The sequence below is a fragment of the Camellia sinensis genome, chromosome 5 (assembly GCF_055761805.1).
Source record: "Camellia sinensis isolate YWXY chromosome 5, ASM5576180v1, whole genome shotgun sequence".
Lineage (NCBI taxonomy): Eukaryota > Viridiplantae > Streptophyta > Magnoliopsida > Ericales > Theaceae > Camellia > Camellia sinensis.
In genome coordinates, this window is record NC_138965.1 from 221,451,902 (window position 1) to 221,523,990 (window position 72,089).

At 38.8% G+C, this 72,089-nt stretch overlaps 1 long non-coding RNA gene across 1 annotated transcript; it reads right to left on the reverse strand.

Annotated features, from left to right (window-relative positions):
- Positions 1–46,005: 46,005 nt before the first annotated feature.
- Positions 46,006–47,731, reverse strand: LOC114309852 (uncharacterized). Its single transcript, XR_014329045.1, has 3 exons — positions 47,564–47,731; positions 46,526–46,626; positions 46,006–46,418 (listed from the first exon to the last, which is right to left on the reverse strand). It is a non-coding gene; the product is annotated as an uncharacterized LOC114309852 (long non-coding RNA).
- Positions 47,732–72,089: the final 24,358 nt, after the last annotated feature.

The window sequence follows — 72,089 nt, forward strand, 5'->3', positions numbered from 1 at the left end:
TGTACAAAAATAGGGAATATAAAGCAATAGTGCTCACCCTTGAAGAACACTTCAAGAACACCAAGTCCAGCCCCTCCTTCTGATCAAAACCAACCTAAAAACTCTGAAACCAATCCCTCAACACCTTAGTAACCGAAGTATAGTGTAACACTAGGTGTCTTAGTGCAAAACTAAGAACAAAATCCCCTATTGAATACTATTACACACACAAATGTAGAGAAAGAGGGAGATATAGAGATATATGGATATATAAGCTATATCACAGGTTGTTCAACCTCTGGAAGGGGAGGGGAGGCCCTCCTCTTATAGGCAAGGCCAAACCAAGCTTCCAAAGGAAGCTAAGTGTAAGGAAGCAAATCCCTCCATACACGTGTATAGAGGGGGTGTAAAGTGGATGCCAGCAGGCATAAAAGATCTGCAAAAAGCAGATAAAAAAGGGTCGGCTGGAAAATATGGCCGATTGACCATCAAAGGTGGCTGACCGACCACCAGAAGTGCCGACCGGCCACAACCTTTGGCCGATGACAAGAAAGAGGGGCCGATGGCCTCAAGCCATGGCCGGTGAGGTGTAGGGATGGCCAACAAACCATTCCCTGCCCTCAGAAGTAAAAAACACAGGTGTTTGGTCCATGACCAAATACAAAACAAACAAGTCGAGAGGTTTTGAGGCAGGGCGCGTGGCCGTTGATGGTCACTAAGCAAGCCTTTTCCAACGGTGTGTAGTGGCCCTCTCTTTCTTTGGACTTGACAATCATGTCGTCCACATACACCTCAACCTCTTTGTGGATCATGTCGTGCAATATTGTGGTCGCGACCCGTTGATATGTAGCTCCAGCGTTCTTCAACCCAAATGGCATCACCCTCTAATAGTAAGTCCTCCATGGGGTGGTGAAAGCAGTCTTCTCCCAGTCTTCAGGTGCCATCACTATCTAATTATAGCCCGAGAATCCATCCATGAATGAAAGCAAAGCATGCCCCACTGTGAAGTCCACTAACTCATCAATGTGCAGTAAAGGAAAGTCGTCCTTCGGACTGGCTCTGTTCAAATCCCTGAAATCCACACATACCCAGATCCTGCCATCCTTCTTTGGCACTGAAACTATGTTGGCCAACCAAGTTGGGTATTCGGATACCAGCAGGAAACCTGCGTCAATTTGCTTGGTGACCACTTCCTTGATCTTGAGAGCCCAGTCCGGGCGGATCCTTCTGAGTCTCTGTTTAACGGGTCGGGCCTCGGGGTCAAGAGGGATCTGGTCCTGTACAATCTCAGGATCGATTCCAGGCATGTCCTCGTAGGACCACGTGAAAACATCGTTGAAATCATTTAATAAAGCGACTAAGCGCTCGCGTTCCTCCGAAGACAACGTGGACCCGATCTGGACCAGCCTCGGGTCCTCCTTAGTACCCACATTAACTGTAGTGATTTCATTAACCAGGGGTTTAACAAATCTCTCCTGCTCTTGATCAATTAAGCATTGTAAAATCGGAGGAATTTCTTCCTCGTCGTTTTCATCAAAATTTTGAAAGTCCTGATTAATGCAATAAATCAAAGGCACAGAAAAGTAATCAGAAACCACAGCCATTCCATTCACATTAAGCACTTCCAAATCGTCCGATTCTTCTGTTAAAACAGACTCAAAAGGGAAAGAAAAAGACGACCTAGACAGGACTGTGGTATCCGGGTTATCACCCCCAGGAATACCGGACTCAGACTCAATCGAGCTGGAACCTGATTCCGCCTCTATAGACTCGGTGGAATCAGATTCCGACTCACTACCTGACCCGGTGTTGCTGCTTGACAAAAATCCCTCCTCGTACTGCCAGATGAGAGTGGGTGCGATGGATGCGTACAAAATGTTTGATGGTGGGCTCGCAGCCATTTCATTCCCGATCATGCATACCGAGAAGTTATCCCCCAAGCACTTCTGTTCGATCGGAGGATCTGAAAGTAGACAAGCCAACGCTACCCCTATTTCAATTTCGGTGCACTCGGAATCCACTTCCTTACACTGCCCAATCTCAGCTGACGGGTCTATCTGCTCTTCGGCAACATCATCCCCAGATAACTGCAGTTCGAAGAAGATCTCGAACCCCGGCAGGCGCTTCTTCTCAGCATTCAGCCATGGCTCTAGGAAGCCACAAAATGGAAAGTCCTCCCCTTCCCGGACGAAACGTCTGTTTAGGGAACCCTGGATGGGTCGGTGCATCAACTCGAAAGGATTCCCCGCCTTCTTGGCTCTGGCTCTTCCAGTCATCTCCTTAGCTTTCCTCACCCAGTCCTCTTTGGTGGGCAGATAACCCAAGCCAAAGGTATGTGGGTTGTGCGGCACTTCGGCCGATACTGCGATGCCCTTCTGGCCACTCTTTTCCAGTCCCATCCTAGGGATGTGCTGGAGTTTGTTCACGAGGTACACTGATTGAGCGCTGACATACAACCCCTCACTATCAGCCATAATGTTTTGCACAACTCGAGCCTCAGCCAAAGTAAATCCTGATAAGAAGACATCCTCCGTGCCGTGCTCGATTTCTAAGACTGATGTGGACACCTCCGGCGGCAGATGGATTGATGAATTTCCAAAAACTATAGCTACCCCCTTCCCGTGAGGGTATTTCAACATCTGGTGCAAGGTGGAAGAAACTGCTTTTACCTGCTGTAACCATGGTCGCCCCAAAAGTAGGTTAAAGGTTGCGGGAACGTCCAAGACATGGAAATCGATCTCGTATTGTCCTAGACCAACCTGGGTCTGAATTTTGACGGTCCCCATCAACTCCCTGCTTGTGTTATCATACGTCCGAATCACCTAGGCAGTTGGCGCGAAGTCCGCGAGCTTCAACCCGATTGCATATGCCATCCTTGACGGGCACACATTAATGGCAGATCCCGTGTCGACAAGAACCACTGGTACCCATTTGCCTCTACATTCCACAGAGATGTAGAGTGGCTTGTTATGATTTGCACCCTCAAGTGGCAGTTCCTTGTCGGAAAAGGTCAACGTTGGGGAACCTCCTCCCGAAAAAACCAATCCAACTAGCTACTCCGGCGTGGTGTCTACCAAGAGTTTGGCCTTGTCCATGGCTGAAAGGGCAGCCTGTCTATGTACTCGAGAAGCCATAAGCAGTCCCCAGATGGAGATGTCTGCTTGTATCTTTTTCAAATGTCTGAGGACGGCCTTATCTTCGAGTTGCTTATCTTTCTATTTCTCTACCTCCTTGTCCCTCCTGGACGCTTCTGGTTGATCTAGATGCGGGGGCTATGATCCACTTCACCGATGTACCAGGTGTCATCAGGTTGATTGCTCCCCCAATCCTCATCTGTGTGGGCAAGACATAGATCATCGTCTTCCCACCACATTCCATCAGCAGCCAACAGACACCTGTCCGGCTCCGTTACAAAAATCTCTGTGCCCGCAACAACTTACGTTCCTGCACTCGCAGTACATTCTGTTCTTGTGCACACAACACTCTCAACCCCCACAGGAGCTTTAGCTTTTCTGTCACTTTCAGAATCTTCGATCCCATCTTGTTCTAACTACTTCAACACAGCCCGCTCAACATTTCCTGCATTCACAATGCCCAAGTCCCGAGCAAAATTCTTAGCACCGGCGCTCTCCGACAATGCAAACTGATTCCTGGCCCTTCCAGCCACAACTGATGTATTTGCCCCTGACGAGCCCTTTTCCAGCTGAGATTCTTCAACAATATCTAATTGGTCGTCAAGCCACCCTGTGACCTCTGCTGACTCCTCAAAATCGAACCAGTTGACTGTTATGTCCCCCAGGTCTTGTTCGTTGAAAATCTGAAAGTCAGCAATGTCCCCTTCCAAAGTTGCTAAGTCATCCTGCCTCTGATCAAATCTGTCCCCCCGTATTACACAAATTTCTGCCCCCACCGGCAATTCCGCATTTGGCCTAATCTAATCCGTTGACGCAATGTAGCCACTCGAATTGTATGCCTCTTCAGTAAAACTCCCAAATTCCTCAGTCCCTAAATCCACTATGCCACTTTCCTCTGAAATCATCCCTATTCTGTCTTCGACAGCCACCACCGTTGGTTCGGGTTGGTTTCAGGAGATGTCCATCATGCACAAGTCAGTGCTATCAGGAAGGAACACCTCCGGCTTGGGTAGGTAAGATAGAGTGATGTAGATGCTAGGATCGTAAGACATGACCCCAGTTTGGATAAAGTTGATGCGTTTGGGAGGTGGAGCTTGGTTGTGTGGAGGGAGAGGGTTGGTGGTGACATTGGGTTTCTCTGGAGGCATAATCACCTGTTTGTCAATGAGATCTTGAATCTCATGATGCAATTGAGTCGGCGACCTCTAATCTAGAGTGCTTGGGGAATATCTGCTTGGTCGGAAGCTATTGTTCTAAACTACCCCTAGCAAAAAGATAAATAAAATAGTAATAAGGAAATAAACAACCAGAAAACGGACAACATAACAGTTTAAATAAACACATAACACACAGTTGGGCATCAAAACACACAGTTGATAAGCTGAATAGACTGTTCTCAAACACTGATCATTTGTTCCCAAATCACTGCCCCCAAAACTGAATCTGATACTCGCAGATAACTAATTCCCAAACTACTGAACTGATGCCCTCAGGCCTGATACCCAAACTTACGAACTGATACATGCATTCTTGTGGAGGCCAACTCTAAAGCACATAACAAACAAGTGAGAGCCAAAACACCCCTATGGAGGGGTAGGGTTTTCCTGTCCTAGTTTCACCAAGAACTAGGGCTTCACTACGCACGCAGTGGTTTCAAACAACCTACAATCGGGTAGACAACCTGTCCTAGCTTGGAATGGTCACTATGGATTCCGAATATGCACTAGGTCGAATGATCAAAAAGGGTGCCCCGGTAAAAACTAGGGTTTGTGTTCCCAATGTGGCAGAGCCCGTAACCGGTCAGCCTTATGGCACGTAGCCTCCGGCAAACCGTTCAGGAAATGCAGATGGCAAACACGGTGTCCTAGGCGCACCAATGTAAATGCAATACAAAAAAACACATAAGTATAATCAAAACAAGATATCATGAGTTTGAGTCAAGCTCTCTAACTCTCCAGCAGATTCGCCAGAAACTGTAGACGTCCCCGAACGTCCCGGGAGGGAATCCCGTTTTGTTCATTTGGGGCTCACTATAGTTCGGACTCAAATGTCACGGTTTTGAATCTAATCTCGCAAAGTGCAATGCAAGACCGATAAATCACCAAAGAGTCCAAATCCAGCAAATCGTTTTGAAAAATAGATTTTTAGAAAGAAGTGCCAAATATGGACTGCTTTGCCAGATATAGAGTCGCCACCTAAATATTTTATTTTTGGAGAAATTTAGGAAACCCTGACTTGTTGCCTAAGGCCACGTGTCCGTCATCACCAAAGTTGCCTCGGCTCGGGAACTTGGGTACGATTGGGGAAGGTCAGCTATGAGCAGCCCCGCTCGCCCTATCAAAGATCAGCCACTACCAAACATGATATCTAGTTTTGAAAACATTATGTGCTCTTATTCCGGTTTATTAGCCTAGAATTACTATGTGATGCGCACAACACATAAGTATAGACCAGATCGCCTAATTTGGAACAAAGCACCGCATATCTGCTTGTTTGGAAATACTTTTGAAGTTTGCTACTCGCAAGTAGGCTAAAACACGGGTTTCGACGAATTATTCCAACTCAAGCAACCCAACCTTCACCTATAGGCATTCAGGCAGTTATATCACATAAACAGTTAGCCTCATGGCAAGCATGCTATCATGGCAATCACTCACACGCATGCAAGGATGCTAAAGCATAAATACTTGCCGGGTACTCCAAGCCAAAGAAAGAAGCTATTTAGAAATCATGCATGAATCCTAACTATGCTGAAATGCCTAATGCAACACATGCAAAAATGCAACTAAGATGGGCTCGGCTATTCTAAAATAGCATATGAAATGCAACAACTGATACACGTATTCAACTCGGAATTGAAATACAATGCAGTTAGTATGATGCGCCGAGCCCGGTGCATGCAAGACAGATGAATGGATGCAAACATGCGAGGATAAGAATGCTAATTGAAATATGCCCTAAAACTAACCATCGTAAGCTAGTAAATAAAAGGGAGAAAGAAGTGGAGGTTGGAAGACATGCAACATACACACACACACTTCTTACACAATTGCCCTCGCTCGGAGGGTCCGAATAAATAATACAGAACCGAATAGTAAATCAACTATCCTAACTAATTAATTATTACAAACCCTTAATTAAATAACAAGTTAATTACAAAACAATCTAAGTATGAAACTAAAAGAGGTCGCCGCCGCCCTGCCTCGAAATGATTGAATGATGTATGCTCGATTTGCCTCGCTCGGAAACCCATTGCCATGCTTTTGTTGCCTCTATTTGCACTGTTCTACACCTCTGAGGACTGTAAAAATACTTGAGATGCCTCTGAATTGCTCCCTGAGCATTGTGGGATGCCACCGGCCAGGATAAAGATCCACCGGCCACGAGAAAATAGTCATCGACCAGAAATAGGGCCATCGGTTGGACTTTGGGTAGCCGGTCGACACTGAAAGTGGCCGACTGGCCATTTATTCCTGCAGAACATTGGTTTTGCTGCAGTAGAGGACAGACAGTGCATGGCAAGGCATTTACAAGACACTGTATGCATGGCTATTCTCTCTATCATGCTATGAACTCAAGAGAGTATGGCTCTCGACCCTCGGGCCACCAATCACGCATTCTGAGGCATGATGGCCAAGGAGGCCAAGTGTGCCAATCAATGTAGAATGAATGCAACAAAACAAATGAATGCTACACACTCTATCATGTTGGATCAAGAGTGTCGGCGACCGAGGATTGAGATGTGTTTCGTCACTTTAAGTATGAACACACCTCATTCCTCATGTTTGGTTTGACACCCCAAACCAAACAAAAATGTAATGCACGTATGCCAAATGCAATGCGAAACACGCAATTAATGCAATGCAACATGAGCAATGCAACATATGCAACTAATGTAATGAAACATGAGCATGCCAAATATCGTGCAATGCGACCTATTATGCGAACAACATGGCAATATGATAAGTATGCAATACTATAATGCAACCTAGATAGGCAACTATGCAAAGTGATAGGTATGCAACAACGCACTAACTACAAGGATGCAACAATCATTCAATGTAATGAGTATACAACAATATACAAATGCATGATCCATGGTCTTACACTATAGATGGACAGACCTCAGCCGTGTCCATAACAGTGGCCAAAATGGTGCAACAAAGGCACAAAACACACATGGAAACATGCATGCACAAAGACCTATGATCTAAGGCATAAAAGAGGTGACTCTTAAACACATTGAAAAGAGACAAACAAGGGCATTTTGCAAACATGCTGAGCTCTAAAATCGTGCTAAGAGGAATGCCAAACCAAATACACAAGTGAAGTATAGCATGCTAATGGACCCGATGCTCAAAGCTAGCCATGGGGCTAACACCATAGCCATATCAACCAAGCCCCAAAGGGCCAAAGCGAGCCAAAACAGTCCCAAGGCAGACCAAGATAAAGTTAGAACATGCATGAAACAATGCCAAAACATGCTATAAAGGCGAGCACAAAACGAGGCGCATACAAGCCCTAAAAGGGCAAATGTACTACACCTACCACAACCAATTAAGGTATGGATTAGGCCCATAAAATCAAAGTTATAATACGTCAAAAGGAGCACCAAAACCCACTGATATGGCAACCCAAGGACTTAAACAAAGAGGTATGCACAATGACCCTTTTTACGGCACAAAAGAACGACTCTTCGAAGCGTTGAAAGGACGACAAATGCAAGCATACAAGCATGAGACACGAACTGAAATAGCGTGACAAGTGATTCCAAATCACTGAAATGGCCCAAATAAAGCATGCTCATGACTCATGCACCCAAAGCCAAGTAGCCAAAATACATGGTGGCTATACAAAGCATGGCATATTTGATCCAAGTAACCAAAAATAGACCTCAAGCATGATGAAACAACGCTAAAATCTTCTCAAAGTTAAGCCAAAACATGTAAGCATGGTGGTCTAAACACAAGGTACATGTTAAGGCAAATGAGGGAATTGCAAAGCAAGCATATGGAGCATGTGAGAGACCACTAAGCCAACTTAAAATAGAGGTATATCATGCCAAAATAACACTAAATACCCACTGAAATGAGGTCAACAAAAGCTATGCAAACATGCTACCTTTATGAGCCCTAAATGCAAGTAAATGAGTCACAAGGGAAGAGGAGTGTCCCTCCCCTATACAAGACCTCAAAACCACCTTTCCACCACTAAAAATCCTCTGGATTTCATTGGTCAGAAGGTCAAAATAAGGGCGTCTAAAGCCCAAAGAGAAAGGCACAAAAAGAGGCCAAACAAGGCCTAAGGGGGGTTAGACAACCCCCAACCTAAAAGCAACCTCAAACAAACATCTTAAGCATGAAAATACAGAACTTTTATCAGTTATATATAAAGCTCAAAACAGCATGCATGATAGGTTAAAAGCTTGTACAAAAATGGGAAATATAAAGCAATAGTGCTCACCCTTGAAGAACACTTCAAGAACACCAAGTCTAGCCCCTCATTCTGATCAAAACCAACCTAAAAACTCTGAAACCAGTCCCTCAATACCTTAGTAACCAAAGTATAGTGTAACACTAGGTGTCTTAGTGCAAAACTAAGAACAAAAACCCCTTTTGAATACTATTACACACACAAATGTAGAGAGAGGGAGAGGAAGATATAGAGATATATGGATATATAAGCTATATCACAGGTTGTTCAACCTCTGGAAGGGGAGGAGAGGCCCTTCTCTTATAGGCCAGGCCAAACCAAGCTTCCAAAGGAAGCTAAGTGTAAGAAAGCAAATCCCTCCATACACGTGTATGGAGGGGCTGTAAAGTAGATGCCAGTTGTGACAGCTGGCATAAAAGATCAACAAAAAGTAGATAAAAAAGGGTCGGCTGAAAAATATGGTCGATTGACCATTAAAGGTGGCCGACCAACCACCAGAAGTGCCGATCGACCACAACCTTTGGCCGATGACAAGAAAGAGGGGCCGATGGCCCCAAGCCATGGCCGGTGAGGTGTGGGGATGGCCAACAAACCATTCGCTGCCTTCAGAAGCAAAAACACAGGTGTTTGGTCCACGACCAAATACAAAACAAACAAGTCGAGAGGTTTTGAGGCAGGGCGCGTGGCCGAAACCTCTGAGAACTCAAGACGAACACGAACATGGATGATCACACGGTGTTCAAACGGTAACGTCCAAGTCTTGAGGACGGTCAAAAATGGGGTGTCTACAAAGTCCAAAAATGGAGGGGTTAGCCTCCCCTCCTTTTGTCTTGCTTGCATGCGTAGTTAGCATCACATGATAACATGTTTTTTGTAGCCTAACTTAGCTTACTTCCAGCATGTGTTTGCCTTTGATTTGGTGTGATTTAACTCTGTCCAGAGCTGGTTTGGTCAGTTGAGCTTTGTATTGCATGCCTATGGTGTTGTGATCTTCACTAGCTTAATAAGTTAGGCTCTTAAACATGTTGTGCATGTGTTGCTTGCATGATTTTGTGTCATTTTGCATGCCATTTCAGTACTGAAATATCTATCACCTCCCTCATTTCTTCACTTTTCCATTTTCTTTGAGGTTGGTTAGCCTTAAGGTTGTGTTTAAGCTTGAGATTGAGACTTGTGCTTAATGGTTTAATCCTCTTTTGAGGGTTTCTACTAACCAACACCATGATCTCTCTCATGTCTTTAGTCATCCTTTCGTTGACCCCTCTCTCATTACAGGACAATCACCTTGGACTTAACCGGTTAAAGAATGATTTGGTAATGTAAAATGTGTAAACAAAATGAACAAAGTAAAACATGAACAAGACAAGCATGTTGTGTTGCATTGCATGTGTTTGGATCGGACGTTAATCCAAACACAAAAAAAATGGGACGTTTCATACTCATAGTGATTAAACGTGTCATTTTTCTTGGTCTCCGTCACCATTGATCTTGTATGATAGGGTGGTGGTTGTTTTGGTCTTGTTTGTGCATTCATTGACCTTGTACAAGCTTGGCTCTTTGGCCATCATACATTGAAAATGCTTGGTTGATGGTTTGAGAGCCAAGAGCTACACTGCTTTGAGCTTGAGAAATGATAAGAAGTGTAGCAATATACACATTCCTTGAAAATGCTTTGTTTTGCCTCTGTTGCTCTCTGTTGCAGCAAAAGAAGAAGTCTAGAAAAGGAGTGGCCGATCGGCCACTTGAAGTAGCCGACTGGCCACTTAAACTAGCCGACTGGCCAGTTAAAGCGGCCGACAGTCACTTTTTGTGGCCGATCGGCCACCAGTGAATTTTTGTGCAAATGTGTTCCTGTGTTGGGGCAGATGCAATCTGGAAGTTGGTGCAATTTTCCAAGATCAAATGAGTGCAAATAGAGGCATCTAATGGCAAGGCAAGAGCATTTTCGGGAGGAAGCAACCGAGCATGCATGCATCTCTCGTCCCTCGAGGCCGTTTAAATTACTTTACTAGTTAGTTAGCGTAGCTAATTGTTCAATTCGTTTTGTAATTATTTAATTAGCTTAGATAGTTAATTACTTTAATTGCTTTAGTTAGCTTAGCATAGCTAGTTATTCAAATGGTTTGTAATAATTAGTTAACTAGAATAGTTAATTAGTTTCGTTTTGTAATAATTATCTTAGCTTAGTGTAGCTTAGCTTATTCATTCGGACTCTCCTTCGTGAGGGCATAATGTTGTAATAAGTGTGCGTTCGTGTGTGCATGTCTTCCAACCCCACTTCTTTCTCCCTTTTACTTAGCCGCTTTCGATGGTTAGTTTAGGGATCATTTTCAATTAGCATACCTTATGCTCGCATGTTTGTATCATTCATTTGTCTTGCATGCACCGAGGCTCGGTGCATCATTCAAACTGCATCGCAATTTCAATACACTTATTTGAATACATGTTTCAAAGCATGTTATCAAATTGTTCCAAATGACATCATAGTAGCCGGGCCTATTAATTGCATCATTACATGTGTTGCATTACGCATCTTGTATAGTTAGAATCATGCATATTTCTAACTAGCTTTTGTTTTGGCTTGGGGTACACTGTAAGTTTTACACTTTAGCATACTTGCATAAGTGTGAGTGTTGCCATGTTTCGCATGCTTGCCATGAGGCTATGTTCTTACTCAATAAATTCCATGAATGCCTGTGGATGAAGACTTTGTTGCTTGAATTGGAACAATTCGATGAATGTATGTTTTAAGCCCACTTTGTGAAGTGGAAAATCACATTTTAAGTCCACTTGAGGGTGGCAAATCTGCATTTTAGCCCACTTGAGGGTGGCACCTTCAAACCATTTTCGAAAACAAACATGAGTTGATTTGTTCCAAGCCTTGCGACTAGGTCTATATTTGATTGTGTGTGCGTCACATAGTAAAGTTAGCTAATAACCGGAATAAGAACACATGAGGTTTATAAAACAACATATCATGATTAGTAGAGGTCAATCTTTGATCAGGCGAGCGGGGGTGCTCATTTCAGGACCTTCCCCTCTCGTACCCAAGTTCCCGAGCTAAAGGAACTTTGGTGATGACGGACACATGGCCTTGGGCACGAGTCAGGATTTCCTAAATTTTCCCAAAATAAAATATTTAGGTGGTGACTCTATAATTTGGCAAAGTAGTCCAGTTTTGGCATTATTTGATTCAAAATCGATTTTCCAAAATGATTTGCCAGATTGGACTCTTTGGTGATTATCAGTTTCACATTGCACTTCTGAGACTAGATTCAGAACCGTGACAGGAGTTCGAACTGTAGGACCAATTTGAGCTCACCGAAAGGGGGGGCATGAAGAAAGTCGAGTCTACAGATACAAAGGTGAATGCGCAGGATAGCGCAATGCAATGCACTAACAAGTGTAGGTAAGGTACACAAAACAGCGCGATAGAACACGTGTTCTATGCAAGTATGGGAGCATGTAATGAAATTCACAAGACAGTGTGATGCGCAAGAAAGCGTGAGTGTAAACTACACAAAAAAGTGTGACGCACAAGAAAGCGCGAGTGTAAACTGCATAAAAAAGTGCGATGCGCAAAAAAGCGTGAGTGTAAACTACATAAAAAAGTGTGATGCGCAAGAAAGCACGAGTGTAAATGCAGGATTTTAAGGTCTCCTAGACCAAAGAATGCACAAGACAGTGCGAGTGACACACAACCACAAGGTGCACAAGATAGTGCTAGTGATACACAACCACAAGGTGCACAAGACAGTGCGAGTGAGCTGAAATTGTGAAATAGATGCACTGAGTGAGATTATTGTGCGATGGATTCATGGTGTTAATTGAAAGCATGTTCTATGCATAAAACAAGCATATTCTATGCAAGAGACAAAAGCATATTCTATGCATGATACAAGAACATATTCTATACAAGAGACAGGCATATTCTATGCAACACTGAAAGCATATTCTATGCAAGAGACAGGCATATTCTATGCAACACTGAAAGCATATTCTATGCATGAATCATAAACAATGAGCGGCACGCATGCAACAGAAGTGTATATGAAAATGTACATTATATGCAATAAAGCGGAATCGAATATGTACTCTGGTGCTTCCGATTTACCTCTCGGAGGACTTAACTTAAAAAGGATACATCTCGTCCATATTGGAGAGGGGTAACATCTGCATGCTACTTTAATTGCCATTCTGACTTGAAGCAGGCTTAAACTTGGGGTCGAGATACGCTCATACCCCAGAGAAAGGCAAGGCCTGAGAAGGTGCACCTAGAATGCAGTCTCGGAATTTGCCAAAGTTGAAACACACTCAGATGCTCCGGTTTTCCCTCTTTTCTTTTCCTTTGCAGTCCACAACCTATGTAGCTTCAGATAGGTCCTAGTTCGATTGTTCACACATGACCTGGATTGAACCCTGCAGTTCATGAAAGAAAGGATCCTATTTTGTACAAATGTGGAGAATGGCACAGCACTCTAAGCACAAAACGATTTGAAATTGAAATTGAGAAATGAGTTCTTGATCGAGTATTGAGCCTACGACTGACCACCGTCGAAACAACTCAACAAAGAAAAACAAAGGTAAAACAACCTAAACACATCTATCGACACTCGAAACGACTCAAAATGAGAATCGAGACAAACAAAACAGCAAACAAAACACTTGAATGTGTTCCAATGGCAAGAGACCTCACAATTCATGAGGAGCCAGTTTCTCCGGGTATTGTTTCCCACCCTTTCTCATTTGTGATTCTCACATCACTCTGGCACTCAATCTCATTTTCACTGAAAAGCCCTTTCCTCACTTTTTCTCTCAATGCACATCTCCCTATTCTTTACTCTCTCTTATTTTTTTATCCCTCCCCTGGGTGGTTGATGGATAAGCCGGAAGTTGTGGGCTCTTGCCGCTAGTATTCTACTAGATTCTCCTTCTTTTGTTCACAACTAGTGAGCTTTCCCACAGAGGGGTTGTGATGCAATTGGACGTGCAGCAGATCTGCAATTGACATCATTTGGCGATGCCCTTGGCCAGTTCGGATGTGATCAGACCTATCCAGATGATGGAGTGGAATATCCTGATCCATTCCAATTTGTGTTTCGCACTTGGCTTGATACCTTGCTGCTTGGAGGATGAGAAAGTCTTTTGGCCTTTTGCTGTTAGCTTCAGTTGTGCCCTTTCTGACAAATATGGTGCCCTTTCTGGCAAGTATGGTGCCTTTTTTGGCAAGTATCTTGACAACGGGAAAAAGACAGAAAACCTGACTCAACTGTGCCCTTAGTTCATCATTTTGACTCTTTTTTTTTGGCTTCTGCTAAAACAATTTTGACCAATATGAGAGTTAGATTAACATGCTTGTTCGATTTTCTAATTTGAAATCATGTACGTCGGGTTGTGAGCACTAAAAATTTTCCTTTCTTTGGGTCCAAGAAATGGTCCAGTTTTGGAAAAATGGAATACTTTTTGGGAAAATTAGTCAACCTCATTAAAAAACCTCAAAACTGTTTTTGCAAATGACCACTGTTTAAACAACATGGATTTAACTCCTGAGATGCACAACCTCGGATTTGAACTCGAATTGTCTTGCAGCTGAATTTTGTAACGGAATAGGACACCCGAATTTGAACGAAGACAAGCCAATTTGCACATGGCTAAGATAGCTAAGTTGGACAAGGATAAGCCAATCAACATGGATGAGCCAAACAGGTTGAAAATAATTGGGGCCAAACTTTAGGATGAAGTTGCCTGCATATCCCAAAGATGGGAATCAAGCTGTACGTAGTTCCGAGTTGAGGTTCACTTGGGTGTTGACACTCTCCTTTTGTGCTCTAACTTTTGCCAAGGCCGCCCTTCTGGGTTTTCAACCTTGTGAGCTATTTTTCTTTTCATTTTTCTTTGTTCTTCTTCCTTTATTTTTTTTTTCTTTTCATCTTTTCTTTTTCTTTTCATTTTTTCATTTTTGTTCTTTTTCTTCTTTTCTCTGCTCTAACTTTTGCCTGGGTAGCCCTTCCGAGTTTTCGGCCTAGCGAACCTCTCAAGGACAGAAAAGTTTAACTTGTCCATGTTGATCAGCCATAGGATCTCTAAGCCATCTGAATCCAAGAGAATGGTTGTTGTTCACTGATGATGTTTACGTAAAATTTCTCACGCATTTAGGTTCGAACATTCGGACACTTATTCAGACCCTCTTGCATGATGGCAGATACGTGATTATGGTATTTTCTTACCATTTCTCAGGCATTTGGATTCGAACACTCGGACACTTATTCAGACCCTCTTGCACGATGGAAAATATGTAATTATGATGTTTTCTTATAATTTCTCATGCATTAGGGTTCGAACACTCGGACACTTATTCGAACCCGCTTGCATGATGGCAGATATGCAATTATGGTGTTTCCTTACAATTTCTCATGCATTTGGGTCCTAACACTCCGACACTTATTCGGACCCTCTTACATGATGGCACATATATGATTATGGTGTTAAGTTACCGTTTCTCATGCATTAGGTTTCAAACACTTGGACACTTATTCAGACCCTCTTGCATGATGGCATATATGTAATTATGGTATTTACTTACAATTTCTCATGCATTAGAGTTCAAACAATCTGACACTTATTCGGACCCTCATGCATGATGGCAGATATGTAATTATGGTGTTTACGTACAATTTCTCATGCATTTGGGTTCGAACACTCGGACACTTCCTTGGACCCTCTTGCATGATGGAAGATATGTAAATATAGTGTTTACAAACAATTTCTCATGCATTTGCGTTCAAATACTCGGACACTTATTCGGACCCTCTTGCATGATGGCAGATATGCAATTATGGTGTTTACTAACAATTTCTCATGCAATATGGTTCGAACACTTTGAAACTTATTCGAACCCTCATGCATGATGGCAGATATGCATTTATGGTGTTTACTTACAGTTTCTCATACATTAGGATTCGAACACTCGGATACTTATTCGGACTCTCTTGCATGATGACAGATATGTAATTATAGTTTTTACTTACAATTTCTCATGCATTTGGGTTCGAACACTCGGACACTTATTCGGACCCTCTTGCATTGTGACAGATATTTAATTCTGGTGTTTACTTAGAATTTTTCATGCATTATAGTTCGAACAATCGGACACTTATTTGGACCCACATGCATGATGGCAGATATGTAATTATGGTGTTTACGTACAATTTCTCTTGTATTTGGGTTCGAACACTTGGACACTTACTAGGACCCTCTTGCATGATTGCAGATATGTAATTATAGCATTTACTAATAATTTCTCAAGCATTAGCGTTCGAATACTCTGACACCTATTCGGACCCTCTTACATGATGGCAGATATGTAATTATGGTATTTACTTACAATTTCACATGTATTAGGGTTCGAACACTCGAACACTGATTCGGACCCTCTTGCATGATGACAGATATGTAATTATGGTGTTTATTTGCAATTTCTCATGTACGAGGGTTCGAACATTCGGACACTTATTCGGACCCTCTTGCATGATGGCAGATATGTAATTATGGTATTTACTTACAATTTCTCATGTATTAGGGTTCGAACACTCGGACACTTATTCGGATCCTCTTGCATGATGACAGATATGCAATTATGGTGTTTATTTGCAATTTCTCATGTATGAGGGTTCGAACATTCGAATACTTATTCGGATCCTCTTGCATGATGGCAGATATGTAGTTATGGTGTTTACTTACTATTTCTAATGCATTTTGGTTCGAACGCTAGGACACTTTTTTTGACCCTATTGCATGACAAAATCTTTTTAAAGAAGTTCGACATAATTTTACTCAAAAGTAATTCCAATTGTAATTTAGTCTAAAATTTGTACATATTTGCTTTATATTATTAATCAAAATATCTTCTCTTTTCATGAAAATTAAAATATGAATATGACATAATATACATCTAGCCATAAATATAATTAAAACATAAAAGAAAAGGCTATAGATAGAATTTCAAAACAAAAATTTTAACCATTCCTAAATTACATCCGATTTTAAAAAGAAAGTCTAATTAAATTTTTAAGCATATATAATTTGAAAAATTTTATATGAAAATATAAATGAAACTAGGTATAATCATATTTTATAAAATAGTTATAAAATTCAAGTACTCAGATATCTAAATCTTATTGAGAAAAATGTGAAATGAAAACTTGAAAATTGTAAATTGGCAGATAAATCAACCCGAACTCGGCATTTAGGCTGTGTTTATTGTCTATCCCAATTATAGCAACCTCAAGCTAATCCATGCCTATTACATCATGGAGAACTATAATAAAATTTAAATTAATTATTTACCAAATATTTCTACTAGTTAATGGATTAAATACCGATCAATTTTCTTGGTCAGGTCCAAGTCTAGGCTATAACATGACCCATAGTTTAATCCAATTTGGTCTTAAATTTTTTTTTTCATACATAAATATATCTTAATATTAATGTAATAGATTTGAGTATAAATATATAAAATTTTATACAAGTTTAAAATTTTTAATAAATATGTACATTTTATCATGGAAAATAAAACTACTAAAGATGTATGTTTATCAATTTAAAAAATAATAAAACAAGAGAGGGAAAGAGACAAAAAAATAATAATAATAAAAATAAAAATAAAAATAAAGATAAAGATAAAAGAAAGATAAGATGAGATTATTATGTCACTGAACAAACTCTGATAAGATTGATTATAATCATCAATTTGCAGATGAAATGTAATTACTTGATTTTTCTCCATACATAACACTTCTATTTATATATAAAAATATACCCGTTGGAGGTAGGACGCTCCTTGCTGACGTCATGGATTACATGGGCACACTCCTTGATTCAAATAGACAGCAAATGATAATGTTTGAAAAAATGATAAAAGTAAAACCATCTTTTTCCTTTTTCATTTTTTTCAAACATGGAGCCACCGTTTGAAGGTAAATTGAATAATATAATACAATTATCACATCTTTGAATTCAAATAAGGAAATGATTTTGCTCCATCATTATGGGTTCTTTGAAGTCAAAAGCGACACGAGAATTGTGTCTATTTTGTAACTTTTTCTTTTTCTTTTTGCAAGCAAATTCAAACCAACTTACAATTTTTTCTTTTTCATTCTGTAGGCAAAACATCTTCAAAGATTTGTTTACAGTAAAAAATTAAATAAGTCTTCTCCTTCAATCATTATAGTATATCAATTTCAAGATTTTGACTATATATATATTTATTACTGATACACCACACAAATTCAAACTTGAGTGCTTTTTCTTTTTATTATATCAATATATATATATATATATATATATATATATGTGTATGTAAAAAGTGCATCACATGGCACCGTCCGCACCCATACTTATAATTAATTTATTATAAACAACATACAAGTAAGGTATGTATATTTGAATAAAAAGTCTGATTTGCTATCAAACACCACTTGAGCATGTTACATAAATCAAATATTTTTGTGATTGCTATATAGATTTTAAATATATCAACCATCCCATGTGAGTATATTAAATTTGTCAAAAGATGACAACTCACTAAAATCATATTTGTCAAAATGATACAACTAATCAATTTTAAATTTGTCAAAAGATAAATAGTGATCAGCCTAATTTTTTAAAAAAATGAATAGTAAAAAAAATATATTTATTTAAATAATATTTAACAAATATATATTTTAAAAAGATAATATTTTGTATCAAATAATATATACATTAAAAAATCTAAATTTTTGCAAATAATATTTTAGACATCATTAAAATTAAACAATATTATTAACAGATGCACATCTCCTCAGCTGCATAACTACTACTCTCTTTCCTTCGATTTTTACTTCAGTGTTGCATCTTCACACCAGTGCTCAGGTTTGGCAATTTCTCGACAAACGTTTTTCCTCTCTCTCTCTCTAGGTCAAATATCCACCAATTAAAGAACAAATTGAGTTCTATTTTAAAGGAATCAGACTCAATGGAGGTGTATTTGAGCAAAATCAAAAGTATTGTTGATCAGTTGAGTAATCATTTGTGGAAGATAAAGATATAATTATTCTTACATTAAATGGATTACCTTCTAAATATGATGCTGTCAAAGTGGCTATTTGAACACGTGCAGAGTCAATTTCTATGGAGGATCTTTCTGCTCTACTCTGTTTAGAGGCTATTCACATTGAAGGAAAATTAAAACAAGCTTCAGATCTAACTGTTGCCTATGTAATTGTGAAAGATTCTAATGCTTCTAATGCTTATTCTAGAGGATTTACTTCTTATCATCATAATAGAGGTTATTCTCATGGTGATTCTAGAGGTTCTCATAGAGGCACTCGATCCCATTTAGGCAGATCTTGTAGTGCCAAATCTCAAGGAAGAGGAAGGTCTATGTTTGGCATTGTTTGCCAAATCTATGGCAAAGCCAATCATACAGCTCTTGACTGTTGGCATAGGCTAGACACTTAATTTCAGTCGTTACAAGTGCCTTAGTCCTAGCAAATTTAGTCTCACTCTCAGCCATATCAATCTCAGCAATCTAAGGCATATGTTACCTCTCTAACTGAGGACAATGGTTCTTGTTCCTCTCCCTAGTTTTTAGACTCAGCTGCTTCTAATCATATCACTAATAATCTCAACCAGCTTAACTCCATTCAACCCTACACTGCTAGTGATCAAGTCACTATTGGTAATGGTTCTTTACTTCATATCACTCACACAAGTCAAGGTATACTGCCTACTCCTCACCCTTCTTTCAAACTAAGCAAAGTTTTACATGTTCCTTCCTTTAACTCTAATCTTGTTATAGACCGCCCTTGCAACTTGGACACCATTGCTTGCACGCTCGATGATGAAGTTGTATATGCTTGTCAAGTGCTTGAAGTCCTCAACAGAATGCCACAGCTTTGAGCCTTCAAACCCTACAAACCTCTTTCCTTGTTTTGGACCAAAACCCTAATTTTTCAAGCCTAAAACCTTGGGACCTATGGGCCTCTTTATGGGCCACCGGTCACTTTTATTGGTTGCCAGCCCCTTGTGTGGCCTGCCGGCCACAAGTGTGTTTTGGCAGATATTTATGCAAGCTGTGCCAGCAGTTTTCACAGATGCATGTACCTGTCTACACATATATGTATTGATATTTATGAGGAGCTTCATTGTTTTCTATATATAGGAGACCCCCCATTCTATTTTTGGGGGTTGAACATTTTGGAGCAAAATTATCTCTCCCTTTCTTGCAAATTCCTAAGCTTTTGCAAGCTTTTGCCTATACACTCTAAACCAAACCTTGTGGTATTTGAGCTGAGGTACTTTTGAGCCTACTTTGAGCTCTTGAGGGTGTGTAAGTGTGGGTTTAACACTTGGAAATGGTTCTCCTCTTCAAGAGGTATAAGTCTTGACTTCGTGCTTTGCTTTATTTGCTATTTTTCCTATTGCTTTTAGACTATTTTTGGGCTATTTAAACTCTGTATTTTTGTGCTGAAACTTGTGGTTTATGGCCATTAGGAGTGGAAGGGTGGATCACCCTTCTTTGTACCTCATTTCTTATGCCTTTGCCCTTGTGTTTCCCACCTCTTTGTCAACTCTTTTTAAGCTTTTTAATACTGAATCTCAGATTTTTTTTAGTGGCTAAAATCATGTTTTGAAGTCCCAAAAATGGAGGAGGTAGCCTTCCTTTCTTGTGCTTGTTTACTAGCTTAACATGCTCCATGTTTTAGCTTATTGTTCTTGTTATTTTTGTCTTAATTCCAGTATGTTTTAGGACTAATTTAGCACTATTTTAGGACAGCTTTTAGTTCCTTGTTTCATTTGAGCTTTGTATTGCATGCTTGTAGTGTAATACTCCTCCTAGGTTGGTGGTTTAGGCCTTAGCCACCAACCTATTTGAGTTGATAGCATTTGTTTATGGCTTTCCATATTTGTTTTCACCCCTAATCACTTCTACAACCTCCCTCCTTTCTTGGCTTTTGCTTTGCTTTGAAAGTTGGTTCAAACTAGTTACTTGTTTAAAGCATGAGATTGAGGTCTTCTACTTAATGGTTTAATCCTTTTGGCGGTTCATTACTAACGACATGATACTTCTCTCATGCCTAAACCAACTCTTGGTTTGGTGCTCCTTTCTGTTAGAGGACTTAAAGCTCATTTTTGGACTTAATTGAGTAAAGAATGGTTGGTAATTAAAATGGAGTAATAAAATGAGGAGTACAAATGATGCAAGATAATAACTTGGCTAGGGTTCAATTGGATGTTAATTGAACCCTTGAGTCTTGAATCGTTTCATACTTGCTTGTGATGAAAATGGTTCAAAAGTCATTGTCAACCACTTCCATTGATCAATCCATGATAGGGAGGAGGTTTGAGAATCTTTTATTGTTGCATTTATTGAACTTGTACACTTTGGTTCATAAGCCATCAAGCAATGAAATTGCATCAATTGATGGTTTGTGAATCAAACTTGCCACTCCTTTGAACTATTTGGTGAGAAGGAGGGGTAAGGTGTACGAACACGCCTTCAGAGCACCCTGTTTTGTGCTCTGTATGTTTTTTATTGCAGCAGGAAGAACCAAGCTTCAGTGGCTGACAGGCCACTATTTCTGGATGGCAGGCTACTATTTGTGGTCGGTAGGCCACCAATTCTGGCTTGCCAGCCACTTTTGTCAAATTGAGCAATAACCCTTTTGGAATAGAACAGAGTAGAGCTGAGGTGAAAGATGTTCTACTGTGCAACAAAAGCATTCCGACGGCAGAATAGTGGGCTTTTTTGGGTGGAAATCCATGCATGCATAAGCCTTCCCCGCTTCCCGAGGCTGATTAATTGGTTAAATTACTTATTTTATGTTGTAATTAATTAGTTAAATTTGTAATTAATTAATTAGTATACTTAATTAGTTAGTATCATAGAATAGTTAATTAATCATTGGTTTTGTAATAACTAGCTAGCATAGTTAGTTTATCTATTATTGTAGTTAGTTAATTTGTTTTGTAATAGCTATTTAATTAGTTAGCTAGTTAGTTTATTCGTACTCTCCTGCGCAAGGGCAAGCAATGTAATAATGTGTATATCTTCCAACCCCACGTCTTTCTCTGTTTTATTTACTTGCTTATGATGGTTAGTTTAGGGCATCATGTTTTATTTAGCATCTCTCATGCCTTGCATCTATTGTATTGCATGCATCGAGGCTCGGTTCATCATTCTAACTTGCATTATTAGTTTAACGCTTCTTTGAATACGTGCTTAGATCACATGCTATCAAATTGATTCGTATACCATATTAGTAGTCGAGCTTAGTAATTGCATGTCGCATACGTTGCATTAGTCATATTGCATAAGTTAGGATCATGCATTTTTCTAACTCTTTTATTTTTTTATTTTTGGCTTGGAGTACTAGGTGAGCTTTTATTTGCTTTAGCATATTGCATTGAATGTTGGTGTTGCCATGTCAAAGCATGTTCACCATGAGGCTAAGTGCTTATCTGATAAACTGTTTGAATACCTATGGATGAAGGCTAGTTGCTTGAATTGGAATAATTTGAGTAATGTTCATATGTGATCACTTTTTCAAGTGGTACATATTTGAAACAATTTTCAAAACAAACATAAAATCAAATGTTCCAATTTTTGTAAATTAGTCTATACTTGTGTGCGCATCGCCTAGTAAGTTAGCTTAATGAATCGGAACAAGAGCATATAATGTACATAAGATTTACATCATGATTAGTAGAGATTGATCTTTGATCGAGCGAGCGGGGGGTTTAATTCATGACCTTTCCCTCTTGTACTTAAGTTCCCGAGTTGAAACAATCTTGGTGATGATGGACACGTGACCTTTGGCATGAGTCATGGGTTTCTTAAATTTTTTGAAAATATTTAGGTAGAAACTCTGTATGTGGCAAAGCAGTCCATTTTTGGCAATTTGATTCAAAATTAATTTTCCAAAAGATTTGTTGGATTTGGACTCTTTGATGTTTATCTATTTCACATTGCACTTGTGAGATCAGATTTAGAACTGCGAGAGTTCGATACTGTAATGCTAGTCATCTTCCGAAAGGGGACACAAAAAGTCGAGCAACAGTTTTTGGCGACTCTGCTGGGGAATTTAGAGAACTTGACTTGAAATTGATGATCTGAAATTTTATCTACACCTATATGTTTCTGTGCATTGTATTTGCATTGGTGTGCTTAACTCACTGTGTTTGCCATCTGCTATTCCTGGACAGTTACCGGAGGCTTGCCTAAAAGCTTGCCAAAAGGCTGACCGGTCATGGGCTCTGCCATGATGGGAAGACAACCCTTGGATCTGGATTACTGTTGTACTGTTTGATCCTCCTTTCATTTCTCGGTGTTAGGCGTGAGAGGTATATTAGGTAATCTTGTTGAGGTACCATTTTTTACCATTCGGCCTAGTTGCATATCGAAAAACCATAGAGACTATTCCAAATTAGGACAAGATGCTCACCCAAATACAAGATTGTATAAAACCGCTTATTTGAAACAGTAAACCCTAGTTCCTGACGAAACTAGGACAGGGTAACCCTACCCTCTCATAGGGGTGTTTTGGCTCTTGCTTAACTGGTATGTGCTTTACAGTGAAACTGTACAGGGATATGCATATCAGCTGCAAATTTGGTATCTCTTTTGGAGGCAGAAATTAGTGTGGACTGCAGTCGTATAGCTTTGATCATGTCAGTGTTGATAACGTCTTAGCTGAGGTGCTATGTGATTTCTGATTACTGTTTTCTTTTGCTTTGTTTCTCCTGCTAGGTAGTTTTAAACCATAGCTTCAGAAAGTTTAGATATCCCCCAAGTACTTTGGACGCTAGTTAGAAGACTTTGCAAAGCCGGGGATCTTGTTCGAAGACAACCCGTGTTTACCTCACTCCCACTGGTTACAAAATGAAGGAGAATCAGGCAGAGTTCACCGGTTCAATTTTACAGCAGTCACCCCTCTATTCACCTATGTCTAGTCAGATTCGGGAACGGTCATCCACTTCTAGCCCAACACGAGATCGATCTCCTATTCCAATGGCACAGTATCCCTCAGTTAGTATGGAAGACTTGATACATCATCTGCAATAGACAGTTGAAACCCTACAATAGGATACAGCCCGCCTAGCCGAGGTCACGGCCGGTCAGGCGAAGGTTATAACCAAGCTACAACAACAACAACCATAGCTAGTTATGGCCTCTACATCCAATGCACCTCCCATGGTTATTCCATCACCCGGAGCCACTGCTCATACTACCAATGTCCAAGAAACTCAGGGCAATCCAGCAGAGCCAATCCTAGCACAAGCCTCCAAAACCCTTGTTTATTAGACTGAGGCTTCGTTTGAGTTTGAGGTTGACCCAACTGTACTCAAGGTCAATAAACAAGAAAAGTTGTTTAAGACAGCACAAGGGGTTAACTCCATCCCGGGCATAGAGGACGGGTACACCGATTCTGCAGTGACATTGCCAGATTGATTAAAATGTTGCATATTGATTGTTTTGACGGTTCTGGAGATCCGATGGTTCACCTACAACTGTTTTCAGACACTTACGGCCGATGGGCCTAACTAGACTACAGAAGTTGTCTCTTTTTGGCCATACCATGTCGAGTATAGCGACCATTTGGTATGCTAAGTTGGAGAACTCTGTCAAGCAGAATTGGGAGGAGATGGCCGAGGCCTTTGTCGCACATATTCCTACAATGCACTGATCGAGGTCACAACTCGTGATCTCGAAGCAACACGCCAAGAGCCGAAGGAGGGTTTCTCTGAATTTGTGACAAGGTAGAGAGCTAAAGCCTTGATGATGACTACGAGGCCTTCTAAGAAGGATCAGATCGGGATGGTTGTCCGGAATCTACACGGCACGTTGTTGTAAAAGATGATTATCCTACATTTGTTCACATTTACGGAACTCCAAGAAATGGGGGTGCAAATTGAAGACACCATGAAACAGGGGCTTATCACAGATTAAAAGCAGCCAATAAAAAGGCCGTTTGTCTGTAGTTCCAATGCTACCAGTGTAGCACAACAGCGAGGCTGTTAGAAGTAAGCGTTATCATCACAACCAAGACTGCTGATCCCTTTGCCAACACATGCTCACAAACACCGTCCAATCCTAACTGATCCCAAAGGAGCTTCAACCAACTGTACATGACTCTCTCGCAAGCCATGAAGGTGCTAGTCAAGAAAGGGCATCTTAAACCTTTAGAACCCCATCCCCTTCCTGATTCTCTTCCATCCAAACATAACCCCGCAAAATACTGTACGTTTCACCAATAGCATGGTCATAACACCGACCAGTGCTTTCGATTGCGTCATGAGATTCAGGATCTCATTGACAATAAGGTGATCGCACCACCTCAAAAACCAAACGTGACCACAAATCCACTCCCAACCCATAACCAAGTCCCTCTACCTCAAAATCTCAACCTGATCCATACACTGGCCACCCCTTATGACCCCAGCGTATATATTACTCCCTCCCACCTACCAAAGCTAACGTTGTTCATTTTGGAAATTGTAGATTTGTGCATGATAGACGTCCAACCCTCAACCCAAGCCTGTGGTGATGCTTACAGTGGAAGGGGAGTTGACATTGGAGGAAGGTACTAGTTCGTTGCCGGAGTGCCCTGAGGACTTACCTGATAGGACGTATGATCCAAGCTGCTACATTGTGTCAATTGGTCAAATCAAGCCAGAATTGGTGCTGCCAACCTAGGTAGACATCAATGTCGTAAGATAGGATGGCCCGAACCAAGGGTTGGATGATCTAGTAGAACTTGAGGAAGAATTGGACAACTTGTAATTCTTCAACGAGCAGGATCAGGGGGATATACAAATCGGCTGGTTCGACTTGAACGGATCAACTGACAACACTGGATGGCTGAGTGATGAGCCAGATAAGGAAAAAGAAACTAGAATGAAACTAGAAAAAAGGATGTAGAGATTGCTGTAGTAGCCAGAAGGGCCGATAAGAAAGAAAAGCTGCCAGAGAATGCTAGCCTCGGAAGTGGGTGTCATGAACACTGGGGATAGTGAACAGGAAGCTGCATTGAGGCAATTTGAATGAGAAAGGGTTGAAGACGACCGGGAAGCTGTAATGGCCTAACACTCTGTGGCGGATACCTATGATGTAAAGGTGATACAAGCAGAGCCGAGCAACTGTATATCGACCGTTGAGGGTGAATGGTGGGACGATGATGACCTACATCTGGCCGACACCGATGAAGACTAGGGCGAGTGCCTTTCAAACAATACATGGTATGTTGAAAAAATAGACCATCTGGCAAGAAGCGAGCGGTATTTTAAGCTACCTCACCTGGATCAAGCAGAGGCGTCTAGAAAAGACAGAGTGGCAGAGAAATAGAAAAAGAAACAACTAGAAGAAGAGGTAGTGATGAAACAGCTTAAGAAAATCCAACCAGACATCTCTATCTGGGGTCTTCTCATGGCCTCCCGAGTGCACCGACAGGCGGTGTTATCGGCGGTGTTATCAGCAGTGGACAAGGTTAAATTGTCCATTGACACCACGCCCGTGTAACTGGTGGGTTTGGTTTTTCCAAGTGGTCCCAGGCCAACCCTTACCTTCTCTGACAAAAAACTATCGCTGAAAGGCTCAGCTCACAATTAACTATTGTACATATTTGTGGAATGTAGGGAGAAATGGGTGCCGGTGGTGTTGGTAGATGTCGATTCAGTTATCAAGGTCTATCCTTCTTCCACCGCCTATGCAATTGGCCTCAAACCAGCGAACTTTGTTCCCACAGCCCAAGTAATACTAGCATATGATAATACGAGCAGAGAGGTTACGGGCACAGTGAAAATCAGAGTCCAGGTGGGCCCAACTGAGCAAGAGGTTAAGTTTCATGTCATGGATGTGCCGGCTACCTTCAATTTGCTGTTAGGGAGGCCCTGGTTGCATCATGTGAAGGCTTTTTCTTCCACTCTTCATCAGATGTTGAAATACCTTCATGGGATAGGAGTGGCAATTGTTTTTGGAAATTCATCCATTCATCCACCGCCAGAGGTAACTATACCAGTGCTGGAGATCACCTATGGCGAGGAGGACGCATTCCTTTTAGGATTCACTTTGGCTGAAGCTCGGGTAGTGCAAACCATACTGGCCGCAGACTACGGCATGTATGTCAGTGCTCAATCTATCTATTTCATGAACAAACTGCAGCATCTTCCAGGAATGGGACTCAGAAGAAGTGGCTGAAAAGGTGTTGCAGCACTGACAGATGTGCCATACAACCCACATGCCTTTGGACTAGGCCATGTGCCCACCAAAGCGGACTGGATCAGGAAGGGGAAAGAAGTGAGAGGCATAACTAAGGCAAAACAAGCCAGGAAACACTTTGAGCTCATCCATAGGCCAATCCAGGGGACACTGAATGGCTTCTTTGGGAGGGAGAATATTTCCCTTTTTGCGACTTTCCTGAGCCTTGGGTGAATTCCTCAAAGCAGCGTGTCCTCGGGTTCGAGATCTTCTTTGATCTGTAGCTGCAGGACAGTGATGATGAGGAAATGGCTGAAATAAACATCAAAGCTAAACATAGCATGGAAGATGACTCAGATAGCAGCGAACATGGAGTAGGGGTAGTACTGGCTAGACTCCTGACAGATCATGTGGCCAACCTAGTGAAATTGGGGGATAACTTTACTGTCTCCATGACCAGGGAAGAATCGGGTGTGAACCTAACCAGTGACATTTTGGATGCATCATGGGCACCATCTCTTATCTAGCAATTGGAGGAAGGCTATCTATCCAGTTCTGAATTGGGTAATGAGCTAGAATCTAATTCCCCTAAGTTTGTGGGGTCGGGATCAAATTCAAGTTCCTCTGAGTTTGGGTTTGGTATTTCTGGGGGTGGTAACCCGAATACCAAAGTCCTGTCTAGGTCTTCATTCAACTTTTCTTTTGAGTCTATAACCGAAGATCTAGACTTTTTGAATGAAAACTCTACAGATTTTGTGTACTTCTCTGTGCCGTTGGTTTATTGCATTGACCAAGATTTTTAGAATTTTAATGAAAACGAAGAGGACGAAGTTCCCTTGGCTTTGAAAAACTTGATTAATCGAGAGGAGGAGAGGTTTGCTAAGCCATGTACTGATGAAATCATTGCTCTTAATATGGGTACTGAAAAGGATCTGCGTTTGGTCTAGATCGGGTTCACGTTGTCTTCGGAGGAGTGCGAACGTTTAATCGCTTTGTTAAAAGATTTCAAAGATGTTTTCGTGTGGTCCTACGAAGACATGCCTAGAATCGATCCTGAGATTGAACAGCATCGAATCCCTCTTGACCCCGTGGCCGACCAGTCAAGCAGAAGTTGTGTAGAATCTGTCTGGATTGGGCGCTGAATATCAAGAAAGAGGTCACCAAGCAGATCAAGGCAAGTTTCTTGTTAGTATCTGAGTATCCGACTTGGCTGGCCAACATCATCCTAGTGCCGAAGAAGGATGGTAGAATTCAGGTGTGTGTAGAGTTTTGGGACTTGATCAAAGCCAGTCCGAAGGATGACTTTCCTCTGCCACATATTGATGAGCTAGTGGATTTCACTGCAGGCCATGCATTGTTATCATTTATGTATGGGTTTTCTTGGTACAACCAGATTCTGATAGCACTCGAGGATAGAAAGAAGACCACATTCACTATGCCGTGGGATACCTAATGCTACCGGGTTATGCCGTTTGGTTTGAAAAATACTAGAGGTACCTATCAGAGGTCTGCGATCACCATTCTGCATGATATGATCCACAAAGAGGTTAAGGTATACGTGGATGACATGATTGTCAAGTCCAAAGAACGAGAGGGCCACTACACCGCCTTGAATAAGTTCTTTCAAGTGATCAGGGAATACATATTGAGGTTAAACCCGCAGAAATGCACCTTCGGCGTAACGATAGGAAAAATGCTGGGTTTTTTTATCACACAAAGGGGCATTGAAGTAGATCCTTCCAAAATCAAGGCCATCTTAGAAATGCCACCACCGAGGACTGAAAAGGAGGTACAACCCTTTCTGGGTAAATTACAATTCATAAGAAAATTTATTTCCAAATTAACCTTGACTTGTGAACTACTATTTGGTCTCCTGAAGAAAGAGAAGAAATTCCAATGGGATGATCGCTATCAATTTGCCTTCAAACAAGTTAAGTAGTACCTCCAGAATCTGCTTGTGTTGTTGCCACCAGAACCGAGGATGTTAAGACCCAAACTCACTCCTATAGGTTTAACGTCATGACCAGTCAGTAATTATAGATTACCTACAGCCTCTATACAAATGAACCTCTTAATATAAAGTACGAGGCTCAGTGGAAATTTGAAACAACATAGAAATTATCCATTGAGCAGTGCGTATATGAGGAGAACTAATATAATAAGCAAAGTTTTGATTTAAAAGTACATTTATCACAATTGTACAAAATTCATGTCTTGCAAATATACAGCCCCAACTATAAACAAATACAAAACCATTGAAATACACAAAAGGGGGTTTAACTAGCATGGCTCCTCCTGAGCTTGATCATTTCATTTAGAAGCTCCTCAAAAGGGCTGACCCGGGTAGACTCGAGGCTTTCTAACTTTGATGTTTAGCTTGCCCACCTACATATATATATATATATATATAAATAGTAAGCTAGAGCCCAGTGAGTAATAACAGAATAAAGAGGTTATGTGAATGAAGTTCGATAACATGCTCATCAAAATTCTCGTTTCAAATCTTTATATCCAATAAATTTCATAATCGACGTCATTCAATATCAAAATATGTGGCGTACCCACGAACAATAACATTCCAATCATAGTGGAGCAAAAACCAATGGACCACGAAGGATCAAGCCAGTGGACCACGAAGGGTCAAACCAATGGACAACAAAGGGTCAAACCAATGGAGCACGAAGGGCCAACACTAGAGATCTCTGTGTAATCCAATAGCCATGGTATTGTTACCTTCAGGAAAGGGCCTACATCCAATGGTCGTGGTATTGTTACCCCCAGGCAAGGGCCTACAACCAATAGCCGTAGTATTGTTACCCCCAAGCATGGGCCTATGTTCAATGGATGCCACAAATACTTTTCGAAAATGAACTTCATTTATCATTACAAAATAACTTTTCAATAAACCATTCAATCAGTCACATATTGATTCCAAAGCAGTAACAATTTCAAAAATAATATTAATTGAACATATCTTTATAAAGTTACTATTTATAGTGGTTTGAGTTGTCACTGAGCCTCGGACGTCCACCTAAACAAAACACGTAACAGAAGCACATTTGACGCACCAATTAATTTTAATTCAATTCTACTCATGTGTTTCTAACTCATTCTATGATTATATGAGTCCAAATGGTGCCTAAGAATACTTGGAGTGGCATGAGGATGCAAATATGCACTTAAAAGAGCTGGTAAAATTTTTTTGAAAGCAGGGTCTCCACTCGAGCGGGGGTTCAAAAACAAAGGTGGTCGCTCAAGCGCAACTTTTGATGCTCGAGCGGTTTGCAAACTTCGCAAAATTACTAGTTGCATGAAATTCTCGCTCGACGGTCGCTCGAGCGAAAGACTGAGTAAAAAGGGTCCTCGTTCGAGCTCCACTTTGGTCGCTCAAGCGGCCTGTACAATTTTGTAAAACTTCTGGGAGCCCGATTTTCACGCTCAACTAGAGCTTTCCCCGCTCGAGCGAACCAGTCAAATTTTGGACTTTCTATAACTGTGTTTGAAGTTCAAACATGATATTCAAAGGTCCCAAACTTGTGTTCTAGGTTCAAAAACATGGGAAAACTTTATAAAACACGGAAGCATAGCTAATTTGGAACCAATTTCCCAAAACCATGGCAAATTCCCAACCAAGAACTTCAATTTCAAGTTATAAAACAAGTTTAATTCAAATTGAGTGTATATTTCATCAAAACATAATCAAGTGACATGAGAAGCATGAAAACACGAAGGATTCTTCAAATTGAGGTGTAATTGTGCTATGCATGTTGGAATTTCATGAATTCTAACTCAAGTTATGCATGCATGTACATGTTTAACTCTTAACTTCCAAAATCAAGGTCGTTGAAGCTTCTATTTAACAATTTCATGCAAATGAACTCAAAACTTAGATGAATTCACCTTCTACATGTTTTATTTACAAAGATTAGGGTTGAAGATCATACCTAAGACTTGAATTCAAGTGTTGTATAGCTTAATTCTACAATTCTCCACAATTTCCTTCACAGTTCTTCTTCTTCTACTTCTTCTTCTTCTTCTTCTTCTTCTTCTTCTTCTCTCTCTCTCTCTCTCTCTCTCTCTCTCTCTCTCTCTCCAAGTGTTAAGTTAATTCCCCCCTCTCACAAAATCTCAGCCAAGTGTGTGTGTGTATATGAGCTCATAAGCTTATTTAGAGCTATTTATATGGTGGGATTAGCTTAGCCTAATCAAGTATGATTAAGGTTAAGTAATTTAGGCTCAATGCTAATTAATTCAATCAGTTTAATCTAATTATTTTGATACAAATCAATTTTCAATTAAAGTTGCCATAAAATTCTAAATATTCTAATTTGTCTATTACGCTAATCAATTTCAATTTCTGAAGTCGTTTGGGCTCTCAATTTCTGTCTCTAAGTTGTCAATTCGAATAGATATTCCATGTAATGGCAGATAATCACAAATTAAGCATGTAATCACATAAGTAAACAAACAATCATGCAATTAGGCTCATTAAAATAACATAATATACTAGTTCAGAGGTCGGGTTCGTCACAGGGAAAGCCTCTGATTCTGTACTTGTCAGTAATAGACACTACCATGGGATTCATGCTCGCTTAGGAATTTGAAGATAGGGTGGAGATATCCATTTACTACTTGAGTAAGAAAATGCTAGATTATGAGACCTGCTGCACTCCGTTAGAGAAAGCTTGCCTAGCCTTGGCATGGGCTATCAGGAAGTTGAGGCACTACTTGTTAGCTCACTCTGTAATCCTGGTTTCGAGATTAGATCCCGTCAAATATCTCTTTGAGAAACCAGCGCTTATGGGTAGGCTGGCCCGTTGGTTGCTTTTTCTTTCCAAATTTGATCTTAAATATGTCACTAGCAAGCCGTTTAAGGGAAGAGCTGTAACGGAGTTCCTGGCAGACCACCAGGAAGGAGATGAGGCAGTGGAATATTTGTTCCCAAATGAAGCCATTCTGCAAGTTGAAGAGGAAACTTGGATGTTGTACTTTGATGGAGCGTCCAATCAGTATGGTTATGTGATAGGTGTGTTGCTGATAGCACCTAACGACTCCCATATACCTTTAGCTTTTAAACTCTAGTTCAAGGTGTCCAATAATGAAGCAGAATATGAAGCGTGTATTGCTGGTTTAAAAGCAGCCCTGGAATTAGGGCAATAAGGTTTGATGTCATTGGGGACTCGAACTTAGTTGTTTCTTAAGCGAATGGAGACTGGAAAGTCAAAGAAGAGAAGATGAATGGTTACCATTAGACCCTGGATGTTCTGATTCCGCAGTTTGAAAAGCTGACTTTCACGCATTTACTAAGAGAAAACAACCGGTTTGCTGATGCTTTAGCAACTCTATCTTCTATGGTAGACATCCCACTCAGATGCGTCCAATTATCATCAAACAGAAATACACACCGACTTACGAAACTATTGCCGCGATAGATGAAGTGCAAGACAAAAATCCCTGGTACTACGATATTTGAAACTTTCTAGAAAAGGACGCTTATCCATTAGGGGCAAATGCCAAGGACAAACAGGGAATATGGCAAATAACAGTCCAATTTATCATCTGTGGAGGTAAGCTATATAAAAGAGGTCATCTATGAATGAATAAGTTGTGCGTGGAAGAAGAGCAATCGAAGAGCCTTACGGAGGTTATCCACAGAGGAGAACGTAGGGCGCATATGAATGATGTGATGCTAGCTCAGAAGATTCTCAGGCAAGGTTATTACTAGTTCACCATGGAGGAGGATTGTCTTGGTTTTCTTAATGTCAAATTTATGCCAATCGCATGAATATTTCGCCGTCAAAATTGTACAACATGACTTTGTTATGGCCTTTCTCAGTCTGGGGAATCGACGTTATCGGTGCAATCACACCAAAAGGATCGAATGGACATAAATATGTCTTGGTGGCGATTGATTACTTTGCAAAGTATGAGGAAGCTCAATCCTATGCAATGTTGAAAGCATCGCCTGTGGCCAAATTTATCAGGAACAATATTATCTGTCGGTATGGGGTCCCAAATGAGATTATATCTGATAATGGATGCCACTTCAAGAAAGAGGTGATAGACTTGCTGAAGAAATACAATGTGGCTTTTCATAAGTTATCTAACTACAGGCCACAAACCAATGGAGCTGTTGAAGTTGTCAATAAGAATATCAAGAACATCTTGCAGAAGATGGTAGAGACCTACAGCGACTGGCCAGATAAATTGCCATTCGCACTCTGGAGCTACAGAACTTCGATCTGGACATCTACAGGGGTAACCCCATTGACCGTCCTTACGACTTGGATGTCACCGCTTGCACACATAATGATGAGTGTATATGCTTGTCAAGTGCTCGAAGTCCTCAGCAGAATGCCACAGCTTTGAGCCTTTCAAACCCTACACCCCCGTTGCCTGTGTTTTGGACCCAAACTTGGATTTTCAAGCTTGCAACCTCTACTGGCCTGCCAGCCACTGCTATGTACTATCGGCCATTGCTTTTGGTTCCCGGCCACTAATATGGCCTGTCGGCCACCAATGTGTTTTGCAGATATTTTATGACAGCTTTGCCAGCTATTTGCACAGATGCTTGCATCTACTCCCACGTGTATGGCTGGATTTTATTAATAAATCATCAGGTCAATTATAATTTTTAATGATGTCAAAAATATATTTCAATTAATAATTCAGATAATTTTGTTGTTGTATAGAAGAGAAGTTAAAACTTTAATTTTTTATGTTAATTATGTTAAATAAATTTTGTTGACATAGGAGTATTTATAATTTTCAAAACTAATATGCGTATAAGTGATATGTGTCCTTTTTTAAAAAAAAATAAAATTATAAATTTACTAAACTCAGTGAGTTAATCTGAACCAATTTAGTGATTACTTTCTATCAAAACACTAATGACACTATCAATTAGATCAAATTGATACAAAATTTAAAATTAAGGGTCAAAATTGAGTCAATTAAAAGTAGAATGACCAAAACGATACAGATGACAAAATGTAAAAACTACCAATATAATTTGCTCATTTGTATTTTACCCATAAATCTACCATGTGTGTTTAAAGTTATTGTTGCAAGACTGAATTTTGAGTAAATCCTACCCATTAATTTCATTTTCTAAGTTTTTTTATTTATTTATTTTTCTGAGTTGTTAGTATCACTGTTTAATTATTGATTGGTGGTAGTGACTGTATGCGTGAGCTGAAAGATAATTCTTATCCAAGTGTACAATTTTATGGAAAAATATCACATCAGTAAATATTTGAAAAATTAATTATAAATTAATAAAAAATTATATAAATATTAATAATTAAATATATATATATATATATTATGGATTTGTATGTATTTTTTTTTATGCATTTCCACTAGGGTGTAGTTACCCCAAATTTTACCAATGTTCCTCAGTCAATTTCCATTGACTATCTTATCTAATGTAAACACAATTATTATAGAATAAGTTGCTCGATTAGTAAGGGAATCGCAAAAAAAAAATGACGAGTCCTGAAAAAAGAGTTTTTAATATTTTCTTGCCTCTGTTTCTCTTCTTTGGACTTTGTAATTCCACAAACACCATAACTCCAATCCGACCCATCAAAGACGGTGATCTTTTAGTCTCCAACGATGACAGACCTTCGTAGTTGGGTTTTTTAGTCCTGGAAATGAATCATCCAGTCTCAGATATGTTGGAATATGGTACAACAAGATCTCCAAACAAACCATAGTTTGGGTTCCCAATTGAGACAACCCAATCAATGGTAAGTCCGGAGCAATATCCATCAACAAAGATGGAAACCTTGTCATCTACGAAGACAATACCCAAAACGTTACAACAACACTTTGGCATACAAATGTTTCAACAAAAGCTGCAATAAACAGTTCTTATTCAGTACGACTCTTGGATTTGGGTAATTTAGAGTTGTTGCTCCAAAGTGGTGATATTAATGGAAGAAGTAGTGTTGTTGTGTGGCAAAGTTTTGATTATCCTACCAATACTATGCTACCAAGCATGAAACTTGGGCTGGATCAGAAGGCAGGCTTGTACCACTTCCTGACATCTTGGAAGTCACATGATGACCCGGGTTTCCCCAGTCATTCTTGCACAAGAGCCCAACCCGGTTATGGAGAATCGGGCCATGGATTGGTGACAACTGGAGTGGCATAGCAGAGATGTCACCCAATTTCATATTGAATGCTAGTTATGTTGACAACAATGAAGAGCTCTTTGTGACGTACCGTCCTATTAATTTCTCAATTGTATCATTAGTGTTTTTGGATGAATTAGGGTATTTACAATGGAGTACGTAGAACTAGGACACTAGTAGATGGGTTAGGTTTTGGTCGGCTCCTAAGGATCCATGTGATTATTACAGCCGATACGGTCCATATGGTTATTGTGACCCAAACAATGGTAGTTTGTTCGAGTGCATGTGCCTCCCAGGATAAGAGCCCAGGTTGGCACGTGACTGATATTTACAAGATGGGTCAGCCGGATAAAAGAGGAAGCGTGCCACACTTTCTATGTGCAATAACAACAAAGAGTTCGTCAAAGTTGCACATGTAAAGATTCCTAATACCTCGGTGTAGCATATTCAGAGCAATCAGGATTCCCCTCTTTAATTTCTCTCCTTAACTCCCTACTTGTTAGGCCATTGGGCCTACTTTTAGGCCCAATTTTGATAATCCGAACCGTATACATTTTAAGATTTGTTGAGTATATCATACTTGTAAAAACTCAAGGTGATCGGATATTAGAAATTACATGTTCGGATCATCGAACTACAAATCATTTTTTTAAAAAAATTAATAAACAGTTTTCCGAACACATTCTTTTTGATATCCGATAAACTTAATTTTTCACAAGTATGATATACTAAACAAATCTTAAAATGTGAATGATTTGGATCATGGAAATTGGGCCCAAAAGTAGGCCCAATGACCCTATAAGTAGGAAATTAATGAGAGAGATCAAGGAGAGGATCCTAATTCCATTCAGAGATGAACATAAGTAATGAAGCGTGCAAGGACAAGTGCTTAAGAAATTGTTCATGCTTGGCTTACACGAGTGGTGTAGGGGGCATTTGTGTCACGTGGGTCGAGTGTTCTCTAATGGGAGATTAAACTTGTATATTCGAGTGGATGCAGTTGAATTAGGTATATTGTTCATTTTTACTAAAGGTGTGTTTAGGATTGATTTTTAAAAAGACATTTTTTTTTTCTATTTTTCTTTTTAGTGATTTTTCTTATTAAAAAAATTATTAAAAATTGTGGGAGCCGGATAATGGTATACATAGGAAAACCAAATGAATCTGAAGAAAATCAGGATATATACTATTCGGCTCCGTCCTAGGGGACCTTGAAGACGAATAGTTAAATCGGCCATAGAATCAGACGTACAAGAAGCCAAATGCAAATAGGCACACGACAAAATGGCAGAGTGGACAGTTATGCGTTGGATTAAAAGTGGGCCCGACCCCCGAGACCAAGGACGAGTATAAAAGAGAGGAGCATCAACTAAAGAGTGGTATGTGAAAATAAACTAAAGAAACTAAAGACACAAGCAAACGAGAGACATATACTAACTTGTCCATTAGAGTGCTAATTCTAGCACCCTCGACCGGAGTGTTAATCCCTTTTTCAGGTGGCAATTAGAGGATCAGGAACGTCCTTTAAGATCCAAGAGTATTTCTAAACCACTTCTCCACAAAAATTTATACTTATAAGCTCTACTCAATTAGATGGAGTCATATGTATATATACATAAAGTCCACTAACCCTGCCCCGCCCCCCCCCCCGTTCCCTCCCTCCAAATTTTTTTTGGTCTTTGATGAACTTTTTTTTTGAATTTTTAAAAATAATTTGATTATGATTTTCAGGATTCACTTTTCAAAAAATTAAACATTTTTATTTTTCGTATTGTTTTTTGTTTTTACTGAATTTTTATGATATTTTAAGAAATTATTTTAATTTTTAGATAGACTTAATGTAAATATACTTAAAAAATATAATATTTGTGATTTTTTTTTCAAAAAAATTCACTAAATACTAAAAAAAAAAAATTCAATACATTTTTCCCATTATTGTGCATTTTTTGATTTTTTAAAATATTTTTTTACAAATATTTTATTTTTTAGGCACATCTAAGTAAGGTGCACATAAAAAAGTAAAAAAAAAAAATTGCTTCAAATTTTAAAATTATTCATAAAAAATAAAAAAATACAAAAAATAAAAAACTCAATTTTCAGAAAATTAAATTCAGGAAATTGAAATCAAACACGGTGATTATTACTTTTTAGATCTTCCTACACTAGACGTACTAAAGACAAAATTCAAACACAATTTGAAAAAAAAGAAAAAATTTACTAAAGACAAAAATAAAAAAAAAAAAATGAATTTTTTAATTGGATTCCAAATGCACCTTAAATTTTTATAACAAGTTTTATGTTTCGTGTAAAAGAAAAATGAGCAACTGTGACAACAAACGTCATATATAGAATAGAAGGCAATCAAGTCATCTCTTTACCTAATCGCTGTTTTTTGTTTTTTTTTTTTTGAAAGAGGGTTTATTTCACAAAGAAACTTGTGCTCCCTACTTTCAACTGAAAATATCTTTCAAAGAAAATGACGTTTTTTTTTTTTTAAGTTACCACCTTAAAAAATAGCAGTAATATTATGAATTGAGAAATTTTATCCTGAATTTTGTCTAGATACATCAATCTATAGCTCGAATTTATTTGTATTTGACTAGTATACTATACCAATTCAATCTCTAATACATAGACACACTATATAAAAAAGAATGCCCCAAATTTAGCCCAAATGATAATTGTGTGGTTGAGATTGAATTTGTATAGTGTGGAGTCCATGTGTAAAATAAATTTGAACTACAAAATGATAATTTCAAATAATTTATGGATACTTAGATCTGGTTTGTAGTATTACTACCCACAAAAAATTGGGTAGATTCTTCTATTACAGTAGACTTGTACTAAAAATAATACCCAAACACACTACACAAAAAATTTTGGATAAATTCTTCTGGGATAGTAGATGATATGGTAATAGTTTGTAGTAATATAGATGGTTTTTGTGGATGTGTGGTGTTGGGTAGCGTGTATTGGGAATTAGCTCGGCTTAAGTAATGAAAGTAAAAGTAAAATAATCAGAAAACAATAAAAATATAGAATTTATGTGATTCGCAAAATACTTTTATTCACGGGTGAGAGAAATAATTCACTAACAATAAAAAAAAATACAATAATAAAACAAATAAACTCGCTAAAATTTTTTCCCACTTGCTAATATTGTTCTCATCTTTGCACCCACAAATTAATACACACTTAATCACTAAAATTATCCTTTTGGTACAACCGTACCAAACCATAAAAGCTCATTTTTACTCTGGCCAAGAGTAGAGAGAACATATTCATCCGATTTTTTATCCGATGTTTTATTGATAAGGAGGAAGAGATTGGAGTGTTGTTTTTGGTATGGCTAGGGGTGAGAATTGCGTTGTGTTGATCATATTTGTTTTGTATTATTTGGGATTTGTGTTAGAATATTTACAACATTAGCTCAACTTATTTATTTTTTTTGTATTATCTTGTCATATCATTTTAAATTCATATTGTGTTAGTTAATTTGTCAAGTCAAAAAATATATATTTTATTTGAAATTAGTATATGTAAATGTTAAAAGAAATTTCTTTATTAATTAAGTTCTATAAAACAAATTTGTACTGGATTGCTTAACTCTAATTCCATTTATCCAATTTTAAAAAATTAAAATTTATTTTTTTATTTAATTTTTGAATTACAATTGACTCTAAAATAGTAAATAAAAGGAAAAAATTAATTGTAATAAGAAAAAAAAATAAAGATGCTATGTTTGTCCTAAATTTGTATTTTTCATATTTTTTATTTAATTTAATGCTGTTACATAAGCGATTTAACCATATCATGACATCCATTATTGATGTAATATCATATGTTTGTATTTTTTTCATTAATAGAATTCTTTTTTTGTTGATAAAAAAAATCATAACATCCATTAGTAAAAATAGTATTAACTCCCCAAACAAAGGTTTTGGATTCAATTGAAGAGGGGTGGAGAAATTGTGAATGAAATATAATTTTTTTTAAATATATTTTCTTTACATGGATGATTCTTGTTTGAATCTGCTGAACTTGGGTCATGGTTTTCTTCGTTGCAGCATCTCAACAACAATCAAAGATTTATCATGGAAGGATAGTGGCCGTTATGGTGAAATTTGTTGTGGTCATCTCCCTTCTGATTATCTTCTATTTGGCAATGACAAAGAGAAGAGGTAAATTAATTGCCTTTTATATATATTCATCTTTCGTTTGCTCTTCTTAAGGTGTTTATTGGTTGGTTGGCATCTAAGGTTTTATTTTATCAGGAGTGCTGGTTTTCATATTTTTGCTATCATGGGGTGGTGTTTGTAGGGGGCTTTCTAGTTGTACTATTGCCTATGCTATATATATACTAGAAGTGTTGGCACACACTTAGTGTACACGAGGGAAACAATTAGATTGGCAATTACAAATTGAAAGAGTTAAATAGGGTTAGAAACTTCTTCAAATAGTTACAGCGTGATCTGGCTTCGTCTATACCACCATGTCTGTTTTCTTTTAGAAGATATATATATTTAAAAAATAGAGTCGGTAAACTACATGGACTTTGTTATATCTTTCATTCTTTTTTTGTTAGTAGTTTGGACCTTCAATTTCTATCATTTGTTGTCTAGTGTAGTATTTGTGTGTGCCCAAAGGGTGGGGAGTGTACTTCCCTCACAAATAGCATGTTGTGGTGGCTCGGATAGAATTATATGGTTATTTTTCTGCACTTTTCTTGCTAAATTTACAATATACTTTTCATACACTACAAAAAAATTGACTTTTTGCGACGGTAAAATACCGTCGCTAAGACTCCTAATGCCGTCGCTAATACTTTTTGCGATGGCAAGAGGGGGGTCGCAACTGCAGCGGTTGCAAAAGAGTTTTTGCGACGGTAAGTGCCGTCGCTAATGTTTTGCGACGGCATTTTTTGCCTTTTTGCGACGGCACCGTGCAGTCGCTAATAACATTTGAAATTTCTTGACTTTTTTGCGACGGCCCTGTTTTACTGTTGCTAAAAATGTCATTTGAGATGGCAAAAAATACCGTCGCCAATAGTCTTTTTTTTAAAAAAAAAAAACTACTTTTTGCGACGGTGTGGTGCCGTCGCAGAAAATATAAAAAATATGTAATTTTCTATTTTTTGCGACAGTGTAATGCCGTCGCAAAAAATATTAAAAAATAATAAAATTTCTATTTTTTGCGACAGTATAATGTCGTCGCAAAAAAGTAAAACCTGTAACAAAATTAATAAAAATATTAAAATTTTCTATTTTTTCCGACGGTGGTGCCGTCTCTCTCTCTAAGAGCTAATTATTTACATTCTATTCACAAAAACATCATAACAGAAAATAAAAATAAAAATTTAAATTGATCAAACCATCAAATTCAATATTTTACAAAGAACAATTAAACTGTACATGTTCATAAAAGCATATTTAAATTATAAAATTCACCCAAATCCTAAAAAAAAAATAATAATAAAATAAAATCTAAAATTCACCAATCAGCACATTGGATATTTAAATGCTCTTACAAAAATTAAAAAATTTCCAACAAGATCTCAATTTTGAGCCTATTTCAAAAATCAAGCTCCAAATTCCTTATTTCTAGAATCAGATCTTCCCCTCGGCAAAATTTATCCTTTTGACCTACAAATAAATAGATAACTACAATAACCCGACCCTCATGTGTTTCTGATATCATATCAATCCCACGTTCTGTGCATTCAAATGCTTATTGTGAAATTTTATGTGAAATTAAGATTAATTAAATGAATCCTATGATTAAGGATGCGTATCTGTTTGATAAGAAAAATCTCTGTTATGATTATAATGTTTGGATCAGAAATTGAGGGCCTTGGAAGCCTGATTATCCGAAATTGCTTTTGTATTTGGAATCATCGTAAATTTTAAGTAATAAGAAGCATTTTTGTAATAACCCGACCCTCGTGTATGTTTTCTAATATATTTTCAGACCCTATTCTGTGTTTTTGAATGCTTGTTGTGAAATTCCATGAGAAATTGAGGCTAAGTAAGTAAACCCCATGTTTAAAGATATCCATCTGTTCAACAAGGGAAAATATCTGTTACATCTCTAAGTTAGAAGCAGAAATTGGAAGCCTTAGGGGCTTAATTAACTGAAATTGATTATATATATATGATCAACATAATTTTTATGTAATATTGAGCATGTTTGGGAAATTTCAATTTCAGATGTTTGAACGATTGATTTTTGTCTTTATTCAATATATGTATATATATATATATATATGTCTATGAGAAGCCTCTTTGAAGAAGACTTAGGAATTTCTCATAAAACCCCCTTGGGAGACAAGTGAAGGGAAGAGTGGAACAAGGAAGGATTGAGTGAGAGAAGACCTAGAGGGGAAACTTCAACAAGATTAGAGATTGAATAATCTAGAGAGAATTGGAAAGATCTAAGCTCAGAAGTAAGTTCTTTAGCTTCTCTAACTCCTCTCTTGAATTTGAGTGTGATTCCATCATAATTGTACAACCTGGACTTGGAACATGCTTTCAAATTGGATGATTTTCAATTATGTTGTCTATGCATATATGTGGGGAAATTATCTTTTGTTTCTCATGAGAATTATGTAGAATTCACCATGCATATATATGTGATGTTGAATGCATAAGAAAGTTTAGTTATGTTTGAGAATCAAGAATCTAGTTTATGTCTAGGTTGATATGTATGTATTTGGAGATCCTATTAACATGAGTTTTAGGTTATGTTTTATTGATTAAACATGTTAATTTGAGCCTTGTGGAAGTGTCCCAAAAGGATGTGATTTTGAAGCAAAATTCGGACTGAAATTGCAGAATCGCCGCACGTGCGGGATTCATGGCCGCACGTACGGGGGTTGTGGCCGCACGTGCGGGAGAAGAACAAATTTGGGGTTTTGATTCTGCCAAAAAGGCACGTGCCGGCCGCACGTGCAGGACCAGCCGCTGCACGTGCGGAGATCCCAGCCGCACGTGCGGCACATGTGGGAAAATACGGGTTTCTCTGTTTTGCGTGCTGAACCCTCGGATATTTTTAGAATTTGCATTTTATGCCTATTAACATGCGTAAAATTCATTCGAAGTGAATTGAACCAAGAGAGGATTTAACAAAGAGAAGTGAACTAATTTGTAAGTTTGAATGTGTGCAGGGCACACTACGGGAGGAACAAGCACGTCATCACAACACTGTGAATAATAGTACGAAGACATACATTTTATTTATCATTGATAACTATTATCACTAACGCTTTGTTTCTTGTAAGTGTTACACGAACATGTTACACGAACATTTATGATGATTGAAAGTCAATGTGAACGTTGAAAGATTGGCATACATCGGTATGACTTTGAAATGACTATGTTTTGTTAATAATGAATAATAATTCTCTGTTATTTATAAGCAAACCACGTCATTTCTGAATGAATATATGGAATTATGTTAATCTTTAAACCAAGTATCTGTATGAAACTAAGATTATTCCATTGTGATACATATGGACCTAAGGTCGTTAAGAACCTATGACAAACATGCAAATGTGTAACATTCTTATGGGACTCACGTTAGGATGTGGGTTATTCTGTCCTTATTAAGCATATGGTAATGATATATGTGACCTCAGTTAACAGTTGTTATTATTATTATTCAGTTTTCTGCGAGACACCTGTATTAATTTGTAACCAAGCTATGGGAAACTTATGGGCATTATTACATAATGGTATTCTACGAAAACTGGAATTATTTCTATTACTGTTCCAATTATGCTATGCTAAGACATGATATGATGATTCGGTCTTTAAGACTTATGAAATTCTAGTATGAAACAAAGTGTTGTACGGAACTAAGTGCTGCAATGCGAGTTACCGCTAGAATCCGTACGAGCCACCTCTTGAGTTCATACATGTAAGACAACGGCTTTATGCCATTACATGGGCTTTATGCCATTACATGGGCTTTATGCCAATCTGATAAGGGCTTATGCCGTTCTGGTATGAAACAAAGTGCTGCACGGAACTAAGTGCTACGACGTGAGTCACCTCTAGAATCCGTGTGAGACACCTCTTGGGTTCATATATCTATATGTTCAAGGGCTTAATGCCAATCTATGTTCAAGGGCTTTTTATGCCATATGTTTCAAGGGCTTTAATGCCAATGTGTTTCAAGGGCTTTATGCTATTCTGATAAGGGCTTTATGCCATTTTGTTAAGGGCTTCATGCCATTTTGTTAAGGATTTCATGTCGTTCTGTTAAGGGCTTAAAGCCACTGTGTTTAAGATTGGGGCCAAGGCCGTTCTGTAAAAGATACTTTAAGTATAAATGATCTTGAACATGACTATGCTATACAATGTTTAATGAAATCCGTATTTTGAGTTACGAAATGTTTCATATGATAAGTAATTTCTGAAATAAGAAAAATGCTATGAACTTCTGATATGTTTATGATATGATACGCTTTCTGGATAATTTTCCCAAATGCCTAGATGCACTATGAAACCCCAAATATTCAAGATATGACAAGTTTTCTGAAAAAGATACTTTGCTATGCATACAGAAATAAATAAACCATATGTTCTCTTTATTGATAAATGCACGGATATGTATTATAATTCACGTTGAGCATTGAATTGTTATGTGCTATTATTCACTGAGCTTAACTCACTCTATTCTATGTTTGTTTCTGTAGGCACTCAACCTGGAGGTCAACCTTAACTTGTGGCTTTTGTTACCCAATTGCCAATCCCTGAGTGTCTAAGCTCCTAGATGTTGATCGTTCAAGTTATGGAGTTTTGCTAAGTTTTTAATTTGTACCCTAAATGTCTGTTAAGATCGATGTATATGTATATGTATATGTATATGTATATGTATATAGCTGTCTTCAGATGCACGTCTTTGTATATTTATCTGCATTATGTAATTTGTGATCCTGGCATGGTAGTGGTAGCTCAATGGGTATTATGTTACGCTATTATATGTTAATATATGCTTCCGTTCAGGCCCCATAGGTTATATTCATCAGGTTTTATGTCCGTTTCTGAGGTGGTCATGCCCAAACTTTTAGGGGCGAGTTTGAGGCGTGACAATAACAGTTGCAAATTATAATCTTTTGGAGAAACTAACTATTTAAACACCAGTAATGAAGACAATGAAGACTGTGGAAAGAACACTTACGTTGTCATCAGGAACAACTGCATATCTCTCAATTGGAGAAACCAAAACTTTCCCTGCTCACAAAAAATAATAATAATAATAATAATAATAATAATAATAATAATAATAATAATAATAATAATAATAATAATAATAATAATGGAATTCAATGTAGTCCAAAATAGTGTAATAAACTCTTATTGTAATATACCTGGGGAATTTTTTCATGTCTGATGGGACTGGGAAGGGTTGGACTTAAAGGGTTCCTACCTGTCTTGGATTGTAGAATACACAAATTTATTTTGTAGGAACTCACATACAGAGGGTCCATCATAAAGAATTGTGAGAAGAATACTAATATGTGATTACAATTAACTCTATATATGGTAGTTAATCAGGTGTAACGAAAAAATAAAAAAAAACAGGGTGTCCACTAAAAATTAAATTTTTATTTTATTTTCTGTATTTTTTGTGCAGTAATTTATGATCTATGGTTGTTAGGAAAGATGAGAGGGAGACGATATAAATGCTTTAGAGCTCTAATATTGGAGTTCTAATAGCTCTAATGGAAAGAAATGCCTATGAATACACAAATCATGACCCACAACTATATCCATGACCCACAACTATACCTTTTGCCTCGTCTGGTGCCAGCAAAGAAATGCCTATGAATACAGGAATCATTCCTAATATGAACATTGTTGTCCTTAGAGCACCAAATACCTGCTTAAGCAACAATCAATAGTCTGCCAATGTGTGTGAATTCAAGAGAAGCAAGACTGGACATATGCCAACAGACTATGCCAACAGACTAAACTAAAGCGGGTTAATATTGAGTAAACATCAAAGGTGCAACACTGTTTTCTACAGGATACATCATGCATGATTCCCATCACATGGACATCTCTAACCGTCAAGTCCACATGGAGCAACTGAGCAAGATATTTGACCTCAATTTGCCCCAGAGCAAATTTCTCTCGCTTGATCCCAATTATTTGAATAAATCAGTTGTCCCAGTTTTACATAACCAGGAAAGAACACCGACCCATTATGTCAAGAAGTACAACTTGATTTCATCTGGTTTGGTTCAGTCTCAAACCAAAGCTGAGCTCACTACAGTTGTTTCTGTTCCTTTTATTATCATCTTATTTTGTTAATTACGATAAGAAAAAATTTGAAATTATAATTAATAAGTGATTCATTGAATTAATTATCCAGCATTACCCTTGTCATTAGGACCAAGTTTTGCTTATTTTCATATGACAACTCAAAAATCAGCTATCCCCAACTATGATGGCATATGAGGAAAGGCGTGTGTGTGCACGAGTACCATCCACCATGTATGGAAATGTTGTTTCCGTGCTTTGAACCCAGCAAGATCTACGAAACTTTTACCCATATATGAAAATATTGTTTCCGCGCTTTGAAACCATATAAAAAACATAAATAAAAATAAAGGGATTTGCGTTATATTTCTTACTAGCAACTTATTGACCATAGATTGATGCTTGGTTAAACTTGATCTCAGATTAAGCTACTGTTATGGAGGTGTAATTCATTTATGAATTGAGTTAGATTCTATTTAGGTATTTATCAACCTTATTAGTCTAGGGGTCAAACATCCACCTTGGAATGTTACGACATTGCTCAAAATTTAAATGTGTAGTATAGATTTAAACCTTAGTATTATATTATTAAATAGGCTACACCCAGGATTAATCTAATTCAAATTTTGCATATTTTTCTACACATTTTTTGTAAGTTTGTAGTATTATTGTCTCGTGAATGCCAATAAGAAAGGTAATCTACCCGAATTGGATGTCTAGTTTGAGCACCTTATGCTCGCCACGTCAATATTTTTTAAAAGGTAATAGTTCAAATTTTATCTACCTATTTCCAAACCCAATTTTAGATCCAACAAAAAATTTTCAACACAATATTTGATGGGTTAATAAGTCAACAAAACCTAAAACTTTGATTTACAAAAAAATATAACGTAGGTGGCATAATGTGTTGGGCTGAACTGTTATACCCGGAATGTGGACTAGAGAGAAATAAATTATATGGTGCAAGTCTTTGACAATTTGAAGTTAAAAAAATAGTAGTAACAAATCAATGAATTAATAGAGAGACTCACAGAATCTGGTGAGAATTCCAGAGGATAGAATAGGAGTGAAAGTCCTCAGTGGGATCAAACCAAAGCTGGTGCCTCATCTCTCGGTTTCCAGTTCCATTCTTGTAAACGTTGGTCTGAATGAGGTACGGCTGCCCTGTTCTGTTCCCCAAAAACTCAATATCCAACTCATCTCTCGTCGGCCCCGCCCCGTTCTCCGAGCACATCTGCATAAATTTACATTTTTACCCTTCATGTTATTTCCCAAAAACAAATAAAAACAAAATCTACTAAGGGCAAATTTGGTAATAATCTGTATAATCATCAATCATACATAATAAGTTGTCACAACACCAGCAGAGTCACCTCCCACCATCTTGAGCTTCATGCTGAACCACCAAAATCTGTATCTCTGCTTTGTTTGAAACCCACAACCTATTCAAATATTTCCATATTCAATCTCATGTTTTCAGAAACAAATTCTTCAATGCATAAAGTAAAACATTACATATACATGGCACGGGATTTTCTGTCTCTAAATCACTTAGTTTCTCTATCCCAATGCAAATCATATGTCGAGATTCACGCATGATCGTGCAATGGGACAGAGAGATTTAGAGACAGAAAATCCCGTGACTGATATTCCTGAAAGTATACAAATCCTGTACAAATGAAGAAGAAAGTCCAAGCAATCTGAAACACAGGAACAATAAGTATTGCATCGAAGAGTGATAATCCTTCATTCAACCTTGCCACCTGCAGTTGTAACAAATTAGGAATAAAATCAGGGATTCCCAAATTCATTGTCTCCACAAACTCGTACATTGTAGAGATATGATCAGATTTCAGATTACACAGTAGAAATATGTAAAATATGTAAAATCAGGGATTCCCAAATATGTAAAATATGTAAAATCAGGGATTCCCAAATTCATTCCCAAATTAACATACAGATTTCAGATTTCACAACTAAGATCAACATTACACAGTGTGAGACACAACTAAGATCAGATTTCAGATTACACAGTGTGATCAACTAAGATCAACATTTCAGATTCAGATTAACATACAGACATTACAGACATCACTGAATGAGGGAGACATTACACACACAGATTCAATCAGTGCAGTGCAGAGATGAGAGATCAGGGAGAGAGAGAGAGAGAGAGAGAGAGAGAGAGGCTTACCTGTGAGACAGTGTGAGTCTGTCGGGGCTAGAGAGGGAGGGACAGAGATGAGACTGATCTGATGAGATGAGAGAGTGAGGGAGACAGATTAGATCAGAGATATATCTGATATATATATATATATATATAGAACAACCATCGGGCCGAAAGAGAGACAGAGACAGAGATTGAGAGAGAGAGTTTACCTGTGAGTAGATCGGCGGTGCGATGATCGGTGCGAATCGATGAGATGAACAACGAGAGAGTGAGAGAGTGATCGGTGCAGAGATGAACGAGATCGGTGCAAAGATAAACGAGAGGGTGAGAGAGAGAGAGAGAGAGAGAGGCGACTGAGAGAGTGATATGAGGGAGACAATTAGATTTAGGGTTTTTTTTGGTTCTAAAGAGATTGGGGATTTTGGGGCGCGGGAATGGAAAAAATGGGGAAAAAAAATCATCATAAATAAATATTTTAATAATAAAAATAAATAAATAATAATTTTTATTCTGTTTCCGTTATTAAGGTTGATTTGTTTCATATATATTTTAATGAAAAATATTTTTACTAAAATAAAAGTTAATTTTCTGTAGTAAATGAAAAATATTTTTCTGCGGCCTATTTTTTTTTATTACTAAAAATTATGAACTAATTTTTTGTGGTAGAGGAAAAGGAGCGGCAGCAGTAGTGAAGGTGGTGGATAAGAGAAGATGGTGGTGGTTGTGGTGGTGATGGTGATGGCGAAAGAGATTAGTGGTGAAGTTGTGGTAGTGGTAGTGTAAATGGAGTGGCAGGGGTGAAAGAGAGGTAATGGTAGTAGTAGTGATAGTGGTGGTAGTGGAGTGGTGGCGATAGTAGTAGTAATGGTAGTGGTAGAGGTGAAGTGGCTACAGTAGAAGTAATGGTGGTGGTGGAATGGTGTTTGCAGTAGTGGTGAAGGTGGTAGAGGAGATGGGTGGTGAGAGAGAGAAATGAGTGAGAGACAGATAGAGGAGAGAGAAAGACAGAGTGATGAGCGAGAAAGAGATAAAGAGAGAAAGAGATATAGGGAGAGACAGAGAGAGAAATAGATAGAGAGAGACATATAGAAAAATAGAGATAAACAAGAGATGAGAGAGACACATAGAAAGAGAGCGAAAAGAGATGAACGATAGAGAGAATAGAAAAATATAGAGATAGAGAGAAGAGAGATGAGCGAGAGAGAGAGACAGAGAGAGAAAAGAGATGAGAGAGATAGAGAGAAGAGAGATGAGTGAGGGAGACATAGAGAGAAGACAAATGAGAGAGATAGAGAGAAGAAAGATGAACGAAAGACACACAGACAAACAGACAAACAGATAGATAGACAAACAGAGAAAGAAATAAGAGTGATGAGTGAAAGAGAGAAAGAGAAGAGTAGTGGTAGTTGAATGGCATTTGCAGTAGTGGTAAATGTGGTAGAGAAGATGGGTAGTGAGAGAGAAAGATGAGTGAGAGACGAATAGAGAAAAGAGATAGAGAGACAGAGTGATGAGCGAGAAAGAGACAAAGTGGTCGCTAAAAGTGCATTTTCTTGTAGTGGATCGATAAATCGATAGGGAGCTCAATAAATAAAGAAGATAGATAATTCAAAACTCTATTCAAAACTTAATTCAAATCAATTTTTTAAATATTTTAAATATTTAAATATTTTAAAAATATTTTAATTTTGTGAGAGACAGATAAAGAAGAGAGATAGAGAGAGAGAGACACAGAGATAGAGTGATGAGCGAGAGAGAGAGATAGACAAAGTGGTTGCTAAAAGTGTATTTTCTTATAGTGGATCGATAAATCGAGAAGGAGCTCGATAAATAGAGAAGATAGGAGTAAGAGAGTGAGCAAGGCGAACATAGTGAGGGAGAAATAGACAAATAGACAAATAGACACAGAGAGAGAGAGAAGAGTGATGAGTGAGAGAGAGACAGGGAGAGAGAGATAGACAGAAAAAGAGATAGAGAGTGAAAGAAAGAGAGAGATGGAAAGATAGAAAAAGAGAGAGAAACAAGAGATGAGCGAGAGATAGACAAAAAAGAGAGAAATAGAGCGAAAAGACATGAGCGAGAGAGAGACACAGAAAAAAGAGAGAGACAGAAAGAGAAGAGAAATGAGCAAGAGAGATAGAGAGAGATAGAAAGATAAAAGAGAGAGAAAGAGAGAGAAAAAAAAATGAGAGAGATAGAGATAGAGATAAGAGAGATGAGCGAGAGAGATAAAGAGAGAAAACAGATGAGAGAGATAGAGAGAAGAGAGATAGGCGAGAGACACAGAGAGAAAATGAGAGAGAGAGAGAAACAGACAGACATAGAAAGAGAGAGAGATGGAGATAGAGAGAAATGAATGAAAAGAGATAAAGAGAAGAGAGAGAGACAGAGACAGAGAGATAGGAAGATGAAAAAATGAATGAAAAGAGAAATGTTATATCAAAAGAGTAAGACGACATTGTTTTTTTTAATTTTTTTTGCGACAGAAAAATACCGTTGAATTTATTCAAACCATTTTGTGACTGTATATATATAAAGCTATCTCAAAACCACAATCACCAAAATCTTTTAAAAATTCACTAAATACCAAAAATACAAAAAAAAATACCATAATTCAATACATTTTTTTTTTTGTATTTTTATGTATTTATTAATTTTTAAAAATATTTTTTCATAAATTTTTTATTTTTTAGATACATCTAAGTAAGGTACATATAAAAAAAATATTTAAAATTTTAAAAATATTCACTAAAAAAAAAACACGAAAGCCACTTTTTGTGACGGCAGAAAATGCCGTCTCAAAAAAGCAGAGTATTTGCGACGGCACCATTTGCCGTCTCAAAAAAGCAGAGCATTTGCGACGGCACTATTTGTCGTCTAAAAAAATGAGAGTATTTGCGACGGCAGAAAATACCATTGCAAATACTCCCATTTTTTGAGACGGCAAATAGTACCGTCACAAATGCTCTGCTTTTTTGAGACGACAAATGGTGCCGTCGCAAATACTCTGCTTTTTTGAGACGGCATTTTCTACCGTCACAAAAAGTGACTTTTTGAGACGGCAAGTGTGCCGTCGCAAATAGTTCCGTCTCATATACCCAGTTTTCTTGTAGTGATAGCATTGATCCATAGCATTCTATGAAAGTTATAAAAAAATGATGGACTTTTAATAACATGGGCTAACATAGCATGTCAACAAATACTATTGTTTATTTAAGATAGCATTCGTTGCATGTTATCAAAAGTGATATTTGTTTATTTAAGATAACCACCAGGAGGAATTTGAGATTTCGAAAAGAAAAAAAAAATGAATTCTTTTTGGATTGGCAAGATAATACATGAAATTGGCAAAACATGAATTATCAAAATTTTGGGAATGGGTTATCAGAACCTGAGTATAACAAAAACAAAAATTTCGTAAAAAAAATATTTAAAATTTTAAAAATATTCACTAAAAAAAAAACACGAAAGCCACTTTTTGTGACGGCAGAAAATGCCGTCTCAAAAAAGCAGAGTATTTGCGACGGCACCATTTGCCGTCTCAAAAAAGCAGAGCATTTGCGACGGCACTATTTGTCGTCTAAAAAAATGAGAGTATTTGCGACGGCAGAAAATACCATTGCAAATACTCCCATTTTTTGAGACGGCAAATAGTACCGTCACAAATGCTCTGCTTTTTTGAGACGACAAATGGTGCCGTCGCAAATACTCTGCTTTTTTGAGACGGCATTTTCTACCGTCACAAAAAGTGACTTTTTGAGACGGCAAGTGTGCCGTCGCAAATAGTTCCGTCTCATATACCCAGTTTTCTTGTAGTGATAGCATTGATCCATAGCATTCTATGAAAGTTATAAAAAAATGATGGACTTTTAATAACATGGGCTAACATAGCATGTCAACAAATACTATTGTTTATTTAAGATAGCATTCGTTGCATGTTATCAAAAGTGATATTTGTTTATTTAAGATAACCACCAGGAGGAATTTGAGATTTCGAAAAGAAAAAAAAAATGAATTCTTTTTGGATTGGCAAGATAATACATGAAATTGGCAAAACATGAATTATCAAAATTTTGGGAATGGGTTATCAGAACCTGAGTATAACAAAAACAAAAATTTCGCAAAAAGCAAAAAAAAAAAAAAAAAAAAAAAAAACCAAAATTACAACACCTCAGTTTGAAAAACAAACTGAATTCGAAAAAAATATAATTGATCTTAAGTGCAGTAGAGAAAACAAATTGTGAGTAATGTTTTTTTTTTTTTTTTTGGTGTAGAGTGATTCGATATATGTATGTTGGTTTGCTATAACTTCTGAATTAATATAGCGATCCCGGTTTCTAACTCGACCTTTATGGTGTTTCGGACTCAGGTCTTATGGTTTAATGTTGTCGTTATGTCTCTTTCTCCTCTTGCTCTTTGAATTTGAGTTTTGGGATGTCTTGGGTGTGTTTAGAACAGGTTGGTTGGTTGTTGGTCTAGAACCTTGCCGCCCAGAATTTTGGTCTTCCGCTCGAGCGGGTCTTCTTGCACTCGAGAGGGGTTTGCAATCCTTCAGTACTTTGTGCGTCTGCAAAAACACTGCGAAAGTGTTTTCACGCTCGAGCGGAGCTTCTTACACTCGAGCGGGTCTGAGCTCGAGCGGCCTTTATTGTGCTCGAGCAACGGTCTGAAATCTGTAAAATACTAGATGAGTGTATTCTACGCTTGAGCGGGCCTCTTTGCGCTCGAGCAGGTAGTGCCTTGCTATTGTGTCTTGGCGCTCGAGCGTCCCATGTTGCACTCGAGCGGGTTTAATTTTTGTGTCTGACGCTCGAGCGTCAAACTCTCCGCTCAAGCGGACTGTACGTATATCAGATCGCGAAAGTGACATTTTAAATCACTTTTTCTGTCCTTTCTCTCTCTAAAACTTCCCAAAACCCTAAGTTAAGAGATTCTCTCTCTAAAATACCCTCTCTCTTCTGATTTTGACCTAGATCTAGCGATCTTCTCACCCTCCTTCCTTTATTAAAAAGTTGGAGCTTCTCAAGATCTCCATTTCATCCAAGTAGAAGTTGATTTGTTTATCTTTGGAGTTCATCACTTGCGTGGCTCATCTTCTCTTCTTGAGGTAGGGATATTCTACTCACCTATATGAGTTTTAACATAAGTATTAGTCATTTTGTATAAATTGTGGGCTTGTGTAAGATTTGGGTGAAGTTAAGGTTAGGGTTTTGTTATGTGAAAGAGGGGTTTCCTATTATGGGGTTCCATATGTATGTGAGGTCTTGAAAATGGGACTATTTGGGTATAATGGGTGGAATTTGACCTTGGGTGCAATGTTTGAGAAAAGGGGGAGAATGCCCTAATTGTGCTTTATACAAATTATTTGTTAAATGATGAAAACAATGTGGAAATATGAAATTGGTTTGAGAATCATGGAATTGGAGGAAATTGTGAGTAAATGGTGTAGTTGGATTGATGAATCACTCACCTAAGAAAAATGTGATATATTATCTGTTGAGAAATTTATTTATCTGTCTAGATATATCTGTTTTGGGCTATCGGTGGAGGAAAGCCATGATTGTTGTAGAAAATGCATGATGATTAGGTAAATTGAAACTAATCAATTGGAATATGTCATTGAATGTAACGGTTGTAAGTAAACATTGTATATGTGATTCAATTGGTTATTGTATATGACAATGTGTTCAAATATATCGTATATGTATATTGTTTGGAAGGAGATAGGGGATGTACTCCATTGTTTAGGAGGAGAAAGGGGATGGGCTCCATGGATAATTAAGTTGGCCGGAGTGTCCAGGGTGAAAGTCCCGAAATCTTATTTGTATTTGGGTGAAGGTTCCCTCAAACGTAGTTCTGTAAAATGGCAAAGTTATGGAATTATATGAATGATGTTTATGATTGAAGTGTTCATGAATGAGTTGTAGTCTCATTTGAATTATTTATATGATAATGAATTATGTCAAAGAATTGACTTGAGTAATAACTGGAAGTGAATGGAAATGTGGGTATCAATGTTGATTGATTAATGAAAAAGTTTATGATGGTTTATAAGTGTTAAACATTTATCGAATGCTAATGTTTAGTTAATTCTCATATGTTATTTAGCATATCTCTATTGGCCATTGGCTCACCTTACTTGGGACACCATTTTCAGGTGCAGGTGATATGCCGCTTCCAAGTTCTTCGCTTGGGAGGTTTAGGAGTTGAAGACTCTTTTTTTTTTTTTATATATATATTTTGTTTTGTTGGTTAAAAGTATATTCAAGCCGAGGGCTTTTCATGTATAGAGTTAGAACACTTCTTTTGTTGTAACCAAGTGATAACTTGGAAAGCTGCAAGCCCGTAGGGCATATATTTTGTTGGCAACATGTAATATTTTTGTAAGGAACACTCTGATGAATGTAATATGTTACATTTATTCTATGTCTTGTGGATTTTATGAATGGATGATTATGTCGAATTTTGAGGGTGTTACAACTTGGTATCAGAGCGTACCGAGTTTGAACACTTTGGGTACGTGGGAAGTGGTTAGTACCACAATGGGTTTGTCTCATTTGTTAGAGACTTAAGTATAATGTTATGTGCTTATGTGATAACATGTTTACGTGGCCCTATGGGTATGGGATTTAGTTTCTAGGATGTTGATCGGGTCTATGGGTTGCTGGGAGTCCTATTAGAAATGGCACTTGATCACTTCCGTTTCTAACTAGAACTCTAGCAATGCCACAGGACGGCCATTATCCGGAAATGAAATTCGTAAGTGCTTATGTGATTATGTGCTTATGTGGAGTGAATTACAGTTGTCCATCGTATTAGGACGTGAGTGGATTAGCTTCAGCACATTTGTGAATGTGCTAATGTTGTTGTTACCTTTATTAGGATGTCAAGACGCGGTGTGGTAGGCGTGGTAGGCCTAGGAGGCAGGAGATGCCTATACCGGATGAAATTTCGGCACAGGAGGAAGGAGTTGGTCAGGCCAATGTGGCCGAGCCCGTAGGTTAGCAGGCCATGGGCGCCTTAGCCAGTGAAATGGCCGGACCATTGAGGGAATCTATGGACATTCTCAGGGCTGAGAATCAAGTGCAGGCCTATGTAGCTAAGGCAGAGCCATCTTTCTGAAGAGGGAGTTCTACCGGTCGAATCCGGAAGACGAGTGGTTGGAGTAGATGACGAAGACGTTTGAGATGCTTGGCATCGAAGATGGAGTTTTGCGAGTGACCTTGGCGTCCTTCCAGCTGAAGGGAGACGCGGGTCAGTGGTGGAAATATGTGCAAGGGCGCATTGGTGGGACTTGGGAAGCCTTTTTTGAAGCCTTCCCGGACAAGTATTTGCCGGCTACGGTGAGAGAGAAGTTGAGGGATCAGTTTTCTCAGCTCAAGCAGTTGAATATGCCTACTGCGGAGTTCGAGGCCACCTTTACTGTCACGACCCAAACCCACCCCTAAAAGTTTGGTCCATGACCGGCATATACATAGGCCTCAAACAAAATTCTGCGAATATTTATTCAAATACGGGACCTTAGCGGAAGCAAATATCAACATAAGATAACATCCATTGAGCTTGTGCATACATGCTGGCTTAACTAGATTTAAGAATTTAAATACAATTCCATAATTACATGTACAATCACAGAATTTATATAGATCTCATACACACTTACATAAGCCTCAATGAGCCACAAAATTTTCCAATACAAAATTAAAGCCTCAACGCGGAGACGTAACCCGGTGGCTTGACAAAGAGACGGACCTCGATACAATTCTAGTGTCGGTCCCCGATGGCTCACCTACAAAAATATACATAAAAACGGAGTGAGTAAGGCTCAGTGAATAATAGCAATGTAAGGAGGTTAGGTTAATAAGCATAGCCTTGGAGAATGTAAATATACAAATAACAAACCGACCATACACATGTCTTATTGTAGACCGCCCGAACTCTCTCCGCGCGCCCCCCTTTTCGGACAAGGTGCGGATTTGGTTCATGCTACTATAGTTCGGACTCCTGTTACGGTTCTGAATCTAATCTCACAAAGTGCAATGTAAGACTGATAAATCATCAAAGAGTCCAAATCTGGCAAATCGTTTTAGAAAATCGATTTTAATCAAAAAGGGCCAAACATGGACTGCTTTGCCAGATTTTAGAGTCACCACCTAAATATTTTATTTTGAGAAATTTAGGAAACCCTGACTCGTGCCTAAGGCCATGTGTCCGTCATCACCAAAGTTGCCTCAGCTCAGGAACTTGGGTACGAGAGGGGAAGGTCCTGAAATGAGCACCCCCGCTCGCCCGATCAAAGGATCGGCCTCTACTAAACATGATATGTTGTTTTGAAAACACATGTGTTCTTATTCTGATTATTTAGCTAACTTACTACGTGATGCGCACAGCATACAAGTATAGACTAGATTGCCTAAATTGGGACAAAACAATTTAATGTTTGTTTTCGAAAATGGTTTGAATTTGCCACCCTCAAGTGGGCTAAAATGCGGATTTGCCTCCAAACAAGGTGGGCTTAAAACATGATGATTTGCCACTCGAAGTGGGCTTAAAACTCACATTTTGATGAATTGTTCCAATTCAAGTAATAAAGCCTTCATCCACAGGCATTCATGCAGTTTAGCATATAAGCAAATAGCCTCATGGCAAGCATCCTATCATGGCAACACTCACACTCATGCAAGTATGCTGAAGGGTAACACTCACAGTGTACTCCAAGCCAAAATAGAAAACTAGTTAGAAATCATGCATGATCCTAACTATATTAAAAATGCCTAATGCAGCACATACAAAATGCAACTAAATAGGCTCAGCTATCTAAGATGGCATATGAATGCAACACTTCATAACATGCTTTGAAACACGTATTCAAGTAAGTATTGAAATACAATGCAGTTTGAATGATGCGTCGAGCCCGGTGCATGCAATACAAATGAATGATGCAAACATGCAAGCATAAGGTATGCTAATTGAAATATGCCCTAAACTAACCATTGAAAGCTGATAAGTAAAAGAGAGAAAAAATTGGGGTTGGAAGACATGCACACAAAGCACACACCCTTATTACAACAATATGCCCTCTCGACGGAGGGTCCGAATAAATAAGCTAACTAGCTACACTAAACTAAGCTACTTATTACAAGTAAACTAATTAACTAACTCTAGCTAATTAAATATTACAAACCTGTAGACACCCCATTTTTGACCGACCTTAAGACTCAGACATCATCGATTGACCGCTTGATGATTGTGCATGGTTGTGCTCGTTTTGAGTTTCCGGAGCCTTCGGCTGAGCGCCTAGTCTTGGGACTTCTTAACTTTCTCCTCTTGGCTTGGTTTTTGGACCATGCCTTGTTGCCTTTGCCTAGAGGGAGACAGAGGCCTGTAGGCCACTTTTTGTACCCGTAGGCTACCTTTCCCTCTTGTCGGCCACTTGCAGTGGCCCATAGACTAGTTTTCGGGGCTTTTGGCTGAGTGTCTTGCCTTGCGGACTCTTGTCTTTCTTCTTTTTGGTTTGTTTTTGAACCAAACCTTGTTACCCTCTGCCTGGAGGGTGGAACAGGGGTGTAGACCAGTTTTCACCCATGTAGACCAGTTTTCTCCCCTGTGGACCACTTTTTGTGGTCGGTCAGCTAGGGTGGGTGGTCGGTCGACCAGACTAAGTGGCCTGCAGCCTGCCACCACCTTCTCCTCTCTTTGTAGACCCTCTTTCTCCCCTGTCAGCTGGTTTTCTCCCCTGTAGACCACTTTTTGTGGTCGGTCGACTAGGTGGGGTGGTCAATTGACCACCCTAAGTGGTCTACGGCCTTTTTTCAGCTTTTGCTAATGTTTTTGGTGCCAGCTGTGGGGCATTGGAGCCATCCTTGTATGGAGGGATTGCAACAAGCATTAAGCTTGTCAAGCAAGCTTTTGCTTGCATTGCTTATATAAGGGGAGCTCCCTCCCCCTATTTGGGGTTCAGATTTTGTTGAGAGCAAAATATCATTCTCTTTAGATTTCCCCCTCTCTCTCTCTCTCTCTCTCTCTCTCTCTCTCTCTCTCTTTATATTGTGCTTGGAAGTGTATTTTCTTTGTATGTTTGTACACGACCCTATTAGCCAAAGACCCTACCTTGGAGCTGACGTTGCTTAAGGTCTTGTAGGAGCTTCAAAAGCTGGTTTCTTGGCTGAAAGTGGTGTTGTTATTGCTGTGCTTCAAGGGTGAGTCCCATATCCTCATTAAAGCTTCATTTTCATTGCTTATTTGGCCATCCTTGCATGCTATTTTTGGCTTAGCTTTCAACTGAATTTTTTTTTGTTTTGAAGTGTTTAAAATGGTTGTTTTAGGCTTTGTTTGAGTTAGGGGTGGTTTGCCCCCTTTGGTGGCTTGTTTTGCCTTGTTTTATGCCATCTTTTAAGGCCTTTGAGACCATCTCTTTTTGGCCCTCTCACCACTGAAACTCAGAGGAATTTCAGTGGTGGAAAAGTGGTTGTGAGGTCCCAAATGGGTGGGGGTGGTCCCCCCTCATCTTCTCTTGTTTGCATGTGTTGATGGCCCTCCAAAGGGGCATGTGTTTCTACTTCTTAGAGGCTTTGTTTAGGCTCATTTTTGTGACTTTTCAGACCTGCCATAACTCTATTTTTGGTTGTCTTGGGCACATCTTGCATGCTTCTTATATTTGTAGTGTAATCATACTTGTAGCCTTGCAAAGGAGCATGTCTTTGTGCTTTGAATTTGCTTAGTTCAAGCATGTTTTTAGCCATTATTTGACATGTCATAACTCTGATTTGTGTTGGTTTGGTTGCCTCTTGCATGCTTCTTGCACTTGTAGTGTAATTTTGCTCATTAGCCTTGCATGCTTTGTGTTTTGGCCTTTCATTCTAGCATGTGTATACTTCACTCCAGCATGTTTTTGGCTCTAATTTAACATGTTTTAGGTCTGATTTGGGTGGTGTTGATCATTTATGCTTTGCTTTGTATAGCCATAGTGTAAAGCCCCTCCACTAGCTTTGTGTTTTGAGTCCACTAGCATGCTTTGCTTGGGCTATTTGCATGATATCGCATCATTTGATATATGATTTCAGAGCATGTTTCACTGTGATACTCTCTCATGTATCACTTTTTCAATGCGTTTGAGGGTTGAGCTTTGTGCCTTGCTTGCAAGCCATGAGTTGAGCATGCTTTTCTTGCTTCCTGTGTTTAAGTTTCAACACATTTTGGCCATTGTTTGGGCATGCAAGAGGTCTATTTGGGGTTGGTTTAAGTCCATTGAGCATTGTTGTAACGCCCTAAAAAATAAACTCATAAATCATACATTCGTGACATCCGTAAACATAAGAGAAATAATCATATTTCCATTCATCAGAGTGTTTAATCCAAAAATATTACATGTTGAAAACAAAAGTAAATGCCCTACGGGCTTACAACTTTCCAAGCCAGCACTTGGTTACAAAAAGGAGAGTACTAACTCAAAACATAAAAATAAGCCCTTGGCTTGAATTACATGTAATACACAAAATAATTACAAAAGTAGGCCTTCAGCTTCTAAAACCTCCCAAGCTAAGTCCTTGGAGGCAGCATATCACCTGCACTTGAAAATGAGGTCCTATATAGGGTTAGCCAACGCCCAATAGAGATATGCTAAACATAACATGAGCAATAACTAAGACATTAGCATTTGATAAATGTTTAACTCATAACAACCAACATACAGTACAATCCAGTTCCATAATCCTTTACTTAACCAATTCTCAACTTGTAAACACAGCTCAGAACCTGGCCAAACAACTTAAATGAAACTACATCTCATGCCAACAATACTTTAAACTGCCATTTTACAGAAATTACGTCTGCGGGATTCGGCACCCATGTATAATTATTTTCTTGTGGCCATTTTACGAAAATTTCATCTATGGGACTCGGCACCCATGTATAGATATTCTCGAATTACCATTTTACGGAAATTCCATCCATGGGATTCGGCACCCATGTATAATTATTTTTGAGTTGCCATTTGACGAAAATTTCATCCATAGGATTCAGCACCCATATATTCAAATGCACATCATATACAATGACCAATCAATACACACATTCGTTGTATTATTCCAACTGTCATACTCAAATTGATTAGTTTTAATTCACCTAATCACCATGCAGTGTCTACAACAATCAAGACTATCCTCCACCGATAGTCCAAAGCAGTTATTTCTAAACAGATAATAAATGCCCCAATAGATGAATTATCAATACTTTCAAAGGTGAGTGAGTAATGATTCCAACTCCACCATTTTATCTCGTAATGAGTCAATTTCATTATTTCCAGCTCAATTTCATATTTCCATAATAAATGTCATTAATTACTCTAATGACCCAAATATACCCAAACATGGCATTTTTTTTCCCTTTTTCTCAATATTGACCCAAAGGTCCAAATACTATCAACAACATCAATGACCTCTTTTTTAGACCCAAAACACATATATATGAGCCAAAAGAACAAAACCCATCTTTTCAATATAACACATCTCAAACCCTAACTTCTAAAATCCAAACCATTTATACAAAAAGCTCAACATCTATGTTAAAGCTCATAAAGATGAGTAGTTATCCCTACCTCAAGAAATGAGACCAAATGGTGGTGATGAAGAAATTCGAGATGCTCCGAAACCCAAGATTTTCAGATTGATAGATAGCCCACACCAAGCTCTACACTTCTTACAAAGGCACTAGGGTGGAAGATCACTCAAACTAGATCAAACCCTAGAGAGAATGTGAAATGTATTGAGAGAAGCTCTCAAAATAGGTTTTGAAAAGTAAGACAGAGAGAGAGAGAGTATGTCAAAAGTGATTTAAAATCACCCAGTCCAGATCTGATATACGTATGACCCGCCCGAGCGGAGAATAGGACGCTCGAGCATCAAACACAAAAACTTAACCCGCTCGAGCGCCAAGACACAAAAACAAAACACACCCGCTCGAGCGCAAAAGAAGACCCGCTCGAGCGTAGATTACACTCTTCCAGTATTTTTACAGACATTGAACACCCGCTCGAGTGCAAAAAGGGCCACTCGAGTGCGACCCGCTCGAGTGTAATGAAATCCACTCGAGCGTGAAAAACACATCTGCAACATTTTTGCAGACAGACAAACTACTGAAGGTGTGCAAACTCCGCTCGAACGCAAGAAGACCCGCTTGAGCGGATCACTAGAAATCTGGGCAACAAGAGTTGGGACAAAAGCTCAACCAACTTGTTCAAAACACGCCCAAGACAATTCTAAACTCAAATAAGAAGAGTTAAAGGACGAAAATGAAATATAGACAACAACAACTATCAACGGAACCGAGTCCGGAATACAGTAAACATAAGAGAAAAAATCGGGATCGCCATAATTGTATTGCATGCCTTTTGTATGATGCTCTTTACTTGCTTTGATGATTTAGCCTCCAAACATGCCATACATGCATTGCTTATATGATGGAACCTCATGAGTGCCACTCTAGCATTGATAGATAGCACGTTGTTTGCATGTATGTTGCATTGCATTGTGTTTGGATCGGATGTTAATCCAAACATGAGAAACGAGGGGCGTTTCATACTTGAAGTGGTGAAACGCGCCTCATTTCTTTGTCACCGACCCTCTTGATCAAGCATGATGGAGGTGGAGGCCCTGATGTGTTATTTGTGTGCATTCATTGATATTGACTTGTGCAAACTTGGCTTCTCGGCCATTGTGCATTGCGATGTTCAGTCGGTGGCTCGAGAGTCGAGTACCGCACTCCCTTGAGCTTAAGAAATGATAGGGAGGGTGGTTGTGCACACATATCTTGCAAATACACTGCTATTCCCCTTATTGTTCTCTGTTGCAGCAAAATTGGAGCTTGGCAAATTTACTGGAAGGCCGACCAGTAAGGGTGGTCGACCGACCACTTTTTCTGGTCTACAACCAGTTTTTCTAGTCTACAGCCCCCTTTCCTGGTCGGCAGCCCACCAGGAGGTCCTTGTGTTGGAGAAAAAGCAGTCTGGAGATTGTGCAATTTTTAGAGGTCAAATCAAATGCAAACAGAGGCAATTCTGGGCATAGTAATGGATTTCTGAGGCGGCAATCGAGAGCATGCATCCTTCATTGTTCAAGGCAGAGCTGTGACAACCTAGTTTACATACCTTACATGCTTAGTTAGTTGCCATGATTAGTTAATTTGTTAATTAATTAAAGTATTGTAATAATTAGTGTTTGGTTTGCTAGTTATTCGATTTGGTTGTGTAATAATTAGTCAATTAGATTATTAGATTAGTTTGTTTAGCTTAGCATAGCTAACTTGTATTATTCATTCGAAGCCTCCGTCGAGAGGGCAAATGTTGTAATAAGTGTGCGTGTGTGTGTGAATGTCTTCCAACCCCACGTTTTTCTCCATTTTATTTACCAACTTTTGATGGTTAGTTTTAGGGAATATTTCAATTAGCATACTTATGTTTCACATGCGTGCATCATTCATTTGTATTGCATGCATCGGGCTTAGCGCATCATTCAAACTGCATCGTATTTCAATACTTACTTGAATACGTGTCAAAACATGTTATCGAGTGTTGCATTCATATGCCATCTTAGAATAGCCGAGCCTACTTAGTTGCATTTTGCATGTGTTGCATTAGGCATTATTGACATAGCTAGGATCATGTATTGATTACTAATTAGCTTCTGTTTTGGCTTGGAGTACACTGTGAGTGTTTATGCTTTAGCATCCTTGCATGAGTGTGAGTGTTGCCATGACAGCATGTTTGTCATGAGGCTATTTGCTTAATTGCTATAACTACTTGAATGCCTGTGGGTGAAGGCATTATTGCTTGAATTGGGACAATTCATCAAATGTGAGTTTTAAGCCCATTTGATTGTGGCAAATCATGTTTTAAACCCACTTAAGGGTGGCAAATCCGCATTTTAGCCTACTTGAGGGTAGCAACTTCAAACCATTTTCAAAAAACAAACATGAGATGTTTTGTTCGAAATCGGGTGATTTAGTCTATACTTATGTGTTGTGCGCATCACATAGTAATTTAGCTAATAATCAAATAAGAACACATGTGTTTTCAAAACAATATATCATGTTTAGTAGAGGCCGATCCTTTGATCGGGTGAGTGGGGGTGCTAATTTCAGGACCTTCCCCTCTCGTACCCAAGTTCCCGAGCGAGGCAACTTTGGTGATGACGGACACATCGCCTTAGGCACGAGTTAGGGTTTCCTAAATTTTCCAAAACAAAATATTTAGGTAGCGACTCTGAAATCTGGCAAAGCAGTCCATGTTTGGCACTTTTTGATTCAAAATCGATTTTCCAAAACAATTTGCCATCGCGCGCGGAGCGGAGTTTCGGGCGGTCTACAAAACCAAATTAAACTAATTAATTACAACACATGTAATTAACTACAACTAGCTAGTAAAGCGGTAAAGATGGCCTCGCGGGCGAGGGAGGTATGCATGCTTGATTGCTTCCTCCCAAAAATCCATTGCCTTGCCTCAAGATGCCTCTGTTTGCACATCTTTGGACCTCTGAAAATTGTGCCAACTTCCAGATTGCCTCTGACCCATCTCAGGAACATGCTGAGGGATGATCGGCCATGATTGGTGGTAATCGGCCAGTACTAATGGCCGGTCGGTTGCTTTGGTGGCCAGGCGGCTGCTTTGGTGGCCGGTCAGCCACTAATTCCCTAAAATTTTCTTTTTGCTGCAACAGAGCACAAACAGAGGCATGGCAGTGTATTTGCAAGGACATGTGTGTGCAACTACCCTCCTTATCATATCTTAAGCTCAAAGGAGTGTAGTACTCGGCTCTCAAGCCACCAACCACGCATCATAATGCATGATGGCCAAAGAGTCAAGCTTGTACAATGTTAGTGAATGCACAAACAAGACTCGAAGAGTCGTCACCCTATCATGCATGATCAAAGGTGACAAGGACTAAGAAACGCAACATGTTTCATCACTTTGAGTATGAAACATGCTACATTCCTCGTGTTTGGATTAACGTCCGATCCAAACACAATGCAATGCAAACAACATGCTCATCTTTCAATGCTAAAGTGGCATGCACAAGAGTCTATCATGTAAGCAATGCGAGCAAGACATGTTAAGGGGCCAAGAGCATTAAAGCTAGTAAAGAGCATTACATAAGAGGCATGCAATATGTAGCACAAATGACGAAACCAACTCTGGACAGAGCTCAATCATGCCAAAATAATGGTCTAAACATGCTGAAATGAGAGCTCTAAATGCTAGAAGAACATGCGCACATGTTGGCCTATAAGCAAGGCATAATACACAACCCTCAAAAGCTATGAAGAAGTGAAGCATATGAGAGTGTGACTACACTATATGCACTGAAATTACATGCCAAATGGTGCCATACCATGCAAACATCACATACAACACATGTTAAAAGCCACAAGACCCAAAGCTAGTCATGGCCCTTGCACTACAACCATGCAAGGGAAGCCTCATATGCTCGAACCAACTCAAAACAGATTTAAAACATATCAAAACAGTCGCTAAAACCTGCTAAGACTTAGGTACAACAGGCAAGAAAACCATGCTCGTGTATTGGCTCATAAACAAAGCATGAGGCTCAACTTCTCGAAAGCATTGGAAGAGTGATACCTATGAGAATATGACAGTGATATATGCTCTGAAATCACATATTAAATGACGCCAAATCATGCAAACATCACAAGCAAAACATGCTAGGGGCCTTAAAACACAAGGCTAGTAAAGGCCATTACACTATGGCCATATAAGGCAAGCCTCAAAGGGCCAAGATCATTCCAAATAGAGTTTAAGCATGCTAAATCAAGGCCAAAATCATGCTGGAGCATAGCCAAGACAAGTTAGGATGAGAGGCATAAAGCATGATGCATGTTAGGGAAACAAGTAGGATTGCACTACAAGTATAAAAACCAAGCAAGAGGTGACCCCACCAACCAAAATCAAAGTTAAAGCACGCCAAAATGACACCAAAAACATGCTTGAACTAAGCTACAAAAGAGTAGAAAGATGGGCTAACTCATGAGGTATGCTAGGCTAGTGAGCAAAAATTACACTACAAGTGTAAGAAGCAAATGGGGGGTGCTCTAACCCGCCAAAAATACAGTTATAACATGTCCAAAAAGTCACAAAAACATGCTTGAAATGAGCTCACATAAGCCACAAAAAAGATATAGCGCTAACAAGGCATGGCATAGCGAGACAAAGAGTGGAGGCCACCCCCTCCTATTTTGGACCTCAAAACAGGTTTTCTACCACTGAAAATCCCTTGGAGTTTAGTGGTTTTAAGGCCAAGAAAGAATTGTTTCAAAGGTCTCAAGAGATAGCACAAAGCATAACAAATAAGCCACAAAAGAAGGGGGGGGACACCCCTAACCCCAACAAGGCCTTGTTTTTTTTCGATGTCGAATATCACTTATTCCAGAGAGCGTGAGGTCAGGTCCGAAGTGCTAGGGATCGAGCCAACATTTTTTTTTCTGGGCTGTTTGGCAAGCCGCACGTATGGGGGCCTAGGGCTGCACGTGCCGGGTCTGAGGCCGCACGTGCGGATTTTAGGGGAGAGCTGGGGCAGTGCACTGCAATATATGCTGGTGCGGAACAAGGTGTGTGCGGGGAGGGCTGCACGTGCGGGGTTGAGAGTCGCAGGTGCGGGAGTGAGGCTCCGCACATGCTGGGCACGTGCCGCACGTGCGGCAATCTTGGCAGATCCGAGGCTCTGTTTTATTTCTTCTTTTGGGTTGTTTGTATTTCACCAACAGGTAAGGGTCGACCCTTAGGAAGGCTGGTGTCGACCCCATGGAAAAATTTCAAAATTTCCAAGGAACTTTTGACAAGAACAAACCCAACGAGTTTAAATCGGATCATACTCCTCGAAAACAAACAATCAACAACTCCGAAGACCCCCAAAAATGAAAATAAGGGAATTAAATACATTTTCCAATGGATTAAAGGATGTAGGTGTTACAAAAACCAAGATTGAATCACTTGGGCTTATGGATTGGTCAGACGTACTTTTATTTATTTATTTATTATTTGTGTTTCAACCATGAGGATCTGATTAATTGTTCTTTTGCAAGCTTCTTTATGAAGAAGAGGGATCAAATTCATATGAGAAGCAAGCTTGAAGGATGAGAAATTCATAGGTGAAAGAGTGGGGTATTTGAGTGAATGGGGATTATTTTGACCTCTACATGGACAAAATTTAGGACTTAAGCTTTTTATATGTTATATTTTAATGTTGTGAAATTTATATTTTGGTACTTTACCCAAACGATGTAATTATTTTGTTCCTTTAATGGTGGTTGCTATTCTTTAAGCAATGGATGATAATATTTTTTTATTCGTCAATGAAGATTTTGTTTCCATTAGGACGGTAATGCTGTTTCTACAATGGATGATAATATTTCTATTACATTACCAGCTTCAAGTTTTTTCAATATATTATGTAGCGGGTATTTATTATATCAAAAAAATGCTACACAAAAAGTGGTATACATTATTATAGCATTCATAAATAGCGATGATATGGCATATAATAACATTGTTATATTATTGAAAAAAGAGATTTTATAACAGTCATAAATTGCTATAGTTCTATTTTTAATCAATTTTTAACCATTTCATAGCATTCTAATAATGTTACAAAATACTTTTCATAGCATTCATCCAAAGCATTCTATGAAAGTTATAAAAAATGATAGACTTTTAATAACATGGGCTAACATAGCATGCCAACAAATACTATTGTTTATTTAAGATAACATTCATTTCATGTTATGAAAAAGTGATATTTGTTGTAGTGTATTAGCCAGCACCAAAAATTCGAGATTTCGAAAAAAAAAAAAGAAAAGAAAATGCATGAATTCTTTTTGGATTGGCAAGATAATACATGAAATTGGCAATACATGAATTATCAGAATTTTGGGAATGGGTTATCAGAACCTGAGTGTAACAAAAACAAAAATTTCGCAAAAAGCAAAAAAAAAAAAAAATCGAAATTACAAAACCTCAGTTTGAAAAGCAAACTGAATTCAAAAAAAATATAACTAGCAGATCTGCAGTTAGAAAAAAAAAAAAACTATCACAGAATGGAATCAAGATTAGAATTTGTAGTTCAAAAAAGAAAAAAAAAGGGGGGGGTATTTAGCTACATTTCCATGACAGAGTAGTGGGTTTCCCACATGCGAAAAAAAAAATGACATAAACAAAGTAAACACAAATCCGAAAAACAACTGCAGATGCCCAAAAAAACAAAAATGGCAGAAGATGTTTAATCTCCCACAACAATGGTTTTGACAAATGAACCCACCAGATTGGGTTGAGGGCGACGGATTTATGCACAAGCAAAGAAAAAACAAAATAGAAAAGCAACCAGTACCTAAAGATTGGTGATGTTTCAGATGGCAAGTTCTTCTTTGGCATTCTTCGTGCGATGTGTCCTCCAGTTCCGTTTGGCCTTGGCGTTGTTCGCGCAACTTCGCCATTCAGCCTCATCGATTCGCCCTTCGCTTTAGTGTGCATAAGCTGTTGGTGAGACTAAAATAATTTTAGTGTTTAAAAATTTATTTTTGACATGTGGAAAAAAATTAAAAATCATTATTATGATATTTTCTTTACATTAATGGACAAATTTCTTACATTAATGTGATGATCAAAAATGGATTTTACTCATGATCAACATTCAAAAATGTTATTCACCTAAAAAACATTAAAAAATGTCTAATTGCGTTGAACGAGAGTCATCGTCAATATTTTAGTAGAAGTTAAATATACAAACAATTGGACTAGAAAAAAAAATAACAATCAACATATTGGGGGTTTAACTGCAAAAAACGAGAATACAAAGGACGATAGAAAAAAACTTATCGTATGAAGAGATTTTGACCAAATCTCCCAAAAGGCATGGGGGTTGGGAGAAATTAATAAATACTGAGATTTTTTTTTTAAATCAAAAAATTAGAAAATTAGGATTGAGACATTGGAGCTCCCACAAAGCTTGTGAGTTAAAAACCACATTTTCCTTGTATAATACTAGCATATCACTTGTGCTATGCACGGATTGTGTTTCACCACTTTGTCTTCTTTTTTTTTTCTTTTTTATATTATATTAAAATTTAATATTTTGATAATAATCATATGTGTTGAACTTTTCAAGGAATTCATATGGGAAAAAAATAAAATTAAAAAACAAATAAATTTATAGAGTGGTAGGGTATTACCCCCTTTAACAACTTAGACGTCGCCCCACCTATTTCATCAGCTCCGTCGCCTATGACGGCCGGGTCTTTCTTTTCTTCTCTTTCATTTCTTTCTTCTCTTCGTCTCTCTTTTATTTTTGATTGGGCTTGAAATGTTCAGAAATTGCTCTCAAAGTTTAACATTCTTGTTCTTGTTTTTATTCGATGTCGAATATCACTTGTTCTGGAGAGCGTGAGGTCAGGTTCGGAGTGCTGGAGGTCGAGCCAACATTTTTTTTCAGGGCTGTTTCGCTAGCCTCACATGCGAGGGCCTAGGGCCGCACGTATGGGAGAGGGTTGCAAGTGTGGGGTGTGAGGCCGCACGTACAGATTTCAGGGGAGACTTGGGGCAGCACACTGCAATTTATACAGGTGCGGAGCAAGGTGCGTCCGAGAAGGGCCGCCCGCGCGAGGTTGAGAGCTACACATACAAGAGCGAGGCTTCGTACGTGCGGCAATCTGGGCAGATCCGAGGCTCTATTTTCTTTCTTCTTCTGGGCTATTTGTTTATCATTTTAACCTCACCTCTCTCTCTCTCCCTAAAAATATATCCCTCACCCTTCTCTCTACATCTTAACCTCAAGGCAAGATTAAAACCTTTGATCTTTTTTCATCCATTGAGATCCAACCTTGACTCCTTCATCAAAGATTGAGAACATCTCAAGAGCTCTCTTGTGTGTGGTGGAGATTTGGTTCTTGGCACCATCAATGTTAGGGTTTCAACTCCTCTTCTTCATCAAAACCTTGAGGTAGGGAAATTTCCTTGAGTTATATATATATATATATATATATTTATGCTTGATTTGGTTGATTTAAAGGTTTCATTATTGATATTGAAAGTTTGGTCTTGCCTCATAAATGCTATAGTTTTAAAGGTGGGTTTGATCTCTCTCTCTCTCTTCCTAAAACTACATTCTTGAGGATTTTAACTCACATAATAGAAGGGGTGATGTCTTGAGAGAAAACCCTTTCAAAAGATGGGGAAATGTTTGTTTTAGAAGAAGAACCCTAGAAATGAGGGGTTGGGGAGAACATGTCGGGGATTTTATAAGTAAATTTTATTTACTTCCAAAGTTAGTAATGTTTGTCTTGTGTGATAAATGTAATGAAGAAAAAGGGGCTTCTTAATCATATTGATGAGGGAGAAATGGTAAAGAATTTGTGGAATGGTTATTGTTGCTTGTAAACGTTAAAATGTGGTTATTCTTGATGAGTCTAAATGGACACATAGTCATCTTCTGAATCTTATATTGGGAAAGGCATGAGAGTTGGTAAAACGCACATTTGAATTGATGATTGTTACATTTTGTTGAACACATATAATCGCGAGATGATAATTTGTTGAGCACCATGGATTATGGGAATTGAAAGCTTGGAAATTAATGTTTGAGAACTTTATATAGTCTTGAAATGACTAGAACGATAAGAATTGTGCCATGATGAGAAATTATTACCATGTGTTGATAGCATCAGTTAAACATGAGGTGTTACTTATTGCATCATTTTCTCAGTAATTGTTTATCACCATTGCACATCTTGTTTGAGTTGGAAACATTCTTTTTGAGAAAAGATTATTGTAATGAAAGCTATGGAAAATGTTTAAGGGTAAATACGTTGGTAAGTCCGGTTAGGAGGTGTAGATGAAATTGATAAGTTAGCCTGAGTGTCCGAGGTGAAAGACCGAAAACATGCGCGGAGGAGGTACCACTTCCCTTCCGGTTAGCAACCGGTAAAGTGGGGTTATTGGCAGTGCTTGTTGAGCCTGCTTGTAGGCACCAACCTAGGGTTAACTGAGTCATATTTACCGGCCCCTTTATGATTTAAAATTTGAAGTTTTGGAAATTGACGAGATTGCAAATGTTAATGAAAAACATGGTGCTTTTAAGAAAAGCATGACATGAGATCATTTTAAAAACGGCATTTGCACTTCCATTTAATATTAGATACCATACATAAATGCATATACTTTGTTAGTGATTTCTCTACTGGGCTTTATGCTCACCCCTATGGGATTTGGTGAAGGTAAAGATGTGGTGATCGCACCAAACTGAGGGCGTGAATATGTTTTTTTTTTTTTTTTGGTAAAGAGTAGATTGCTTTTTTATTTGTGTTAACTTTTGTAAAGCCAACGACTAATTTGTATGGGTCTGAGAGACCATTTTGTGTAACTGAGATATTACCTTGGAACTTGTAAGCCCTTGAGGGCCTTATTCGTTTTGATTAAACGATTTTACATGCTATAGATTCATGTGCTAGTTTGTCAATGAATATATAATCGCATGTGAGATTACTTTTGTATAACATTTGGAACTTTGTAAAGGAACATTGTGGATGTATCTTTCCGGCATCCCTTGAGCCATGGTTATTATCTTATTTCGAAGTACGTTGATGTATTTTCTATGTTGGATTATTTCGGGGCGTTACAACTTGGTATCAGAGCTACTGGGTTTGAATACTTGGGGCTTGCGGGAAGTGGTTGCTATACCACAATGGGTTCATTTCATATGATTAGGAAATGTTTTGTTTATTTGTGATTATGTGATAGCATGCTTACGTGACTATGTGGGTATAGGATTGGACTTTTAGGATGTTATTTGCGCCTATTAGATTTCCTTGAGGTCTTATTAGAAGAGTATTTGATCAATACTCCTTCTACTAAGAATTCTTGGTTTCTCATGGGACGAATCTCATCACTAAAGAATAATTTGTACATGTTTACGTGCCTGTGTGCATTTGTGGAGTGAGTTGAATTGTTTGTGTGGTAGAATATATCCAATTGTTATAGTTTAAACGTGTGAGACAAGTTGCGAGCACATTTGGAATTATGTGGTAAGCTGTTGATCTTGTTCTTTAATTAGGATGTCAGGAAGGATTCAAAGTCGTGGTGGTAGAGGCAGAAGACGTGGTAGGGACCACCGGGGTGTGCATGGGGTGCCGGTCCATGAGGTACCGGTGCAAGAAGAGGGTTTAGGCCAAGCTAACATGGCCGAACAAGTGGGGCTAGCGGAGGTACCAGGGCAAGCGGGTCAAGCCGCAATAGGGGACCTAGCTCGAGAAATGGCGGGGACATTGAGGGAGTCCATGAACATTTTGAGGGCAGAGAACCAAGCTAGGGAGAACACCGTGGAGACAAGGGCAAGCTTTCTCACAAGGGAGTTTTTGCGGGCTAGGCTGGATGAATTCCATGGTGGCCCAGAGCCAAAGAAAGTGGATGAATGGCTCGAACAAACCGTGAAGACCTTGGAGATGCTTCACATCGAGGATAGCGAGCTTAGGGTGACTCTTGTGAGTTACTATCTCAAGGGGGACGCAGGCTAATGGTGAAAGTATGCTAAGGGCCGAATTGAACCGACCTGGGAGGCATTTGTAGTGGCCTTCCAAGACAAGTATCTTCCTCCAACGTCTAGGGAGAGGTTGAGGCAGAAGTTCCAGGGCCTTAAGCAACTTAATATGTCCGTGGCCGAGTTCGAAGCGGCCTCTTCTAGTTTGTCCCAGTTTGCACCGAAATTGGTCGCGACGGAAGAACGCTGTTGCATTGAGTTTGAGAAGAGTTGAGGACGAAGATCTTATTCAAGGTTGCCGGGAATATGATTCGAAATTATGATCATCTTGTGGAGGCGGCCGCACATGTGGAGATTACCATGGAGGCCGAGGAGGAGAGACCTCGAAATTCGAGGTCTAGGGGCCAAGGGTCACGGGGGGACTTTAGGCCTAACAAGAAGAGTAGAAATCATCCCAGTCTCAATCGCAACAGTCTAGATCTACTTTCCCCTTGCCTAGTGCGGGCTCGGGAAAGAGTGCCTCGAGTGGTTTTCTTACTTTAAGTGTGGCCAACTGGGTCACAAGGCCTTTGCATGTCCGCAGAAGGGAGGAGGATATCAGATATTGCCACCACCTAACCGATCTCAGAGTTAGTCTCAGAGTAGGGGTCAGGGGCTTACTTGCTACCGGTGTGGTCAATCAAGGCACAAGAAGTTGGTCTCTCGGACCCCAGTGTCCCTCAAAAGGGAGCAAATGAGATGCATGCCAAAAACTGGAGCAAACAGAGATGGTTAAGCGGTCCTGAACCGAGGCACACAGCCAACGGCTCTGAAAAACCGGAAACCGGACTCCAAACGGGCAAAATGGCCTACGACCACGAAACGCAGCCTACGGCCACTGAGAGATGGTCTACGAGACCTCTCCCTCATTTCAGGAAGAGAAAACAGAGAAAACGGAGCCTGGTTCGCAAACCGAGGTAAAGCATAAAAGAGTCCGGAAGTTCGGGGGCAAGACTCGCAGCCGAGATTGTGGAACTTCTGAACGAGCACGATATGTAACATCACCAAGCGCTCAATCGGTGACGTCTGAGTCTTAAGGTTGGTCAAAAATGGGGTGTCTACAGTTGCCCCTCTTTGACAGAACTCGAAAGTCATAAGTGACTGGAGTAAATGTCAAAGCTTAGAGACGACCCATTTTTGACAAGGCCGAAGACTTAGACAAACA